General features: G+C 38.3%; 5 protein-coding genes, 1 long non-coding RNA gene and 1 other non-coding gene across 11 annotated transcripts in view; 2 read left to right on the top strand and 5 right to left on the bottom strand.

The window, feature by feature from the left end:
* The window catches only part of LOC131333147 (umecyanin-like), a 1,884-nt gene extending 986 nt beyond the window's left edge, over positions 1-898 (bottom strand). The window contains exon 1 of the mRNA XM_058367505.1: positions 653-898. Coding sequence (XP_058223488.1) covers positions 653-830 — 178 coding nt within the window. The 5' untranslated portion in view covers positions 831-898. The remainder of the gene's footprint in view (positions 1-652) is intronic.
* Positions 899-26,837: 25,939 nt separating this feature from the next.
* On the bottom strand, positions 26,838-32,809 carry LOC131333902 (CMP-sialic acid transporter 1-like). 2 transcript variants are annotated; one of them, XM_058368708.1, is made up of 8 exons: positions 32,601-32,809; positions 30,459-30,542; positions 30,063-30,277; positions 29,842-29,920; positions 29,030-29,199; positions 28,296-28,482; positions 27,664-27,741; positions 26,838-27,498 (listed from the first exon to the last, which is right to left on the bottom strand). In XM_058368708.1, the coding sequence occupies exons 1-8, from the start codon at positions 32,649-32,651 to the stop codon at positions 27,355-27,357; spliced, it is 1,008 nt and encodes a 335-aa protein (XP_058224691.1). In that variant the 5' UTR covers positions 32,652-32,809; the 3' UTR covers positions 26,838-27,354. The 2 variants fall into 2 exon arrangements, with proteins under 2 accessions (XP_058224691.1, XP_058224692.1); XM_058368709.1 differs by lacking the exon at positions 32,601-32,809 and adding an exon at positions 31,436-31,991.
* Positions 32,810-37,491: 4,682 nt separating this feature from the next.
* LOC131334045 (uncharacterized) lies at positions 37,492-42,939 on the top strand. The gene is made up of 3 exons (XM_058368915.1): positions 37,492-38,026; positions 39,427-42,124; positions 42,249-42,939. The coding sequence occupies exons 2-3, from the start codon at positions 39,538-39,540 to the stop codon at positions 42,605-42,607; spliced, it is 2,946 nt and encodes a 981-aa protein (XP_058224898.1). The 5' UTR covers positions 37,492-38,026; positions 39,427-39,537; the 3' UTR covers positions 42,608-42,939.
* Positions 42,940-44,647: 1,708 nt separating this feature from the next.
* On the bottom strand, positions 44,648-51,395 carry LOC131332643 (uncharacterized). 3 transcript variants are annotated; one of them, XR_009201675.1, is made up of 4 exons: positions 50,323-51,395; positions 46,766-47,177; positions 45,239-45,678; positions 44,933-45,043 (listed from the first exon to the last, which is right to left on the bottom strand). XR_009201675.1 is itself a non-coding variant. In XM_058366941.1 (3 exons), the coding sequence occupies exons 1-3, from the start codon at positions 51,170-51,172 to the stop codon at positions 44,928-44,930; spliced, it is 1,302 nt and encodes a 433-aa protein (XP_058222924.1). In that variant the 5' UTR covers positions 51,173-51,395; the 3' UTR covers positions 44,648-44,927. The 3 variants fall into 3 exon arrangements, 2 of the variants coding, with proteins under 2 accessions (XP_058222924.1, XP_058222923.1); XM_058366941.1 differs by lacking the exon at positions 45,239-45,678 and having other exon boundaries at positions 44,648-44,967; XM_058366940.1 differs by lacking the exon at positions 45,239-45,678 and having other exon boundaries at positions 44,648-45,043; positions 50,323-51,394.
* LOC131334931 (small nucleolar RNA snoR100) lies at positions 48,832-48,939 on the top strand. The gene has a single exon (XR_009202333.1). It is a non-coding gene; the product is annotated as a small nucleolar RNA snoR100 (small nucleolar RNA).
* Positions 51,396-52,342: 947 nt separating the features above from the next.
* Positions 52,343-53,362, bottom strand: LOC131332644 (uncharacterized). The gene is made up of 2 exons (XR_009201676.1): positions 52,801-53,362; positions 52,343-52,558 (listed from the first exon to the last, which is right to left on the bottom strand). It is a non-coding gene; the product is annotated as an uncharacterized LOC131332644 (long non-coding RNA).
* Positions 53,363-64,879: 11,517 nt separating this feature from the next.
* On the bottom strand, positions 64,880-70,925 carry LOC131333184 (uncharacterized). Of its 2 annotated transcripts, none has more exons than XM_058367555.1 (3): positions 70,026-70,925; positions 68,411-68,588; positions 64,880-65,144 (listed from the first exon to the last, which is right to left on the bottom strand). In XM_058367555.1, exons 1-3 carry the CDS (start codon positions 70,780-70,782, stop codon positions 65,123-65,125), a joined length of 957 nt encoding a protein of 318 aa, XP_058223538.1. In that variant the 5' UTR covers positions 70,783-70,925; the 3' UTR covers positions 64,880-65,122. The 2 variants fall into 2 exon arrangements, 1 of the variants encoding a protein (XP_058223538.1); XR_009201748.1 differs by lacking the exon at positions 64,880-65,144 and adding an exon at positions 66,796-67,939 and having other exon boundaries at positions 68,300-68,588.
* Between the last annotated feature and the right edge of the window lie 334 nt (positions 70,926-71,259).

Genomic DNA, 71,259 nt, shown 5'->3' with positions numbered 1-71,259 from the left:
GACGGGTGTTTGGTTTTAAAATGAAAGACCAGCATTCAACCAGATCCGGAGATGTGCCGAGAGGGTGCAGAGCGGCCCATCCGGCCGTTCATCTCGGCATAGATGGCTCAGATAGAATCTGAGTGCATACAAATCGCGTACAAATCTGAACCGTCAATCGCTCAGGTAAGATTCGAGCCATCAATTGCCGAGATGAGCGGCCGAATTGGCCACTCTGCACCGCTCTATAAGGAGATGCTTGGCAGAATCCCCTATTCCGTGCGTAAACTTCGCACATTGTTTATTGTTGCTCTTCCAAATGACTTGGCTTGTTGTGATTGAAACATGTTAATTTCCTCCCCATCGAAATCACACAACGTTGTAGATGCTTTCCTTTAGAAGAGAAAACAATTTCCATCTTTTGGCTCGTGATTTCAAAATACGCCAATGATTTTCGAAATCAAAAATGGGCAGGAAGGAAACAAAACGTAATTAGAATGAAGTACAAACAATTGAGTATCACTTTTGGGCTCTTGCATTCAAAATACGCGCCTACGACGGTATATATTATGGACAACCTTACTGATTCGAAATCGTTTTCGAGATCAAAATGGGCTGCAGGGAGGAGGAAACAAACCGCAATGAGAATGAAGAAAATGCAAAGGGCACTTACGTAAGTGGTCCTCGACGCCAAAGACCCTTGGTTTAGCCCATTCCTCAAAGAAGGTCTTGTTTGGGGGAACGGACCACCCGAGGCTTCCTCCCACGATATGGTACATGGCGCTGGTTGGAGCCACCATCAGGCAACAAGCTGCAGCCAAAAGAACCAAAGAAATCTGAACCTTAGTCATTTTTCTCAGGCCCTCCGAATGCCTCTCAATTTCTTGTTTTGGGATTTTGTTTGAACGATGAGTAATGCCACATCCACCATTTATAGCACAGAAAAATTAAACCAGCTTGAACAAACTACTATTTAGAGCCATTCTTTATTGGCTGAAGCGCCAGAGACAGATCGGAAATTGTATGGTGGGGGTTTAATTTGAGAGGATGAATTGGTTTGGTCCCTATATTTATGGATGGAAAAAGACTATAATTTACTAATTTGGTTCTAAGCCTTAGAAAAATACACAGACCTGGTCAGAGGGTGGTGATCAATTTTTAGAAAGGAGGAAGTAATTAAAACCCTTGTTTTAGGGGGAAAAAAAGAAGAAGATATCAACAGTTTCATTTGTTTCACTAGTTTCATTTGTCATGCTAAATGTGTTTCCCATGTTGTTACGTTTAGAATCAATAATATTTTTCCACTTTTACAGATTGGTTTTTAACATAGTGGTGCCGACGTGAGATTACATAAAAAGTGTGTTGAAATTGGGGGAAATGAAACAGGAATTTAGTGTTATATACGGTCTTTGGTCATGCTCATAATTATCTGGCTTATGTTTATACCAAATTCAGGTTCATTTAATCTATCGGAACATCTAGCAGTGTAGAGTACACAATCAGATCCCTTAATTGAGATTTATTTTGTGTTACTTGTGGATTGCGAATTCTTCAAATTTTATGATTCTTCACTCAATGTACACTATATATGCATTGCGTCTCATATTGTGAAGTGCATTCTCATATTTTGCTTATGTTGTTTCCTTCTGCATGGCGATCCTCGGACTGATTGTGTGCATAGAGGTTCTCAGAGGGATCGATTTACATATCGTGCAGCTCGCTGTGAAATAAGAGCATCCGAATAGTTTGGAAGGTTTGAACGTACCCTGCTTCGATAAGTATACCGTTGTTTGCAATGTTATCATAGAGACGGGTACTTTCACACACCTTTCAAGCAGGTGAACAAAATCGCACTCATGATTTGGGTGGCCGTTATGCCCTTCTATTAGGTTTAAACTATTAGGTTCACCGATACATTTAATGGCTACGTACGGGCGTTTTCTGGATCTTTTAAGTGCATATGGTACACCCTTTTAAAGGGTGTGTATTGTAGACTTTCCCCTATTTTTTTGAACTGAACTTTCAGTTTTACATATGGAAAATCCCGGTTGGAGTCATCTTGTCAGAGTTCAACATCCATTTCAAGTTTGTCTCTCGAAAGTAATCGAGAGTCATCGTTCATCTTATAGAACTTTACTGTCGGCAACTGAAGCCAACAATCAAACTGATGAGAAGTATATAGCAGAAGAATTGATCTGGACACTGTAAGGCAATGTCGTCACCATAAACCATTAGCTTGGTTTTGCTAAATTTTCTCTCGACACTACAGAAAGTGAAGGAATTCACTTTCAGAGCCAACTCAGCCAAGGGGAAGTGGATTCAACGACTAAGAATGACGTTTACCAATACAATGAGATAAACTTGATTCCTTCATTTGTTTCAATTTGGGAAGGACTATGATTGACATTATCCTATTCAAATGTTCTAACGTTTTACTCAATCTAAGGTCTATTGTAAGCAACAAGGTCCATATGTATCTGTTTCGGCAGTGTTCCTGTCAGTTTCTTCTGCGCCAGAGGTCCAAGCAAATGGGAATGAAAGGGAAGGAAAATGGCTATAGCGTTGTAGAGTAGCTACTAACCGAATTGCAATTTCGGTGGTGGTTTAATACAACTGGTTCGCCACTCCATTTGATCCAGGAATGATGTTCTAAAACTGGATTGCAATCAGTTTGGTTCCTACCGTATGGGGAGACCTGATACTTAATTAATTTCTAATGTTGTTCTCCTCCACGTAATTCGCTTGTTTTAACGAGCAACAATGTTTCGCGTTTTGGGTATGTTTGCAGATGGCCAGATACGGTAATAAATTTCTTTGAGAAACAAATTACGTGATAAGAAGGTGAAGCGAAATCGATCAGACAACCAAATAGACGGGGAACGACAATAGCAATTGCCCACTTAAGAGAACAACACTACATACAAAGATACATTTCATGTCCAAAGGGGCACGAATATCATCCATGTGCGCAAATTTTCCCAATACATGGCTCTCAGCCTTCTATAATACAGCATTGAAATCATAAGCCATTTCTGAATTGGATTAGAAGCCGAAGGAGGAGGGCGAATCCAAGTTGTGGATTAGGTATGTGAGAGCCAGTGCCACCAACATCAGCGCGTATGCGATTCCTTGGTCAATTGTTGTTCCTGAAAGTATTATTGGACAGGGAAAAGAAAAAAAAATCAAAGTATGTACTGTATATGATTGTGTAAGAGAGTAGAATCCAGATGCATTGGAAGTTTCGAACAAGAATAACACTGCATTTAGGAAAAACCAGAAATCTCCCCTTTTTGGGCAGAAATCTCTGATCTCAATAACATTTTTCATGAGTTAAAATGGTGTTTTTTTATTTTATTTTATTTTATTTTATTATATTAGGAATGAATATAAATGAGAGGATTAATTGAGGCACATTCTATGCAGAAATTCTAGAAAAAGATTTGCTGATAAAGCGTTACTCTAAATTTTACATAAAAATACCTACACGATGCAATGGGATAGGTCTTAGCTCTGCTTAAGCGCAACTCGAATAATCTCTGGGTGGAAATTAGGAACAGAATGCAAAACAAAGGACTCGTTTTCTCCTTATATATACCCTAAACCAACTAAAAAGAAGTTTTTTCCATTCCACAATATTTTCAGGAACTCAAATGCTACAAATGGAAAGGAAGATAAAAAATAAAAAACCATCTTTCATTTTCTTAATTTTTTCTCGCCAAATGGAAGCCAGGAGGAAAACCATATTACTAGAAGACAGAACAAGAAAAACTCACCGTCGCTTACAGGGGCAGGAACCGGAGCCTGGGCCTGAATGGAAGCTAAAGAGATTGCAAGCACGAGAGCGAACAACGCAACCACGCCAAATGAAACCGAAGGTTTCGCCATTCTTCCCTCGCCGTATTATCAAAAATCAACAACGTAAAAGCCTACGGCCAGAGCTCTCCCTCTCTGCGCAACTCTCACGACGCAGAGAGAGAGAGAGAGAGAGAGAGAGAGAGAGAGAGAGAGAGAGAGAGAGAGATTTTTCCGATTTCTTTCTAACTACCCGTCTCACAACGACGACCGAAAATGAATATGAGAAATCGGAGTGAGATTTTTCAGTTTCCAACAGCTTTTTAAAGGTGGCTTCGGATTCTTCGGGGAAAATAGGAGAGAGAGAGAGAGAGAGAGAGAGAGAGAGAGAGAGAGAGAGATAAGCTAGGGAAAGCCGGTAATGTGGGACCACCGGAGTTCGAGTGGACCCACTTCCACCGAATCACCACTCTCCACAGCCTGCTGCCACCCCCATGTGAACCGTCCGGCAGGAATCAGGCAGTCTGTTGTCCCCTTGGTTGGCGCCATACGACGGGCCTATGGTACTGAACTACTGATACTTCCACTTTTTCCACTTTTCTTATTTTCTTCTGTTCCTGAAGTGCCCTTAGTGTTTTGCTGGATCTACTACTCTGCCCTCTGCTTGGAGAGAGATCGCACGTTCAATGATCCTAACAATATTGCTGCAACCTCAAGCGGACCGTGGTCGCACCATGGGCACATACGCCATTGTCTGCCCGAGCCTATAGATTGTGTTCGTGCTGTGTTATTTTGCGCCGACTTTGAAACGTGTCATGCCCAGATTAGCCGGGCTAATTGAGCTGGCACCTCTAGTATTTCTTATTTCCCGCCAGAGATTTGTCTAGGAACCCAAGCACTTGAAGTTAGAGAGGTGTTTGCATGAGAAATTTATTGGCTCAATTAAAAGATGACAAGTGGCCATTTGTATTGAACAAAGTGGAACACGTATAAGTTGAAATGCATAGAATCATACACTTAAAAGGAATGATAACGTTCTGACTAATTCATTGTTGTTTTATGAGTAAGTACAACCATTGCCAGGTGTTACTTAGAGAATGAATCAGAAGAGGTATGTAGTTCGAAGCCCAAAGGCGCGAACAATGCCCTTCAAACAAGAGCGCGCGGTTATGTTCATTAAGCACGATCAAGGAAGTTGAGATTTGGGCATAAAACTACCCACTTCAGGCTTAACAGAACCACTGTGGGACGGTTACAAACAAAAGCTTTGGAGGGAAAGTTTGAATTCAAAGGCAGAACCAACTTTGAAGACAGCAAGGCGGGAGAATTGAAGCCGTTGAGAAGACCCAAGAGCTTACTTATAAATAGAAGAAATGAAAGAAGGAAGAACCCCAGATAAATCATCAAACAAACAGCTATGCTATGCTATGCTTGGTTTGTCTATTAGGGAGTAAATTAGGAATTTAGACTTAGTCATTTCGAAATTGAAGAATCATTTGGAAAGCAAGTTGTTTTGAATTGATCAAAGTATCTTGTTTCTCTTTGATTGTTGAATTTCTAATAAATCGTTGTGCCGTGTCAATACTTCAAAGGAAAAATTCTTTTCGTTAAGGTAATTGAACCGACATCACCATTGCCTGATCAAGTTTGGCTTTTTATAAATTTAAATCTGAAAAGGATAATTACAAACCTTTTTTGGCATGCTCGTACACAATCATAATTATGAAGTAGCCAAACAGGCAGGCCACCTAGGGCGTCACTGAATAGTTTTCCCCACCTGAGAACGTTTCGGTGGCATCGTGATTGAAGCCCGTGTTTGATGAGGTCTGGAAGAGGTGGGATTTTGACTGTGAAAGACGTAGGCCGCTTAATCCGGTGTTTTGTTTGCATTTTTTGAGGGATCGATAAGAGTCCCCCGAACTACGAAACCCCCCAAAATGGTGGTGTCTTTCATAGTCTAGCCATGCACCGACTTAACCCTTCCATCCATCCACACATTATCGTATTGTTCCTCTCACTTCTCAACCATAAGAGACATGGTAATTAAAAGGGTACCTACCCGATTTTTACCTACGAGCAAACAACCAACCTCACTATTAACCCCTTTTCACTATGCCCAATCCCGTTTTAAGTAAACGATAAACTCATGTTCCAGTTATCAGATGAGCTTTGCTTGGAGAATTGAATGAATATATTCTGATTGTGTCGGAGATTTGGAGGTTTTGGACTTCCTTAATCACCTCCCAAAATTGTTAGCAAATGCTGCATATATATATCTGAGCCAGCTTATACGTGTAAAATTTCTTTACATACTCTGAAAACTGAAAGTCTCCTATGAGAGTGAAAAACCTTCAATAGACACCTCGTGTGGAAATTTTATATCGAACCCAAAAGCTAAAATTATTAGGTGGAGAGGTCCCAACAATATATTAAGGGATCACTCATTTCATGTTCAAACAATATAAGATTGTATTTTCTTAATATTCCCCCTCACGTGCACCCCGTTTTCAGGTCTATCACGCGTGTAGTATTTTTTCGAGTCTATCATTCTGTAGCCTTAATTTTGTTAGGTCCGCTTTGAATACCAAGTGAAATAAAGATCCAACGCAAAAGCTTGCACTATTAACACCTCAAACATTATACGGAGTATTAAGGGATCACACAATCCATACCCAAACAATGCGAGATTGTATTTCCTTTAATACCACGAAACTATTAGCAGAGTGTTTGTGAGGAAAAATTGAGACGATGCATTTCTCTCTCTCTCCTCGCTACTACATTCTAGTTCTCTGTTCTTGAGTTCAATTTGACATAAGTATGAGCGTCGACAAGAATGTCAGGGTAGTTAGGCAATCACCAGCCGAAAGAAACTGTACAATATTATAGCATCCTCAAAAAAATGCACCCATCCCTCTCTGCAACCCCTTGATTTTTTCTCAATAACCAGTGCAACCTGATGAGTATATTTTTAGATCCACTTAGCCGATCGACAACGTGCTGACACGTGTACCACAAACGATAGAGTAATCAAATAACGAATGCAATGATATAGGTGGAAAACCCTTGAAAAATGGTAAAAACCACGGGAAGGAATAATCAAAACACTATACTCAATATGGAGTTACAAGTAAACTTCATACGATTATGAATCCTAACCAATCGCCCTAAGTTCTACATGTCGAATTCTCATTCACCACACCCAATACGACCGCCGTTGTTTTGACTCCACAATCCTTCTATTAGCCTCCTGAAAATCCATTGTAGGATTTTAACTTGCCTGAGAATCCTCCTTTGAGCTTTTCTCAAATAAATTGGAAAAAATACTTGAAATCTCTTGGAGTTGTCTTGTACGCTCAATAATCCATCGATGTCATTGTACTCCAAGATTCAAAAGCAAAGCTCACCCTTTAATGTTCCAAGGCTCAAAAGTGATACGAGCTGGCTGTATTTTTTTGATACGTACCAAGCAAACCCTAAACAGCCTTGTATTCATTGATTGATTTTCTTCCACTTTTATTTCCTAAAAGTTCAACCTCTCAATTACAAAAGATTTGATTTCTTTCTACTTTCTAAACAGATAATCTAGAAATAAATTAAAAATAAATTACAACCCGATAAAAGGAATATGATTAAATGTGTATTTTGTCATGAAATTTACCAACACAAAGTGACCGTGGCCTGTGATCCTAACAACCCATCTGTCAGCCGGACCAACTAATCTGCTCGGCAATAATCCATCGCTCGGCAAGCAAGGATCCCCGAGGTCCACCCATGATCAACATAGAGGCGTCCTCGATTCATGGGACAGTGGGTGCGGTTACCAACTCGCCATGATCTCCATTGCTCCTCCAGTCCGCCAATTGCTCGTGGATAACTGCCATGAATCGCAAGTAACCGTCCCCATCACCCCATGATCTCTGTCCATGATCGAGGTGATGTTGCGGAGCTGTGAGATGCTTATAAATACAAGGAAACCCCACGATTACAGGTTTGTACTCTGTCCTATTCAAATACAAAACAATTCCATAAAAATTGAGAACTATCTTAATCATCGAAGAGTTCATGACTGGAAACACTTCCAGTTAATAGGCTTGATTGCAGGAATCCTTTGAAGACGGAGCTCGCCTCAACTGACCAGTTTCTGACTTCAACACAACCCACTAGCAACTAATCTAGCAACACAACGTCCATGTCAAAACCTTATGATATCAGTTCGATCACTCCTCAACATAGTAAAACAGCCGCAACGATTGTGCACGCGCAACCACCAACATATTCACAGTATCTTTTATTAATAATTGTTATAACGAACGCTATGAATGCAAGCTAAGAACGAGAAATTGAAAACTAAACAATAAATCACAAAGACTTCCCCAAGATGGATACATCCACGGGCGAGGAGAGAAAGAATTAACTAACCAACGTAAAGAAGAAATACAAAGAGTCGGCTATAATCCGTAACTCTAGAAAGACCACAATATGAAAGCCCAAAAGATACTTTAGAAGTTCCCCAGAAGCCCTATTTATAATAGGCTACAAAAACGGAAACAACATAATTAACCAATGTGGGACTAAAGAATACAAGGCATTCCTAACAATAATATATATGCATTTCTCATTAGATTGATTTTCTTCTTTCTGCTTCATAGTAATAAACTAATGATGCACAAAACTCTCCCTGCCCAATATGTATGAAGGTCCGGCTTGTCCATATGTGAAGAGTGCAATATACAAACTCGGGATACTAAATTAACTGTGAGAGTTCACGAGACAACCAAGTCTAATAACTCAATTTATACAACAAATAAACTCATTATATATAGGGTAGAAACAAAGAAAGTCGGAAAAGCCTCTCTAAAGGAAGATCAAACACCCACATGTGGAAACTTTATTATATCCATCTCAAAATCAATGGTCACGAGTGAAGAGGTCTCAAATGTTATTAAGTGATCACTCATTCTACTTCTAAGAAATGTGGAACTCTATTTCCCCAACATCTCCCCTCACGTGATACCATGTTAAAATTTTATATCAATCTCAAAATCAATTGGCAATGAGTGAAAAGGTCACAAATGTTATTTAGTGATCAACCATTGATCCACTCCCACGCAATGTGAGACTCTATTTCCGTAACACCACACGCATGCAGGTGGGGAGATTCGGATTTCTAACCTATTAGTGAGATGCAATGGTCCTAGCCAACTGAACTAGCCCCAATTGATTGAAAATTGTTCAAATTGAATATATAGTATTTGTTTTAATTATATATATATATATATATATATATACACACACACACACACACACACACACATACACACACAGTAAGCTTCTAATGCGGACCTCCACATCCAAGCAAAGTACGGACCACCCCATTTCTCCCCTTTTCCGATTGAATTTTGATGATCCGAGCCGTTCAATGTGTTCAAAACGTGATTTTAAGGGTAGCCGCATGAATCAGCAAAAAAAATGACAGGGAAGCGCTTGATTTGAGCAGTTTTTATTTGAACCGTTCAATAAAAAATAAACAAAAACTGCTCGGATGAAGCACTTCCCGATTTTTTTTTTTTGCTAATTTCTCGCGGGTACCTTTAAAATCACATTCTGAACACATTGAGCGGCTCGGATCATCAAAATTCGATCGGAAAATGGGAGGTCCGCATTTTGCTTGGATGCGGAGGTCCGCATTAGAAGCTCTCTCTCTCTCTCTCTCTCTCTCTCTCTCTCTATATATATATATATATATATATATATATATATATATATATATATATTGTGCTAATGTTAAAGACGTTAACAAGGAAGTTCCCAACATTCACGACTCAGGTAAATCATCCATATGGAGTTGCAGAGCTATAAAAAAATTTCTGGTCAAGAGTTCATACAATGGTACACAAAAAACAAAGACATATACGAAGCTAATTGTGAAATACGGAGTACTGCTATATACACCGACCATTTTGGACCGAAACCGTACCGACGGCCGCGCGCGGCCGTCTCCGGCCACCGGACGGCCGATCCGAGCCGTCCAAAAATTTTAAAAAAAAAAACCGAGGGGCCCAACGCGAGAATCAACGTCATCCGATGTGTGTAGGGTGCTTGATCTAAACACCCTATTTTTCGTGTATACATATATACACGAAAAATAGGGTGTTTAGATCAAGCACCCTACACACATCGGATGACGTTGATTCCCGCGTTGGGCCCCTCGGTTTTTTTTTTTAAAATTTTTGGACGGCTCGGATCGGCCGTCCGGTGGCCGGAGACGGCCGCGCGAGGCCGTTGGTACGGTTTCGGTCCAAAAATGGTCGGTACACATAGGATTTTCCAATTGTGAATACAACCAACGTGAAATGATTTTTCCACTATACTTATCAATGCGCTTCAAAATCCGTCTTTTCGTGCTGTTTTAAATTTTATTTTTGGGTGATTTCTAGCTACACTAACTAAAAGACATATTTTAGAGTTCACTTTATAAGAAAATAAAGTGCGAAAATCATTTTTCATAGTCAAATTATTCAAACACAGACACTATTAAAAGCAACACCAGCACCATCAACGACTTATTATAGCATCTTCTAACGATCGTTACACAAGTACAACATGTACAAGCTGTCTAAGACTAGAACCGTCACCATAGATGTACGACATAGCCTAATCCCGACACCCTACGTCATTAAAACGAAGATGTAAATATAATACAACTGACAGTATGGTATTTTGAGTACGTATGAGTAATTTCAGTCACCCTGGGAAGGCCAAAGGAAGGCCTCCATGGCAAATTCCCGCTTCCGCTTCACATCACCGGTAACCGAAAGGCCATACTCCGCGAACAGGCAGTCGAGCTTCCACTCGGGCATGGTTTCGTAGTCGGCTTTGTTGAACCTTGGGTAGTGGAGTGGCATCTGAAAGGAACACCTGATGACCCTTTTTTTTTATCCGCACCTGATGACCTGCTTCTCATTATGATCGGTACTTTTGGTTCCATTTCCAGTACGCATCATTTGGTGCCCGTTTGGGCAGCTGGTTGCGTAGGCAGGGTTTGAGCAAGTGGTTCCTGTCATTTTTCCTCCTTTTTTTTTTGGTTCTCAGTTTCTTTCTTTTTTTGGGTGAGACTCAATCCCAATGCTCCTTTTTATAGGCCCACGTGAGAGAGAGATTGTATGGACCCGTAATTTTCCGCGGCATTTTTAATCAACTAGATCTAGGAAAAAAAATTATTATAAGTGAGGCATTACTCACTATAGTTTGAGTATATTCCAACTAGGTCAGTACCTACTCAACTACTCACAAAAGAAAAAATATGTCTCAATCGGGTAAGTGGGGCCCAATTAATTAGTTTATGAAGTCCGAAGCCCATGGCAAGTAAAAAATCGGAAATTTTTTTATAACCAAACAATTATGGGATGAAGAGAGTTTTAAAAAAAAAATTATAATGACGAAACCATTATGATTATTTTATCTTAAATAGTCATAATTAATTTTTATCCAACCCAAAAGCTAAAGCTATTAGGTGGAGATGTCCCGACAATATATTAAGGGAGGAATCACTCATTTCGTGTTTAAGCAATGTGAGAATGTATTTCTTTAACATACCCCCTCATGTGCAACCCATTTTGAGGTCAACCTTTTTGTTAGGTCCACTCTTATACCAAGTGAAATCAAAAGGTTAAGCTATTATGTGAAGATCAAGGTCTCAACATTATATTAAGCGATCACGCATTTTACATCCAAGCGATGCGGGATTATATTTCCTTAACACCTCGGAACTATTAGTGGACTTGTGATGAAAAATTGAGATGATGCATTCACTCTACTAGGATACACCCTAGTTCTCTGTCCTTGAGTTCAATTTAACATGAGTGTTGACAAGAATGTCATGGTAGTTAGGCAATCACTAGCCGAAAGAAACTGTACAATATTATAGCAACCAATGCAACCTGATGGGTATATTTCTAGATCCATTTAGCCAATCGACAACGTGCTGACACGTGTAGCCCATCTGTCAGTCGGATCAACTTATCCGCTCAGCAATGAACTACCGATCGGTAGGGTTGTAAATGAATCAAGCAGCTCGCGAGCTCGGCTCGGTTCGGTTCGGGTCGTTAAGGCTCGGCTCGGCTTGTGGAACCTTGGGTAGTGGAGTGGCAGCTGAAAGGAACACCTGATGACCTGCTTCTGGTTATCAGTTTTGGTTCCATTTCCGGTACTCATCATGATCATTTGGGCTGGTTGCGCAGGCAGGGTTTGAGCAAGTGGTTCCAGTCATTTTTCCTCCTTTTCTTGGGTCCTCTATTCTGAGTTTCTTTTTTTTTTTGGGTAGTGGGTGAAACTCAATGCCAAGGCTCCCTTTTATAGGCCCACACATGAAAGAGAGGATATGGACCCTTAATTTTCTGATGCAACTTTTTTAATCAGACCTAGGAAAAAAAAATTAGAATAATATAAATTATAAATAAGTGCAATGGAAACAAAGTGAATCAATCTTCTAAGCACAATGACTAAATTACAGTCCACAACATAGTCAACATAAAATTTCTCTTCCAAACACTGAGGTGGTGTTCTGTTAAGGATTTTGAGAACTTTTAGGACTTTTTCTTATTTTGTTCTTATTTGAATTTTTTTGCGTTTATTAGTTTTACACTTCACTTTTTTTCAATTCGTCTCATCAAAAAGAATCGGAAAAATAATTTTTTTTTACTTTTACCTAAATATTTTTGGGAAAAAACCACTTTCTTTAGCAAAAAAAAAAAACAAGAGTATACTTTTCTTGTTTCTTTTTTTTTTTTTGCTAAAAAGTAGTTATTTCTCAAAATATTTGGATAAAAGTAAAAAAAATTACTTCTCTGATTCGTCTCAATCCACAAAAATTTGTTGCAAAACTAACAAATGTGAAAAAAATTCAAATAAAGACAAAAAATGTTAAAAGTACTAAAAGTTAAGCAGAACGGAGTCTAAAACAAGGAGAGAGAATCCATAAATTTCAAAATAATAAAATATCCTAAAAAAAAACACAAAATGCCATCTTCCAAAGTTTAAAAGTTCTATAATATCTAGGGGTGCACACGGTCCGGATTGGTCCGGTTCTCTAAAAAATCAGTAACCGGACCATTTTAAACGGTTCTAGAAAATTGAGAATCAAAACCTAACCAATATGCGTAGAACCAAACTGCAAGACCGGTCCGGTTTTGGTTTGGTTCCGATTCTATCTATTTAGCATCTAAACACTTATTCATATGAACTCATAAAATTAAAACTTTAAGCGCCAAATAACTCATAGGTAAAATAAAATTAAAAATTTTACAAAGAAGTTTCCGAACGAATAAGATTTCATCTCTAAATTAATTAATTTTAGCAAGGAAAAGATTAACCTACTAAATCCAAATACATATTTAATTACACACACATATATGTATTTATTAGAGGGCTTCTACTAAGGTCGACCTTAGACAACCAAAATGCGGACTTGTGATCTCAGCCGTTGGATCGTGATTTTAATGGTCTAGATCTGCTGTTGGTCATAAACCATTTATGACCGATCATAAATACTACCTCTGTCCCAATTTAATTGTCACTTTTGGAAGTTCGTGTTACTTTTCAATTGATTATATCTTGAAATTTATAATGTTTTAGGTGATTTTGAGAACATTGTATTATAGAACAAATCGAGATCTATCAAACAAAATTCATATTGGATATAAAATTCATTACCAATTTAAAGATATAACTAGTTTTTTTTATCCTGTTAGAATAGAACTAGGACAAGTAAATTGGGACGGATGGAGTAGTTTATGACCATCAGTAGATCCGGACATCCTCATTTAACGAAAATAAGGACAACCTTAGCAGATCTGGACATCCTCATATATTATATTAGTTTTAAACAGTCTGATTCAGTTTTAATCACGAATTGTTAATTGAGAACTAGTAACCGAATCAAAATTAATAGTTCTTATTTTTTAGGAACCATAACCTAACCAATTAACCGCAGAACCGGACCAAATAGGACGGTTCGATCCGGATCGGACCGGTTTTGCAGTGCGGACGATTTTCTTAAGGACTCCTAAATTAATATCTATAAAGTTATTTTCATAATTATGCTGCGATTTGGTTTCGGTTCAGTGCCGTTATCAGGTAAAACCCAACGCCGAACCAGCCAGCCTTTTCAAATGAAAAGCCATAACCGCGATTAAAAAATCGGTTAAAAACCGTTCCGATCTATTCGGTTTGATTAATCATTGGTTCGGGTGAGATTGTCATCCCTAAGCGAGGCGTACAGTTTCAAAATTGGTGTGACTTAAACGTGCAAAAAATGGGTTCGTGCATTGCCGAACGTGCTTCGTACTGCGCCTAACCTGACCCATTTATTTGTCGTGTCGTGTCATGCCAGCATATTTTAGAATATGTTCGACCCAACCGAGCCTACGAGCACGGCACACTCCTTGCCATGTTCGTGCCCCATTGTATTTTTTTATTAGGTAAGAGGAAAAAATTCTTTTAAAAAACTGCTGACATTGCTGTATTATTCACATAAAATATTACCAAATAATGGTACCTTAAATAAAACAAATAAATTTAAAAATAGATAAGAATATTAGTAATTGGATTGAAGAATATACGAATTGCATCACTATAGTATAAGTATATTCCAACTAGGGTGACACCTCTACTACTCAACCAAAGAACAAATATGTCTCAATGAAGTAATTGAGGCCCAATTAATTTATAAAATCTAAAGCCCATAGCAAATAAAAAGTGGGCAAAAAATTATAACCAACCAATTATGGGACAAAGAGAGTTTTAAAATACTTTTTATACAATAAGTATACAAATATACAACAATGCGATCTAATAGAACTGGAACTGGAAGAAGAGAAGAGGGAAAAAGAAAAAAGAACAATGGTTAGAACTTAAAAGAAAAAGATATTGTAATACAACATGTCAATTTTATAAATCATGGGCAAAAACTGCATACGTACGCAAAAACAATTGGTTCAATCCTTTACTAGATTAGGTTCCTATAGAAACATACTTACAACAAAAGAGGCCCCGCGTTGAGATAGTTTCGAAGGGACCAAAATCCTCATACTTCTAGAGCTCGTAGAAACCTAATATGTCCCCTCACCTCACATTTTTATAAGAACAACAAAACAAATCCGAGGTTAGCAAGAAACCAACCAAAGAAAATACCTAATCGAACCTAAAAACCTAGCCCAAAACCTAACAAGTCCGTACAAAAAAAAAAAGGCCAAGCCCAAACCCAAAACCTAGCCCTACCCAAAAGCACACTCTAGCGGCTGCTGCCGCTGATGTCAAAACCCAGCGAATCTGCACCCAAGAACCGCAGTGACCATAAGCCACCTTCGTCAACTAACGACCTCACCAAACACACCTTCAGCAAATCAACGATGCCTACACCGCACAAACCACCAACCCCGGCAACCACGCTGCCGCTCACTTGTGCTGCCCTCAACGCCGCCTATCTCCTCATCTTCTGCAACCACAGAACGCTCCCTATAAGTGACACACAAAACTTTGGTCTCAATATATTGGAGCACTTAGAGTTCATTTGGGCTAAATTAATAGATAATCAACATGATTTCAAATCACACTTATGCATTTCAACGATTTCTACAATATGAACCAAATACATTATCGAAGTCAGCCTGGCAAGAGGCAAGAAAATGGACGACTGCACGGAGTGCAATTTTCGGCAAAACTGTCGAGAAGCCGAATTCTATAAAAATTATTGCACCTTAAGTGAACTCACATGACATTCTTTGACATTAACATTGCACCCAAATGAGGACGACTAGGATGGCAGTGTGCTGTCTTAATCCCACCTTTTGTTTTGTAGAAAATAATGTTTGCTCCTTGTATAACAAAATGTTGCACCTTAATACACGGCACATTTTAACAATAACTTTATATATATATTTTTGGTTAAGTGAATGAATTTGTAAAGTGTGTTTATAGACTTATAGACACACTTTTGCAAAAGTTTTTGAGTTAAAAAATTGGTCTTAAGACACATTAAGAATGATCATATCTTTTTAAGATTATTAATCCGAAAGGATATATCATGCCTCATTGTAGACAATAAGGCACTCTTTTGTGAAGAGCCATTTCTTTTTTTGACACCAATTTAATTAGAAAGGGTCATGTCTCTTGTAAGCACCCCCATATTTCACATTCCTTCCCTTACCGGCACATCTTTTCCAAACAGTTGCATCCCTTCCAAGTAAAGGCATCTCAATGAATGTTTTAACTATATTCAAATAAAGTTACAATCCATGTGAAAATGTGTTGCAACCTTTTACTAAATTTCTCTCCTTACCAAAAGGAAACTTTTCAAATCCCCCAAATCAAAATCTACACCATACAACATTTTTTGTTTTAGTGCTTTCCGAGTATTTTTTCTGGGTGCATGGTATTTATAGGAGAGGGGTTATTGTCGTCGTCGTTGTTATTTTTGTGTTAGAGGGTTTTTTCTTTTTTACAACGGAATATACTATAGAGTGGGGTTAACCCTTCTACAGCCAAAGGGCTTATAGTCCAACGGGCAGCGGTTATCTCCTGGTCCTCTCACAAGGGAGGCCAGGGTTCAAGTCTCGTCAAAAGCATTCGGGGTTTAGGGCTATAGATAACTTTTGGACTCCAATATTGGAAAGAAGAAGAAAAAACCTTCTACAAAACGCTACAACCTCAAAACGGGCCGTTCTCGTGCCATGAGCCAATAAACTTCTTTTTTGGGTAAGTCACCCAGCCCATTCGTTAAGTCACCCAGCCCATTCATAGTGCTAGTGATGTGCTGTGCATGCTCATACTATGATCACGTGTCGTGTCGTGTCGTGCCGAGTTCTAAATGTGTCGTACTTTCATCTGCGAGCTAAGTTGATGCCTTACTTGTCTCCCCACCACACACTTGTTTAGGACTTGCACACTGGAAGTTAGGACATGTCCCATCTCGGGACCATTGTATTTTTTCCGACTTGGGACGTTTCGTGGCGTCGTAATTCAAGCCCATGTTTGATGGGCGGTATAAGAGGAGAGACTAGACCATGAAACATGGCTCAGTGTCTTTTTGAGGTTCCCCAAAAATGGAGATTGGCAGACTCATGAGGGCGTCTTTCAAAGTCCAGCCCCCCGACCTAACCCTTCCATCCACACATTAATTATCACATATAGGTCCCGTTTCGCTAAGGGAAATAAATACTTATTTTTCAAATAAGTATTCGTATTTATTGAATTAAAGGTGATGTATTATAAGAGAATGACCTGTCTCGTATAGCGAGAAATAAGTACTTACAAAATAAGGATCTTAACAGAACGAATACTTAATTCGTTCACTCCTCAACCATAAGAGACATTGATATAAAAAAAAAAAAAGTGCCTACACGATTTCTACCTCCAACCAAGCAACCAACTTAACCATTAACCCCTCTAAATTACTATCAATCTAAATTCCAATCCCTTTTCAACCTATAAATGTATCAAACTAGGCCTTGAAACTTTCATCCACACTAGGACAGAATGCGAGCTTTGTTCCAAATGACACCAAGTGCGAATGATAACATCATGTTCATTGTTCCCTGAACAGGTAATCACATGAGCTTAATTTGCTTGGAGAGTTGGACGAGGATATATGATTATGTCTGAGATTTGGGGTTTTTGAACTCCCTTACTTACCTCCCGTAATTGTTAGCAAATATCATTTCATGTGAAGGGTGTTTTTCTTTTTAATAACTCTGTGTCCGAGCCAGCTTACGCGTGTAAAGTTGTTTCCATACTTTGAGAACTGAAAGCCTTTCAGACCGTGAAAAACTTCAAGAGACACCTTAGCGGACTACTGAAAAGGAATTTAGACGATCCATGAATTCTCTCTCCTCTCAACTAGGATACAGTACCCCCTATGTCTTTGTCCTTGAGTTCAGCTTGACAAGAATGATCGACATGGTAGTTAAGCATCATATCACTTGCTGAATGAATGAATCTGTACAATGTTTTTATCCACACAAGAATGCACCCATCACTCTCCGCAACCACTTCGTTCATCTCAATCATCAAGCAAGCAACCAACTTAACCATTAACCCTTTTTAATTACTGTCAATCTCAATTCCAATCCCCTTTCAACCAATAAATGTATCAAACAAGGCCTTGGAACTTTAATCCACACTAGGACAGAATGCGAGCTTTGTTCCAAATGACACCAAGTACTGTGAATGATAACATCATGTTCCCTGAATTGGTAATCACATGAGCTTAATTTGCTTGGAGAGTTGGATGAGGATATATCTGAGATTAATTTGGAGTTTTTTGAATTCCCTTATTTACCTCCCGTAATTGTTAGCAAATATCATTGCATGCGAAGGGTGTTTTTTTTTTCTCTAATAACTCTGTGTTCGAGCCAACTTACGCGCGTAAAATTGTTTCATACTTTGAGAACTGAAAGCCTTTCAGACAGTGAAAAACTTCAAGAGACACCTTAGCAGACTACTGAAAAGGAATTTAGACGATCTATGAATTCTCTCTCCTCTCAACTCGGATACAGTACTCCCTATGTCTTTGTCCTTGAGTTCAGCTTGACATGATATTAAGTGTTGACAAGAATGCCATGGTAGTTAGGCATCACTTGCTGAATGAATGAATGAATGAATCTGTACAATGTTTTTATCCACACAAGAATGCACCCATCACTCTCCGCAACCACTTGGTTCATCTCAATCATCAATGCTATATACAGACTAGCAACTAAATAACAACACCACAGCCATATATACGAAATCCGATCCCTTACGATAATCTCAGTTCACACGCAATGCATGGTTCTTCTGTACACTGAGCCATTCGCTTCGTGGATTATTCCGATGATACTTGTTATTACCACTAGCAACAGTAAAACACGCAACTGTTGGGAAGTCGGCCAAACTAACAAACACACACCGTGCAAATAATAATCAAAGAAAACACGCAACTGTCGGGAAGTCGGCCAAACCAAGAAACACACACCGTGCAAATAATAATCAAAGAACAGAAAACAAGAATGCAAGATGCCAAGATTTTATGTCGTTTCCTAACAGTTTGTTGAGTACATCCACAGCTCACATCAGTTCCACAATATATCGAATAAAGAAAGAGTACAAATTCCATCGGCAGTTGCGTATAACAAGTATTTATATCCTAGGATTTATATCACCAATTACGGTAATCCCTATTTAGGTTTTGGGGTTGCTGCCCCCCAGACCCAAACGAATCAGGCCTTCACAAGCCCAACAGCATGACTATGAACGTAGCCTTGGTTGGGTGAACCACTCCATTGCGTTTTCTTTATGCAATCGTTCTTTATCTTTATCCACTCATATCCTCAAATATCCTAGTTAGGATTCCGCATATTTCTAACATAGACATCGAATAGAAACTTAATTTAATTTGTTGGACTTTGTTGTTTGGTTTCTAGATTCAACCATCTCCCAGAATGTTCCATCGTTATCTCCAGGGAACGATGATTTTGTCAGAAATTAATTGTCGTGTAATATTTAACCGTGTTACGAAAAAATGAACTTATTGATTGTCATATCATAGTTAATGCTGCATAGCATGATAGCAATGTTCATGCCCTCGTTCAAAGGCAACACATGATTTAAGACATGGGCAGCTGTGTACCAGCAACCAAACTTACCACCAACATAGTCATTCTATCTTTTCTAATGCATTTGTTTCTTCTTTTTTTTATCAGCAAATTTTTTTTAATAATTCTTTGAAAAGATTACAAAGATTTAACGGATTACGGGCACATTGGCGAAAACGCCACCCGAGAATCAAACCCAAAAGAAGCCAAGGAACCAATCAAAACACCACAGTGAAAAATAATACCGAAACTTCCGTTGAAACAACCCAAACAACTAAATCAACCTAAGCTCAAAAGAAAAAAATCGAAACTCAAGAGAGCAAGCCAAAAAGACAAAGCCGAAACCAAGAAACAATCCAAACCCACCTTTTCCAATGCATTTGTCATCAGATTTTCTTATATCTTCATATCCTAGTAATAATGTGGAAAACTATCCCCAATCTATATGTTTGGATAGGTCAAATTAAACAATTGGCAATTGTACAATTGAAGATATAGTATATTTTTTTGATTTTGTCATAGTGTGCTGGTGTCCTCTTTATAGCCCACATGGCCCGATGCTCCAATTCTACTGGTGAGTGGCATGCCTTATTAAAGACTAATCGGTAAGGAGACATGCAAATAGAAATCTTATATATATAGTACAGTAAGCTCATAAAGTATCAGCTGTTCGGGATGACCAATCTTTGTGATCATCTGGCTTAACCATTTTCTCAAAGATCCGCTTGACTCGGATTAGATATTTCAACTTGACCACTAATTTGTGGATGATAAGGTGTTGCCACCTTATACGTTACAGACTATATTTCTTCATTAGGGTCGCAAAGTGCTTGTTAAGATGTTAACAAGGAAGTTCTCAACTTTCATGAATAGGGAAAATCATGCATATAGAGTTGTGCAGATCAGCTGTAAATTTGTACTGGTCAAGAGATCGTTCATACTCGACAATGGTACAGAAAAACGTACACATATATATAAGAACGAAATTGAATATAATCTTAATTATCATACAAACACATACACTGTAAAAGCATTTACATGATCACCATCAAACTTATTACTACTGTAGCATCTTCTAATGATCGTAATAACAGCACAATAAAAGCTAACGCTAAAACCCATAATTATAAATATCTTATATAGCTAGTCTGAACACCCTGGGTTATAAAGAGAAAAAAGAAGAAGAAGATAATATAATATAGCTAAACAATATGGTGTTTCGACTCTATCGAGTACGAACTGTTCAGTCATTCTGGCAAGGCCAAAGGAAGGCACCCATGGCGAATTTCCTCTTCTGCTTCAAATCTCCGGTAACGGGAAGGCCGTACTCAACGAGCAAGGAGTCGAGCTTCCACTCGGGCATGGTTTCGTAATCGGTACCCTTGAACCTTGGGTAGTGGAGTGGCATCTGAAACGAACAGCTGATCGGCTTCTGATTATCACCTTTGGTTCCATTTCCAGTCATCATTTGGCGCCCGTTTTGTTTTAGAGTACCAGTTGTGGTTGTGTAGGCAGGGTTTGAGCAAGTTGTTCCACTCATTTTTTTTTTCCCCTTCTTTCTGTTTCTTTGTTCTCAATTTGCTGGGTGACACTCAATGCCAAGGCTCCCTTTTATAGGCATAGAGAGATGCTACGGACCCACACTACTACAATAATAGATGGATTACACTAGGAAGATTCACAAATATCAAAGTTTTCCGGTAAAAGCGTGATAAAAAGTGGTGCTTAAATTTTTTTATCTCAGTTTAAGTTCAAAACTGAGATAAAAAATGGGTTTTAGCGCGGAATAAAAGACTTCGCTCTTGCGGCGGGATAAAAGAAAAACAACCTCACCCTTACAGCGTGATAAAGAAATTTTAGGGTGGCAAAAAATGAGATAAAAGATCTCACTCATGTAGCGAGATAAAAGAGAAAAGACTTCACCCTTGTGGCGTGATAAAAGATTTTAGAGCAGAAAAGAATGAGACAAAATATCTTGTTCTTGTGGCAAGATAAAAGAGAAAAGATCTCACTCTTGTGGTGTAATAGAAAATTTTAGAGCCAAAAAGAATGAGATAAAAGATCTCGCCTTTATGGCGAGATAAAAGAGAAAAGACCTCACCATTGTGGCATGATAAAAAACTTTAGCATGGAAAAAAGTGAGATTAGTGATCTCATTCTTGCGGCGAGATAAAATGCCTACCCATTTGGGCTCACGATCTGAATTTTCACGTGGGGGTTGATACTCATTTAGGCGGGCTTTGAAAAATTATGTAAGGAAAACGATGTCATTTAAGAACTTTGAAAAGTTTTTTTTTTTTTACACAAAAGGTAAGAAGATAAGCCTTAATTACACTCACCCCAAAAAAAAATTATGTTTCATCTTCATTTTCACGCCCAAAGAGAGAGAGAGAGGACACGCAAATCCCACGACTAGATTCTACCAGTGCCTAGTTGTTTCTTCGACGACTGGCTGACTGTTCACTAGTGTCTAATTTTCACGTGAGCGAGCTGTAATCTTTATGGTTTATTGTAGTAGTGAAACTTAGTTATTTCGAATGTCTTCCAAGTATTTGACACATTAAGAAAAATAATAATTATATTATTATGGCATAGCCTTGTCTGAAAAGGATTAAAATCCAATTGGAAAGTCACCATTAAAATTGAAATTCAATATAAACACAAAATTCATGTGAAATGATTAGTTTATAAAAAAAAAAAATTAAGTTTGTCCATAATGTTACAATCTGCAGGTTATGATAATTTTCATAAAAATACACACTACAATAAAAAAAACATTATTGTCTACTAAATTTACTGGCTAAAACTAAATTTTTCTCCCCAAGAAAATCCTTTGGTAACTAACAAAGTAATTTTGATTGGCAAAAGATCTATTGTCATATTTTTAAAAAAATTTAAATACTAATGTTTATATATGTATTTTTATATATTTTAACATCATGTTAATTGCATTTTAAAAAATTCAACAAATTTAAAAAAAAAATTCTCATTTTAGAAAGTAAGTATAAATATTTTTGTTTTCCTGATGTAACAAAAGTTCTTGACTAGTTTAGTGGTAAGAACTTGGGAAATCAACCAAGGGTGCGTGAGTTTGAAACTTGGCAATATTGACAAGACTAGATGGTCTAGTATATACAAAGAAAAGATTAAGCACAATAATTTTTCATCTTAGTTTATGGTGCGATCATTTTAAACTTTCGATCACGGTTATAGACCGTGATCTAAAGCGACATATGATTACACTTGTGATCACTTTGAACTTTTAATTACGTTTATTACTGTGATCACACCCAAAAAAGAGAAACAATATATCACGCCCCAAAGAACAATCATGTCTTATAACCGTGATAAAAGAGAAACGATCACGTCTTTGCGATTGTTTCTCTCTTTCAATCACGGGTTATAACCATGATAAAAGAGAGTGACTTACAATCACATCCAGATTCACCATGATAGTAGGAGCGTAATGAAAAACTTATAATTACGATCAATAACTGTAATCTTTATGATTTATTGTACAAATGCCGTAAGTTTTTTTGTGTGGAAAATCTCAATAATCAAAGTGAGGTGGACAGAAACCAAGTTGGTGCATGTGGTGCATGTACACTGCCAGAACGAATCTGGTCTACAAATTTCATTTTTGGAATTCACATACGTGAATGCATGGTGTAATTCTATACAAATGGATTCTATGAGGTTTTTTTAAACATAAAATTTGTGCCAACTTATATGATCCGATTATATGAGCGTGGACAAAACAGAGTGATATACAATGGTTTATTTGCGCTATTTCCTTTGAATGCATCGACTAGTTACTATTTTCTTATCAGTTACTTCTAAACAAGAAAATAAATCGCAAGTATATATGTTACTCGATAATGCGTTACGATGATCGGAAAAAAAAAAAAGAATTGACATACAAAACTTTGGTCTCAATATCTTCGAGGACTAACAATTAAGATTTAATTGTTGGTCATCTTTAATTCATGCAAAAAAACCCTTGCCTAGATTTACCCACAAAAAAAAAAAAAAAAAATAGTGAGGGAAAATGCTAGAGGATGTACAAGGACAAGACAAAAGTAGAGCCTGGAGAGGAATTAATGTCATGAAAGGGACAAACCAAAAAGATAGTGGTTGGCTTGATCAACCAGTTTCATGGCACATAAGTCTGAGAGTTGATATGTGAGTGCTACAACTCGAAACTATCCATTAAATGCCAATGGATTGAATGGTTATCCATTTGGAAACGTCACGTAGGCCCGGTTCTGCTAAGCGGACAAATTAGTACTTAAAAAATAATAAAAATCTTAGCAAAACGGAACGGGCCTTATATATGATACTGTACATAATAAGCCAATACATCTTCGATTCCACAAGGGAAATGAATTACTAGCTACATCTCTGCAATGGCGGTCCCCTTCTCCTTAATAAACGTAAACGTGTCTCAAAAAAGTACTCCCTTCGTCCCATTTTCTTTGTCCAAAATTCTCTTTTTTTTTGTCCCAAAAAAATTGTCTATTTGAAAAGACAAAGGTACAAAATCCTTTATTTTTCTCATTTTACCCTTCTCTCAAATTTGACATTTGAAAGGGGGAAGTTTGAATTTTAAATTTGGTATACCTTTTTTAGCAGGATATCAATCCTAAGTTTCTGACTCCAATTTAGAGAATGACCAGCAAAATTCAAATTGGGGGCAAACTTTTGTTCCTTATTGGCGCCTTAAATTGGTTTCCATCAACTCCGAAAAATCACTCAAGAGTACTATTGGAAATTTGAAGTTTAGAAAAGATAATCATAACTACGTTTCCTTTAAAGTTGTAGTATTTCGAGATTGAACGATGAAAATGGGACGGAGGGAGTACTTCGAAAAAAATTTAAGCAATGTACCGCTCCTACGAACCAGACCTGGCCACACTAATATGAAATCTACAGTATACAGTTTTGTTCCTCTTTAGCACTCTCCGGGTATTTTATCCGAGTGCATGGTGTTTTAGGAGATGGGCTTCCTTCAAGTCGGCCCTCTTTTATCACCCATTAGCTGTTTAGGCGCTGCACGCGTCACACCCATTCCACACAAGTCTTTTTTTTCTTACACCAGCGTCTTGTGATTTTAGGATAGGAAAATTATCCCGTGTGAATGAGACATTATATTGTAATGTTCCAACTCATGTATCATTGGTTAATGTTGTGGGACTCATCACTTTTTGTTAGTGATTTGATAAACAAATTAACATTTGGTGTTTGATGAGTGGTGGGGCATTGTTTGAAAATTACCAAATAATATTTCTAATCATAACTTTTTTTCTTTTTCTCTCTAGGATCGTCGCATGTTTCCACTCACAGATACTTGACCATATATATACTGTACATACATAATTATATATAGGTCATATATAGTTAAAACTTTAAGCAATTATAATTTTTGTTGTGCATATTCAATTTTGAAAAAAAAATTTGAAACCTACTCGATGAGATCTTTCAAATAAGATCCATTTTTAATATGAAATTGTGTACAAATAAAAAAATTATTTTATACACTTAATTAAGAATTCACATCCTTCCTAAACAAATTCGCACTTTCCAAAATGAAAGAATTCACACCCCTCAAATGCAGAATTCACACCTCCTCGATAGAATTCACCTCCTCATAATAGGCAATTCACACCCTTGTTATACACAATTCACACACTCCTTAAACTCATTTTGTACATAATTTACACCCCTATACAACAACTCATACCCCTGTTATAAACAATTCACCATTACCAACAATTCACATCCCATGTGACAGAAAATTAAGACCCCATAAACTTCTCTTGTACATAACTTCTCTTGTCCCCCAGTCTCTCTCTGATCTTTCTCTATACAATGTTGGGTCTTCGGACCACCTTTCTGATTAATAATACTCCATCTATTTTTCCGGGGAAAAAAAATGACACATTATTCAATATTTACATCCAAAATGCACAATTCACACCTCCTATAATAGGCAATTAACACCCCTGTTATACAAGTCACACCTCCTATAACAGACAATTCACACCGCCCTTAAATTGTGTACACGTAAAAATAGTTACTTACACCACTTAATGAATAATTCTTACCCCTTCTGAACAATTCACTCTCCAAAATAAAAAAATTCACAACTCTCAAATGCAAAATTCATACCCCTCAGTACAGTTCACTTCCAAAATATACAATTCACACCCCTATTTATAATAGACAATTCACACCCCTTATTATAAACAATTCACACACTTTATTATATACAATTTACACCCACATACATCAATTCACACCCCTCATAACAGACAATTCACACCCCCTATATCACATAATTCACACCCACAAAAAATAGACAATTTACACCCCTTTAAAATTTTTGTTATACACAATTCACACCCATATATAAAAATGCACACCCTTTGTAACAGACAAGTCACACTATAATTCACACTACTATCACAGACAAATATAACAGATAATTCACACTCAAAAAAATCGATTATGACTCACACCTCCTATAACAGACAATTCACACCCCTTAAACATTTGTTGTACACAATTCGCACTCCCTAAACAACAAACAATTGACACCCCCTGAGATAGAAAATTCACAATTCACACTCTCTTATAACAACCAATTCACACCTCAAAAATGCACAATTCACGCCACAAAAAAAAATGTACATAATTTCATAGTTAATATGGATCTTATTTGATAGATCTCATCGAGTAGATTTTAAAAATGTAAATTTTACAAAGAACAGATATATATTTTAAATTTTATAATTCAAAATAGAATGTTCCATTAGCATGAGATAATTTTTCTATCCTAACAAGTAACATCAGCAAGAGTCCACGCTCCAGGACCTATGCGGAAGGCAAATACAATAAAGAGTTTCTATGGAACAAAACTCTAAAAGCAGGGCCGGCTTGGAATTTCTCGTTAGGGGGGAGATTGGTAAAACTTATTTCTGCCGCCTTCTTTTTTTTTGGCAACTGACGTGCAGCTTTGTTTCACTGAACATGTCTTCGATCGAAAGAAACCATTCCAGAATTGTCCATTTGAACCTCATCTTTTGAATGAAATTGTCCACCACTAATCTGTCTGTCGATCCTGCAAGCAAAAGCAGCATTTAACGCATGCCCTGTCTAGTAGTTTTTGGGTTGGTCCCAGGCTTTGAAAATTGAGAGCAATGGTGTCCTCCAATTATCCCAGAACAAGGCATATATGTGTCAATTACACCATATCCACAAATTCGTGTTGCTATATTGGTATTGCGACAGATTATGAAGATCAGACCAAGTGACCGAGTCCACTCTTTATAAGCATCTAGATGTATCTAATCTTCAGAAAGCAATAACGAATGATCTCGAAAACCAAATATGTTTCCAATCGGTATCTGATTCCCAGGAAATTCATAAAACGACGACATATCACAAGAAAAGACTTCTGGAATTATCGCCGCATAAGCTATAGTTCAAGAATTCTCTTGGAAATCAATTAGTACTGTTATCTCTTCCACAGCAATAACTTCCCAATTAGTTATCAATCCACTGGAATTTCACAAAAATATTCGGTCAAAATGTTTGCGAAAAAGAAAAAAACTAAACAGAATCCTGATATCAAGTTTCTGAACCCTGAAAACTACCAAAAAGATTCTGCTGTGCGGCTAATCGCTGAAAGATCTACCTACTTCCCAGTTCATTCTCTTGCAGTGGAAGATAGGCCAAATTGCTTCCATTTGTATCAACTACAGATTCCAAGGCATAATCCAGATGTCCGAAATAAGCCGCTGATTCCAGCATGGATGTTTCTCCATGAGACCCATTACGGTCCCACCTTGATAATATCTTAATAACTGCATTTATAAGGACAATATGGAGTTGGCACTTTTTAATAGGGAATCTAATAGTGGCCTTTGTTTTCAACTTTCAGAAGTGGAATTCCTCAGGAATCTGTTCTTCGTTCAACATATACTTCATTTAGACTCTCCGGAGATGCTTTCTCTGTGGGGGGTAAATCCACGAGCATGTTCGGAGGAGCAAAGTACATGTGCAACGACATCATGCAGATTATTAGACCCAAGAAAAGCTGCGGCAGACAAAATAAGAGGATGAATTGATCAGAAACGAAGTACAGGAAGAAAGAGTACAATATTGAATTAACTCACACATACATACACATCCTTACGAGTTGAAACATCCAATGGTGGAGAGAGATAAAGAGCTTTGTAAAATAAATGAGAGTGAAAATTACCTGCAATGTAGGCTTGTAATTAAAGAGGTATACAGACAAAACCGTTGTAAGCAGCATTGCCATCGATGTAGAATAAACCTGAGAAAAGAACAAGTTGTTGATGCCACATTAACGCACACAATAGAATATCCAAGTTCCTTGATACGAGAATCGTATTCATCCTTCCAACAAGTTGGACTCGAGAAAGGAGAACGTCATGGGTTCTAGTATAAACTCCCAAAATCCATATGTGTCCATTGTCAACAACTATGAGATTAGAAGGCTGAACTACTATACACCTAGCTTCCCACATCTTCCAACAATAGCCATTTCTAAAGAAGCCTTCCTAGTCCAGACTGGATGAGCTTGAAACAGAAGTCCAAAAAATTAAAAATTAAAACAATTTAATATCTAATCCAACTTCTGTATGGTTTCTGCTGGACTCCTCTCTGCTTTAATATATCCATGAGCTGCACCAAACAGAACAGAACTCCATGTTCAATCGTTCATAGAAGAAAGGATACTACAGCGAGCATCACAATCGACTTCCTCCTAAATCTTGTTCCCCTATAGCAGGTATCAATTAGCTCAAGTTGTAAGCCAACTTCGTGTTATAAATGTGCACGAAACAAGTCTCAAGCAGAGGGAACTACCTTCACAATATTGTCAGCATATTTCATTAACCATGAAACCAACAACCCAGTTGACCCCAGATTTATCACCACCATCCATGTTGTAATACTGTAACCATTTAAGAGGCGTTGCCACCATGGTCCATTCTCAAAACCACCGGTAAAATCATCCAGGAGAAGCCGTGCCATGTTGAAAATCACACCAAACCTGAAAAAGAACGTGATTGTTCAAATCTCATCAAGTGCAAAAATGATGTAAATGCCAGTATGCTACTGAATGACACATGCCAGTCATGCTAAACAAGTTCATTGACTCCGTTTCATACTTCAAGGCTCTAAAAAAGAAATAACTAGCTATTCAACAGCACAAAATACAGAAGAAAATTCCCAATCCCTGCATCTACTCTTAGAAGAGGTTTGTGAAAATGCCATCAAAATTTTTTTCCTGCTAATCATGTTATCAATGAGCCTACCCATCTCACCTTTGGTGAAGACAGTCATTATGCTTCACTTGTACTTGCAACACTATAGGGGTTGGAAAGACATGCACATTGCATGCTGAAATAATAGGAGGATGAAAGAAAAAGAAAGGGATCCGGGGGCTTTATGATCGGAGAAAGGGAAGGGGCATGGTTGGTGTGTCAGTGGGTCGGTGGGGGGACCCGTAGGAAGGGGGGACGACCACCGAATTCACATCAGAAACCGCCAACATGAACTAGCATTTTATCAGTTTGAACAGACGGCATGATACCTACGCATACAATTGTACGTTCTGCCAGTAAAAACTATCGTTGTTCTTCTTCATCAGAAACTCTGTATAAACACCTGCCAATGCTGATAGACAAGCTGATAGGATTCCCAACATATACCCCTGGATGGGTGCTGAAAAAAGAAACTCGCATGAAGACTCCCCACAACCTTTTACCTATATGATAATAGAAGAAAGAATTGCTCATTCAACTGCTCAAATAAACAATTTAAGATAAGCTTATATCATATCAGGTCTTTGAACAAGCTTTCCGGTCCCTAATGTCATATGGAACAAAATGATATCAATAAAAATGTCCTTGAGGGATTGATTTCATGGTGATATAGAAAGTGGCATGAAACTGTTGAATGGATGCATGAAGACAAGGTTTCTGAGTGCCTATTGTTTTCCCATTTCACAATTCTGTGGGATAAAAGAAAATGGTTATAGCAGTAACAACTATACATCAGACTCGAGCTCCCAAATCTTTCCTTCAAAGAAATAATATTTCAAGAACAGAGCACCAAGAAAGACATACTTCTGATTATACACCACACTGCACCTGGTGTACACAAAAGGTCTGCAAGTACAAATACAGAAATTGGGCAATAGCAAAACTATTCGTGTTGATTTATCATCTGAATATGGGATCTCTTAGCCTAACAAAACAGAGGCCCTCTTTTGACGATTATATTCAAATTATCATTCAACAGACTGGAAGCCGTATTAGAACAACAAAGCAAAAACGACAACCATCTCCCAGGTTGATTCCTGATTAACCCAGGCGATGGGAGTGCCTCTTATCACAGTAATTATCACCTGGCTTGTAGTTGTTCCCACAGCCAACAAAACGATTGCCATCCACTGCAGATAAGACAATTTCCTCCTAAGAAATAGCCTGCAAAATGGAGCACAAATTTAGTTTATGGAATCTTAAATCATAATGGGAAGTAAGAGGGAAAGAAATAGAGCAAGAAAAGAAAATCTAAATCATGAGGTTTCATATGATCTGGGCCATCAGGCAAAGACCAAGGAAGCACCTGAACAGTATGCCAGTGGTGACAATCTTCAGATTTCCCATTATCTGATATGTGGATGTATCTACATAAGTCAGGGTAGCAAACTGAACATTATTATGAACTAGATATATGAGAGAAGGAATGAGGAATAAACACACGCTCTTCCATTGTGTAGTCATCCTTGTTAGAGATGATCTTTGACGCTCCCTCCGAAGAAGCAAACCAGAAACCACAAGCTGCGGTGGTAAACATAAATATAAGTGATATCTTTTGCCAACTGGCAAAAATGCATCAAGTCCAAAAAAAACAATTCTTAGTTATACGACTGTGGTTCAAATAAGAGAAAAATCTAAACAACATTCTGCAGTTTTATCTGACCAACATTTCAAATATTGCAGGTTAAGAGTAAAAAAGTACCTTGAAAATTTCAGCAAGAAATGGAACAGTAGCATAATCATACTTATAACCTCCATTGCTTTGGGAGAGAGTTGTCAAAATTCCCTGCCACCCAATGGAAAAGACAGGACACCATTACAATGGCTACCTTGCTTTAAAAGAAGCAATCTCACTCGCAAAAAGCCAGCAAGTAATAAGGAGGTAAAAATCCAAAGAAATACACCTTAAACAGATAATTTAGACCTAGAAAGTGTCCTATAGGATCACATTTCAGGGTTCAAAGCACCTTAAAACCTAATATAGCTTTCAGTTGAAAAGAGAATCCCTGTAGACGCTGGATGCAGAACTTGGTGTCATTGCAGTAAGTTCTGACTTCCAAGATTCTCCATTTATTAAATGTTGAAAAGAAAATTAGTAAGAAATGATTTGTCCGTAGGGTAATCTAGAGAGTGTTGATTGTTGACATAGACTGCCATAACCGTGTCCTAGGAATTGAAGAGGGAAAAAAACTTGTAGGAGTGACATAAACAAGAGCTGCAAATAGTAACTAAGAAGAAGCAAACTCAAAGCATCCAGAAACATCTTCAAAGACAAAAAGGAGAATATCACCTCATCAGAAAACTCAAAAGAAAAAAGACAGATAAAATAGGCATAACTTGCTTAAGCTATTTTTTAGAAGTAAAACTGCATTAGCACCAAATCCGTCTCCAGGGAAAGGGAGAATGATAGGGAACAAGAAGGATCACCACACGAGCCATTCATATATTCTCCCTGTGTTCACTTTAATTGTCCACAATATTTAGTAATTTATTTGTCATTTTTTAGGATTTATCCATTTGGGGATAATGTCAGGTTAGTCTTCCCTATATTGTTTTCTTATGGTTTGGACTTTGGAGGAGCCTATTTAAAGGACTCCTTTGAACAAAATTTACAATGTGGAATGGATTTATTTGTAGTACACCACCAACTAGAAGGCACTAGAACAAGTTGAAAATAACCAAGAAGCAAACTTGAAATCACTGCAACCTACACGTATACCCTTTCAAGGGTCGCTTTGGAATGGCAAACTAACATTCATAGAAAACCACATCCCCCTATGTAGAGCCGCACTGCACCATTACAACCTTTCTCCATTATTTAAACCACTGATAATTGTATCTCCAAATCCATTTTCCTAGCAAGGCCATTGAATTCCAAGTTTCCCGCTTATCAAAAAAAATAAAAATCCCAAGTTACCAAGCCCTACTTTACAAGGGTGTACAAAGCATCTCCCAAACCAGAAATCTATATTTAAACTCCATTCCTAACCAACCCCAAACAAAATCAATGAATGCATAATCTTCTTAGCAAAGGGAGAAGCGATCCTTACCTAAAACTTAACTGCCAAGATAAGAAGCGCTGCAGAGTTCCAGGGTAAAAACACAAGTTCACAGCTAAAACAGATGAATATCCCTCCTCTTAGTGGGATTATTATTTAGTTGCCTAAATTATTTTACATTATTTCTATCAATGCATGATTTTAGGTCTAAGTGATAGACTCTAGGATATTATGGTAGTCAAAAGGTCAACCGCGAGTTGTACACCTATGTAGATGCCGTATGGCTTATTATGCAAGAATAATAATACAATTGCCTAAAGGATTTGGAGGTTAGGTTCCCTCGAAGTGACCTGGTTGGAGGCTTGATCCCCTCCAAGTGACCTAGTTGGAGGCTCGATCCCCTCGAAGTGGTCAATTTCTCCCGCATTCTCTCTTTTTCTTTTAGTTTTCGGAAGTGATCCTAACACCTCTATAGAAATCCTCCCACGCTATCCTACGGCTGGTACAATTGATAATGTAATTCCTACAAAAGGTTAGTACATTTTCTGCTATAATTGTTGCAAGATTCGCAACATAGGTAACAATCTCTTCCTATGCAACGACAAACACAGGTAATTGCACTCAAGATTAAAATTGACTACGTAAAACGAACTTGGAAACTTTAGGTAACACAAGATACAGAAAAAGAAAAAGGAAAAAGAGCAATTACGAGTTTTTTTTTTTTTTTATCACAAGTTATAAAACGAAATCAAGCTAACAATACGGAGCCTCTAAGATCTCGAAATCCTAAGCTCTGAATTTTTGCATTTAATATCCATATGTAGGTAATGCATATAACAGCAAACCTGAGAACTGGTGAGAATGGTGAGGAGTGCTGCGACGAAATACCATTCCATCCCTCTCTCTCTCTCTCTCTCTCTCTCTCTATACGTTTAACTGTAACAATACGAAGCATCGATTTGCCTAGTCGCCATTACTGATCGGAGCTTTGCTTCGTGGAGGGAGAAGTAGGGGGTGGAAATTGAAAGAAATAGATTTGCAGGGGCCCATACGTTTAATAAACTGAAGGTTTTGTATGGACCTAAGCCCGTTGACGGCATGGTTGTTTGTGCCTTGTGGACTAAAATATAAACTGGGCCTTATTTGAAATTTAGTCCACCATCAAGGCCCATAGGCTTTGTAGCATCCAAAAAGGAAAAAACAAAATACAAGAAAATAAGAGATTATTCCATGCTCCCGGAGAAAAGCTTCCACTAAGTGGCTTAGGAATTAGGATTTGCACACAACACTCACGTCGATGCCATGGTTGGGAGACGTGACCCTATGCATTGCTTCAAGTGCATGGAATTTTTTTCCTAAAATTGGAGCCTCAACAATATATTGTATTTCATTTATATTCAGAATCCTCTTTCACAAGCCACGGCTGTACTATATTGTCACGTTCAATTAGAATTTAGATGCGACCCCCATCTTGCTGATTAAGAATACTACTAATAAAAAGTATCACAAAAGAAAATGCAGCTTGTAGTTTAACAAATAAAACTCGAACTCAGGTATTACACTTCACAAATAATCCTATATCTCATCTAGTATTACACTGGAAGACACACAATGCAGCAGATTGTGGGCACAGTCCCACTTCACTAAGTTTATTTGTCTAATTTTATTTCTTGGGGGGGTAAGTACCCAAAATGTTTAAACCCTAGGTATAGATTTGTGTAATTTCTTTTGGTGAAAATCTACACAGACCTTAATTATTTGGAACAAGTCAATAGTAACAAGTTTACCTTTGGACTTACGCACAATTAGTGGGCGAAGTTTTACCAAATTTCAAAGGGTATTCAATCTTAAGGGGTTGGTCAAGTGAGAGCATAACAGTACGTAAAAAATTTGTCTCTTGAGTTTGCAATCATCAGTTAGAAAAATCCTTAGGGGACTACGAAAGATTTATTTGATCGTTATCTTCAAGACCTCCGAATCAAAAATAATGATTCAATATGAGTTCACGCTATTGTCTAAACGGTATTTTCGTCCAGAAATACTCACTATTCAAGATAACTCATTTGAGAGAACTTTGTGATCTAAATGATGTTTTTGATATTTTTAGTGAAAACAAGTACTAGTATTTTGACAATTATTTAAAAACAAAATATATAGCATGAAGCCGTGAACTAAGCACTAAATTGTGGAGAAAGATGGTATATTTGGTGATGCACTCTCTCATCAAGTGTAAACTTACATGCGCCACAGCTGAAACAACTTCCCTAATTATTCGCTAGTCCTTTTGTTAGGACCTGTTTGGCTCCTCTACTCATTAGTTCATTTGAGCAAACCAAGATCAACGACTTCAACATTAATAATTCGAATTTGTATTACTACTATTTTGTTATTCCTATTTGTATTTCTGTTTTGTTAGATTTGGATTTGAATGTGGCGAAATACCCTCGTGATGTATAAATTTTTTATCGCAACTCGTAATTTTTTCCTAAAAGACAAAAAAATAAGTTGAAATGACAGTTTTTCAACTTATTTCTTGTCTTTTTCAAAAAAAAAAATTCACGAGTTTGGATAAAAAAAAATTATACTTTTTCGGTTCCTCTCGTCAAAACGAATCAATAAGTCACAAAAGTTTAACGCAAAACTAACAAATGTCAAAATTTTGAATAAAAAAAAAAAGGTAAATTCTAATGCCACGAGCCTTTACACTAATGCCACGAGCATTTATTGCTCTGGTATGTAAAATGTCTCTCTTATCCCCTTGTGGTCAAAGCTGTCAATCCATAACATTGTTACCCAAACTACCCTTCCTTGAAGGAACAACCCTAATTGAATTACCCTTGGGTTTCTGATTTCTCGTGCTTTCCGACTGACTATTTTGTTTTGATAGTAGAATCCCTATTTTGTTTGATTGTGAGCAAAGTCAATTTTTTTAATTGAAAAAACTAAAACAAAAATTGTGCTTTTCTCCATAGCACACTTCAAATTTGAGTATTTTTTCTTTCTCAAAATCATTCTCACTGGTGAGTTGGTGACCCTAACTTTAATCTATCCATTTTTCCAGCTTTCATTTTTTTTTTTTTATGTTTCTAATAAACAAACACATGGTTCTCCATTTTAATTTTACTTCTTCTAAAAAAAAGATACTTTAAAAAAAATACTAAGCTGTAAAAAAAAAAAAAAAAAAAACCTTCACTCTTCATGTGGTTACCCAACAATAAAACCAAAAAAATTGCTCTCCAGTACTAGTAGAAACATCATTCAAGAAATCACCATTCAAGCAAATTCCTTAATAATTGTCAATGTATAATAAAGGTATAAAAAGTAAGGCCACTTCCTCACAGGAAAATGCCCTGTTTCTTTCACTTTCATCTGAATCCAGAATGAATCTAAAGAAGCATTGTAAAGTCCAAACTGGTACTTTATAGCCAAAACTGAAATCTGTCATGTCACGTGGAGAGAAAACTGAAAACCATATGTTAAACAAAATGTGGTACATCCTTCACTTAAGCAACAGTATGTTGGCCAGAATTGAATGGGAAAGACACTTTTTATCTCCTGCGGCTGCAAAAGAAATGGTAAAAGTTGTGGCTCTAATTAGTTGAGATTATCTGTAAGACTTACCAATAATTCGTCCACTATGAAATAATAGAAAAAGAACTATCTTACCTCAAGTGGTCAATCCAACAAAAACCAGTCGAGTGAAGTAGGAATTGGGCTTGTGTCGAGCACATTCATGGTACTTTCATCATCGTCCAAATTAGCTGCATGAGTTGGATTCGATATATTCGCCTCCCATTTGCCTTTACATGTTCGACTATTATGACCAACACCTTTGCAAATGCTACACTTTCGTGTTGCATCTACAATCTCAAATTTTGATGCATTCCGCCTCGTAGAACTAGATTCCTTAACTTTCTTTGACCCCGATGGACGTCCTTTATGTGGTAGAATATTTGGCTCACGAAGTCATTTGTGTAGCTTTTGGTTAATATGCTGGAAGAAGGGTGTGCAAAAAATAGATGTGTCAAATGGCCATTTTGATCATATGCAACATCGAAAGTAAAATCACCTTGACAAAGCTCTTCAAACAATGCTTGGATCATAGTTCGTCCTGCCAAGTTGTCCTTTTGAATTTTCCCCTTCGTATTATAAATTGTTTTTGACACCGCTTGAAGCTTCGGATTGGATTGTCTAAGTGAAGAAAGAATTTGGCGTGGTGGTATTCCCGATCTAGTCATTTCTTCAATGCTCGTGATCTCTTTCTTTGACAAACGACGACAAGAGGGATATCCGGACATGTCACTTGAGGGTTCATGATTATGTGAGCTATTTTTGACTTCATTAATCACCCACAAGCCATCATCTTGTCTCTTACAACAGAATTGAAAAGGACAATTTATGAGACGAGTTGTCGTTCCTTTGCCGTTTCTCTAAGGGAACATGCCACTTATTTCAGTAACAGCCACCCCGATCACAACCGATGGTAAGATATCTATCTTGTCTAGAGTTTTTGATAAATATTGCATATCCTTGCATTGAAAAAAACTCTCGAAGAGTATCGAGAAGTTCTTCCCGAGATTCGAATTTCCAACCAAATTGCTGAAGCATATCCTTCTGTTTGTTTTCTTGATTTTGCATGTCGATTTCGTGTTCATCAATCTGATCACTGGAACTTCCATGGATGCATTCAATTGGTTGTTCAATATCCATGGTTCAATCACCAAATCTACATCATGAAAAAAATTGAGCAAAGATTGTGGCATTAAAAATTCATCAGAAAGCACTAACAGAAGGGGAAAAAAAGGGATAACCCAAAGCATAGCCTCAAAAAAAATTAGTCCCTAAACATTCAAGGTTTTTTTATAAAAAAGAAAGAACATTAATTTTTGTTTATTACCGCATACAAAGTACACTAACGAAACACTAAACATAGGCTCAACAATAGTAGTTTTTTTTAATTTTTTTATAGCTTAGTTGTCCGAGACAGTTTTCACACATCACAACTAATCTTTGGAGACCAATCTCACCGCCATTTGCGGGGGTCCCAATTAAAGGTAGAGTAAAACTCTATATGGACTGACCCCAGAATTTAATAGCATCTAATAGGTTTCGAACCAAAGATCTTAGAAGAGAATAAATCTCTAAGTCTCAAGTCTTGACCACAAGACCAATCCGTTGAGATTGGCTCGATCTCAACAATAATAGTTCGTGAACAACGTAACAAAACTGTAAACATTTACTTTAGAAAAGCAATCCCTATGTATACAAGTACACAATGAATAAACAATACTAACCTTAAATGTATATACTCCAATGAATCTGGTGATCAAGTACAAATGGGAAGCGAATAAAAAAAAAAAAGAAGTACAAACGGGAAGAGACAAAACCTAAAGGAAAAAGGGAGATACAGGTTGCAGTTGCAGTTGAAAAGCACAAGAAATCAGAAGCGGAAAAAAGGTAATCGAAGGGTTGTTCGTTTACAAAATGATAGTTTGGATAACAAATTTTATGGGCTGACAGCTTTTGACCACAACAGGACAAAAGAGTCATTTTAGCTACCAGAACAATTAATGCTCGTGGCATTTGGAAAAATGCTCGTGGCATTAGAGGCAGCCAAAAAAAATCACTGACTACTTTCCAAATTGAATAAAATTTATATTTTTTCGGTTCCTCTGCACTTCTAGAGAGTATTTTTTTAGTGGAGTTGCAGCAAAAAGCGGTTACTTGTAGAGAGAGGTTAGAAAATAGAAGATGACGAAATTCGCGGGAACATGTTCAAATAGAGACTCCCATGGAAGGCGGAATCTTTCAACGGCCAACCCTTTCAGTTCCAAAAAGAAGCCGAAAAAACAAAGTTGCTTTGATCAGTCAGAAAACAAAAACCCAACAAAAATCAGGTGGTTTTTTCTGACGGTTTTCACTCCGAATTTCCGTTTCCCTTTTCTCATCAGTCACTCATCGGATTTCCAAGGTATTGAATCCGAAAAAGAAAAAGAGATATCAATTCCATCTACATCTCTGCCTCTCAATCTACTGGTTTGATGGGTTTGTTACTTGCTTCTTGATAGCACCATAAATTTTGTTGCTTTTTCGCTTATCCCTCTGCTTTTAAATTAAGGGTCCGGTGAGAGAAATTGCAAATTGTTTTTGCAATACCCAAATTGGATAGGACATAGGAGTGGATTCCATTGGGTTTTTTCAATAAAGCCAATGGAATTCAAGAATCGTCCGTTACAAAACCCGCTCTCCGGAACAAGAATTTTCATAGCAGGTTTGGATTACTCTCTCTCTCTCTCTCTCTCTCTCTCTCTCTCTCTCTCTCTCTCTCTCTCTCTCTCTCTCTCTCTCTCTCTCTCTCCTTGAAATGTGGTTCTGTGCAATTTATCTGCGTAGTCATTGAAATTTGTGAGTGATGATTATCATAGTTATTTCATACCCAGAATTATTGGCTATGCATATGTCTTATTGTCTCTTGTCAAATGCTTGTCAAATATATTTCATGCAAAAAAACTGAATCTGTTTACTCATACCTATGCCTTGTTTCCCTTCATTTTTTCCATTTCTCCCGTATCTTTGTTGGGTAGTTTATCATATCCAACACTTAAATTTCTTCACTCATTGTTATTGCCTTCATTTTCTTGTAATCTGACTGTATACTTTAGAAATTCTTGCTATGTCATGTCCGCGAACATCGCGCACCTATAGTTTTCTTGTGATCTGTTTTAATTGTTGATTCTGGGTTAACGCTAACTAGTTTGGCCGCCCTTGTTCTAATTTCTCCTGAATGGAGGGTTTTACGAAAAGGGTTCAACGCGAATTTGTTTTCCAAAACTTGAAATGGATTGCATCGTTGAAGGTAATCAATGCAAAACTGAATCTGTTCCCTCATAAATGTGCCTTGTTTTGTTTTAAATGTGCCTTGTTGCCTTCAGGTTTTCCTTCTTTTTTTTCTCCCAGTGAATTGTCTTGTTTGTTGAACCTATCCAATACTTGAATTTGTCCAGTCATTTCTGTTGTCTTCCATTCTGCATTCATTTCTATGCCAGTGGAATCACTTATTCTTTTGCTCTTAGAGCATCTACAATGTAATAATCAAAACTAAAAAGTTGTTAAAGTTAGCAATGTGTGCTCAAAAAAGTGCTCACATTGTAATAACCAAACTTAGCAACCTCTTAGTAACTCATCAAATTTTGGCCTTTGGATAATCAAAACTAGCAACTTTTTGCCAATAACCAAATTTATTGGACCCTACATCTTGTCAATCAAATACACCCATCATGGGAGAGTAAAACTCACTCTCCATAAAGCAAATGCTTTATTGGTAGGTGAAACTCACTCTCCACTTTGGTAAGTGGTTGTGCATTTGACAATATTGACCACTTTATGAATCTTAAAAGATGCTCTCCATTTTCACTTATTTTACTAAAATGCCATTCAATGTAGACTATTAGATTGAGAAGAAAAAAACTGACCGTTAAATTTAAATTTTTGCTAACCCATTTTGATTATGGGCAAAAAGTATACAATGTGATACTTAACATTGTTAACTTTAACAACCTCTAAATGGATAATCAAAAGATGATGTGGCAATTTTTGGTTATTCAATTTTGATTATTACATTGTGGATGCTCTTATCTGTTTACTGATTTTGGGTTATCTGTAATTTCTCAGGCCATTGTCTGTTATAGTTTCTGCTGAATTGAGGGTTTCCCCAAAAGGGTTCAACTGCTTCCAGTATTCTGTAGCACTCCCGCGTCTAGACATTCTTTCTCTGAACTTATAATGGAGCAGTTTCGGCAGGTTGGAGAGGTTTTGGGAGGTATCAAGGCCCTTATGGTATTGAAACACGATATTTCGATCAATCAAAGGCAGTGCAGTTTGCTTCTTCATATCTTGAATTTAGCCTTCAAAACTATTTCAGATCAAATCACACAAAACCTGAGATTAGACGACAAGAACACAAAGTGGAAAGCACTCGAACACCCTCTAAGGGAGCTTCATAGGATTTTCAAAGAAGGTGAACTCTACGTAAAACATTGTTTAGATGTCAAAGACTGGTGGGGCAAAGCAATGAGTCTCCATCAGAACGAAGACTGTGTGGAGTTTCACATTCACAATTTGCTCTCTTGCTTTACCATTGTCATCGAGGCCATCGAAACTGCTGGAGAGATCTCCGGACCTGACCTGGACGATATGCAAAAGAGGAGACTTATGCTTATGAGAAAGTACGATGGGGAGTGGAATGACCCAAAAATTTTCCAATGGAAATTCGGGAAACAGTACTTGATTCCTCGCGAAATCTGCAATCACTTGAGTAGCGCTTGGAGAGAAGACAGATGGTTTCTCCTCGAAATGATAAAAGAGAAAAGGAGTTCGCAATCTCTCACTATGACAAAACATGAGCAGAGGCTAGCAGATCTATTGATCAAGAAACTAAATGGGTTGGAGCCGCTTGAGGGAAAGCTTTTACCGGCTTGGATCTTGGTTGGGGCCAAGGATTATCATGTGAAGCGACGGTTGGGATCAGGGGGAAGTTATTATAAGGAAATCCATTGGTTAGGGGAAAGTTTTGCTATGAGGAACTTCTTTGTGGAAATCAATGAACAAATCCAAAAGGAAATCTCTTTGGTCCAGTCTCTTTCCCACCCTAGCATAACGCAACACCTTTGTGGGTTTTATGAGGAAGAAAGGAAAGAGCTGTTTCTAGTTATGGAGTTGATGAACAAGTCTCTTGCTAGCCATATAAAAGAGAACTGTGGCCAGAGAAAACGGATTCCGTTCTCTCTCCCGGTTGCAGTCGATATCATGCTTCAAATCGCAAGGGGCATGGAGTATCTCCACTTCCAAAAGATCTACCACGGAAACTTGAACCCATCTAATATCCTCCTCAAAGTGAGGACTTCCTCCCCAGAAGGATACTTTTGTGCAAAAGTAAGGGGTTTTGGCTTAACATCTGTAAAGAGTTACACTTCGCGAACTCAATCAAACCAAAACGGAGATGACCAAATTATATGGTATGCCCCGGAAGTTCTAGCAGAGCAAGAACGGCTGGGTGGTGGTAAATTGAGTTCAAAATACACAGAGAAATCGGATGTTTATAGCTTTGGGATGCTTTGTTTTGAGATTTTGACAGGGAAAATTCCGTTCGAAGAAGGGCATCTTCAGGAAGACAAGATGGGCAGGAACATAAGAGCCGGGGAAAGGCCTCTCTTCCCTTACACTACACCAAAGTTCCTAGTAAACTTGACCAGAAAATGCTGGCAAACTGAACCAACTCAGCGCCCGTGCTTCTCAGCCATATGCAGGATTTTACGTTACATAAAGAAGTGCCTAGTGATAAACCCAGATCACGGTCAACCTGAATCGCCACCCCCACTCGTGGATTACTGTGAAATAGATTCAGCGTATTCAAAGTTGTTCCCTAGTGACGGGAGTCCTTGTTTGGTTTCCCAAATTCCATTTCAAATGTTCTCTTACAGGGTTGTTGAGAAAGAGAGGATTTCCGGAGGGTTTAAAGATAAGATTTGGGATTTGGGTATTGAAGGACCTTCTCTTTGGGGAAATGAGGACCCCTTTCTGGTTCCAATGGATAAAAGATCAGTTTGTTCTGAGGTTCAAGAGAGGAAACCTTTCCTAAGAGTGGGAGGCGACGAGAGGTCAGTTTGTTCCGAGACTCCCTGGTGGAGAGTTCCATCGAAAACAGCAAACGATCAACGGTCTGTTTCTTCCGGGTTCCTGTGGAGTAAAAGGGATCAAAGATCGGTTGGTTCTTTGACTCCTGATAGGAAGTTTTTCGCAACAGCAGTAGCAGCTGATCAAAGGTCTATCGGTTCTCAAACTCCAGAGAGGAAAGATCCCACACATGAAGTCACAAGGTCTGAGAGTTCTGAGTCACCAGAGAGAGAAATATTGTCGAAAACAGCAGATGATGACATTTCAGGTCATTTGGAAAATGGAGAGAGTAAAAATTCGCCACAAATCGCGACGGATGAAAAGCCTCTTGCTTCTGATATTCCAGAGAAGAAGCCTGATTCAACAGCAGTGGCCATTCAAAAGTCAGTTGGTTCCAAGGTTACGGTAACACACACTAGTTTTCTGAGTAAAGCAGTTGATCAGAGTTGTCATGAGACTCGAGGGAAAACTTTGTCGAGAACTGTGAGCAGTTCAGTTGGTTATAGGACTCCGGAGAGGAAAGTTTTGCCACCTATAGTATCTGATTCAGAGTTTTCATCAGTTCATTCCGAGAGTCCAGAGAAGAGAAGATCAACGAAAAAATCGAGTGATCTCAGGCCGGTTTGCGCTGAAATGCCGGACGGTAAAAGCTTAGCGAAAAAGAACGGCATCGTTGCAAAGGGGAGCAAGGGTCAAGGTTAGTCAAACTGCCTTCTGCAATCAGCATTTTTTTTCAAGCGTTTTCATCTGCTTATTAGTTGAACCTACATAGGACTTAAGAGTATGTTGTTTAACTGACAATGTCGACTTTCATTACATAGTGACACGGGAAGTACAGTCGCCAGGATCATCGCCACTGCGGACGCTGAAAGACTATTCAACAAGACCATCAGCGTCACCAGGATCATCACCACTACGGACGCCGAAAGAGTATTCAATAAGACCATCAGCAAAAGTACAGTTACCGGGATCATCGCCAATACGGACGCCGAAAGGGCAATCAACAAGATCATCACCAATACGGACAGCAAAAGGGCATCCACCACAATCATCGACAGGACCATCGATACAAAACCCTTGTGCTCGTTGTTCGAGGTTGAACAGAGAGTGCAGGACATCGTCGGTTATGAACCCAACTAGACACCCAAGAACTCACGCCTCTGACTCCGAGGTAGCTTAACTCTTCTTCGTCTCACGATCATCAACCAAACAGACAGCCGCGGCACACTCACAATCCGCAATTTGCTTACAGCCGTGGCGCTCTCACAACTCGCACGCAATTTTAGTTCTTCAATATGCAACTCAAATATAGATCTTATGTGGTATAGTTGAAATTGCATGTGTGTTTTTTGACCCGCTTAAGTGTTTTTTAGTATCGCACACAAGTTTGTCGTTCAGCTGTATATATTATCTTACAGTGACGCAGAGGTGCCACGAAGAAAGGTTTTTTTTTTTTTTTTGTATTAGTATCCAAAGGGTGGATATCAATTTCGAACATTCAGTTATATCTACAAAGATGTACGCTGCCCAGTGCCCAGGTTAACAGTTTCACCAGATTTGACAGGTATCAACTTTACTAACTGGAATTCCTAGCAAATAACAATGTCTGCTCAACAACAGTAAACAAATCTGCAACGAAAAAATTACGATACCTGCTCGATAACAAGGCATACCTGAATTTCGCCATCATTTATCTGGGGAAGGCTGGCGCCTACAAGCCGTTCTTTTTATCTTTGATTTGAAGAGTTTTCCAGTGCTCAAGTAAACCTGTAAAGGACTAACAAACATCTTCTTATCCGGTTAATGATCTCCGAATCCACATGGTCATTTCGCCAGTACACTAATCTCTACACAGTAGCAACAATGTAATCTCCGGTGCGAAAGAGTTCACTTTCACAAAATGGCCATAATCAGCAGTTCCAAAATTAGATCAACCAAGTCACTTCAACATTATCGCCAAGAATAATTACACAGATTCGGGCTAACCCACAAAATGCTCGACTACATCCAACTAGGGGTGTCAAACGGGCGGGTTTGAGCAAAATTAGATAAGTTATAAGTGGGTTAAAAAAATTACTGAACGGAATGGAGATTCTGTTAAAAAAAGTGAAAGTCGTTTCTCATATCTTTTCTTTCCATGTTCTTTTTTTTTTTTTTTCTTTAGCGTGGATTTGGATTGAAAAGTTAACTTATTTTTTTGTCTTTATTTGAATTTTTTTTTGCAGTTGTTTGTTTGCATAAAACTTTTTCGACTATTAATTCGTCTCGACGAGAGGAATCGGAAAAATAAAAAAACTCATAATTTTTTTGAATAAAGACAACCAGCGTATTAACTAATCGATTACGATAAATTAGACTTGATTTTGCAGTACCTCGACGTGACATTAACTAATCACCCATATTGTTATCTCATTACTCTATCCATCTCTCTCCATTTGTTACCCAAAAAACATTACTCCAAATCCGAGCCAAACAAAGCAAAATGTTGTAAATGCATGTATTCCTGTTTTCCGAATTTGAAACAATTTTTAGATTCCAGCGTTCATGTGAGATGATTGCAATTTTAACCTGAAATTTTTTATTTGGAAATGAATTCGTTAATGTTTGGGGTGGGGACTCATCTCATGTGGTAATTAATTATCTGAACCAGGAGTAGTCCTCGATCCCTCGAAAGCGAAAAAAATTTCAGTGCCGAGCGGGTACACGTGATGCCCGCTCGCGCATCTGAGCCGTCTATTATGTGTTTGAACGGCTTAGTTGGAGAGACGAAAAAGAGAGAGAAAGTGTTGGGATGAGAGGAGAGAGAAAATTTCAATCCGATCCGTCCAAAAATGTATCGGACGACTGAGATGCGTCAAGCGGATACCATGTGGGATATACCCGCTCCGCATTAAAAAATCCCTCCTCGAAAGCTACTTCGCGTTTGCCGTGGTTCATTGCCTTTGACAGAAAGCTTTGAAATGCAATTCGTCGATTATTTATTCTTTTACTTTATTGGTAGTTCTATTTTTTTTGGGTAATGTTCATAACTCATTGGGCATTTAAATTAACCCAATTGAAACCCAATTAAAACCCAATAATAAATGGGTTAGATGGGTTTGAACCCATTCTAATCCAACTAATAAATGGGTTAAATTGGATCTATTTTTTAATACATGGATTTGGATTTCTTTATGGGTCTGGGTTCAATTTGTCACCCCTACATCCAACCAACCAAGAATTTCACCATGTGCAGCTTTCAACAGAGGAAATGAATTCACAAGTTACAATAAAATACACAAGAAGGCAGGTATGTCTGTAGGTACATTCACCTAAGAAAGTATAACTAAGAGTTCCATAACCATCAGAACATCATTGAACCCAAGTCAAGACAGGTCTGTATCTGGCGTCATTGCTCCACGAGTCCACCATGATTTGATCAGGTGACTCTTACGAAGGGAGGAAGAAAGCATCTTGTTTTTTCTTGTAAATCTCGAACAACCGATCCGAATTACGAAGGGCTAACTTTTTACAGTCACCAAGACCATTTGGATCAAATTCCTGCAACTCCGAAACAGATCTCTTCAGTTTCCCTTGCGGATCACCATCAGTCAAATACTTTCCCAAACTAGTTCCTCTGCTGAAAATGAGTACAAAATAATTAACATACAAAAGAGCAAATAAATAACAGCAATAATGTGGTGGTGTTGCCTTTCAGAAGTGTTTTAACACTACTTAAAGACAAAGCCAAGAAATCTAGGAAACAAGATCGTCAAACTTCTCTAGTTATACAGCAAGCTCAACAAACATTGAACAAAGGCTTTACATTAACCTCCAGGAGATCATGTAAAACTAGAACAGCAATCCAGTAAATTAAGTGCACCAAAAACAATCTCCTGGTTCTGGGTTCAGAAGCGGTGGTGTTCTAGATAGAAAGTGATCTTTTCTTTCCTTTTCATTCTCCTAGAAAGAAAATAAACAGCAATAAACAGCCACTAGCAAGAAATCCAGCTCTTCCCAGCATATCAGTTCCTGCTCTCTTTTTTCTATGGAAACAAAAAAGTGTCTTATACGCAGTTCCACAAAAAAAAAAAAAAAAAAGCCATTAGCAGAGCTTCCATGCCAGCTTGAAGAACAACCCCGCCACATAGCTACAAAAGCACTTGAATCCCTTTCTCTCATAATAACAGATTGACTACAAACATCACTCCTGGAGATGCATTTATGCGTGGGCAGAAAGCTTCAAAACCAGCTTCCTTTTCCCAAGCGGAACTTCATTTAAATCATGAAAAGAAACCGAGGTATAGATTGGAAAGAGAAGTTATAATTATGTAGGAATAGGAAATGTTGGGTTTGTGAAGCCTAATTGATAGAGGAATTAGCATGGACGGAGTAAACAGAAAAGCTGAAGTATCACAGGTAGAGTATGTTGAAAGGTTCAACATAGAATTTGCTAAACCAGTAAGCACAACCTGGGAAAGTCATCTCAGGCGTTCTAAGGAACAAGCAGCAGTCACAGCACAAGGGTGATAAGACATGGTTAGAGGCCCCACGCTTCATCCATAGGCAGCTTGATGGAGCTATGGTCTGAAAGAGACATTGCTCATGCAGTGGGAGTTGTGAGCATATTTTATGGCCAATTTAGGCTAGGAGCATTGTGAAGCTGTCAACTAGATTTTGAGATCATCTTAGAGGCAATACATGTACATATGACTTTGCGTTATAATGGCTCAGATATTTGCATGCAGCTTAGTGCATCGAATCAGGTGTTTACAGAGCATATTAAGTCATGATAAATGTTTCTCGCAAAAGCTGGCATCCTTTACTCTATTTTTTTTTTTTTTGAGTATACGAAACCATAATCTCTTCCTCTTCTTATTCTTCCTCTCTTTAGCAATAAATTTTCCTTTTTATTCTGTCCACATGTTACAAACAATAATAACCAAGATAGACAACTTATTAATGTCATCTATAGGGCCATAGTAACAATTTAAAGTTTAGTAGATTCCCATGCTGCGCAAACTCAAGAAGAGATCACCAATAAATATAACCAATACTCATACAAGTTGAAGGCAAAAGCATAAACGGAAGAAACAAGAATTTAAAAGATCCCCCGTACCACCGGACACTCTAGTCTGCAAGTATATTTTGATATTTTATCTTCCAAAGGTAAGGAGACCATGCCTAATAACATAGCAGTTGCATAGTAGTCTATCAGTCACAGCTATCTTTCATATGCTAGGTGGTGGGTGCAGTGTACAATAATATATTGAATTTTGTGACTACATAATCTGTTCATTTACCTATTCCTGATGATAACTAAAAGAAACAACAATCAGCTAGCTTCTGTTAGTCATACCTGAGTGCATCAAACTGGTTAAACCCTGGATTCATGCCCAATGAAGAGCCACTAACTGATTCCACCTTACACAACTGCTTCCGATAAAGAGCACAAACAGCATTCATGCAGAGTTCAGGATCCCTCTCTAATGCTGACATCATATCAACTTTAAATGCCCATGTTTTCTTTTCAGCCACCTTTCTACGGAGCCTTGCAATCTCACTATTGATGTCGATGTCAGAACCAGAACCGGAGCTGTCACCAGTGTCAGAAGAATCTGAACCACCAGGCTCGTCCATCAACTCTATAAGTGACTTCGTGTGATGCTTCTTAGTTGGTTTCACGTTCTCAGAGTCATCAATGGATAATCCTCTTTTTCTAGTGGGCATCTCGTCATCACTATCATCTATCTCAATGACAACCATAGATCCTACAACAGAAACAGACAACTACCTTTTGAGAAGAAAAAAAAAACAAGAACAAAGATAGAGCTTGATCAGAATATCATTCACAGCTTATTCGTAGAAAAATCCACTCTGTGATGGTAAACATGCTCTAAAATGGATTCATTGAATACAAATTTCTATGAGCCAACAGCAACTTAATTAGTGATGCCAACCTCAAGTGGTCAGGCCCACCGGAAGTCCAGAATCACAAAAAGAATTTATAGATGGAGTATAACTTATAGGACAACCTAATCAGTGCCCAAAAGGCTGCAAGTTTCAAAACCCCAAGTTCCAGAAAGGAACTCAACAAATCAGCAATAGAAAGGGCCAATTTCAGCTCTACACCCTTTCGGTCTTACAGTAATCAGAAAGCCATCACGCAAGAACATTACCCTGTATAACCACGAATCAGAACAGCAAGAACTACAGGGGTATATCCCCATATTTGGTGAAATTAGAAACTAGTATCTAGAATCTTTAGCATTCATTTTCTTCATTTCTTACATTGATGTACAAATGAAAACTCTTTTGAATGTGTTGGCAAGTCTACCTGACCAATGTTCTGGGGGCAGTGCTACTTTCTCTCCCAAACTCTGCTATAAGAGAGAGCCTGAAGAACGGGGTACCAGTTCTTTCACTCTTTTCACTGTCTCCACTTTTATCATGCTGAACAATTAGCTTGAAGTGCGACAATTCCTAGAAATAAATTTTCAAAAAGGCCTATCTTATCCAATCCCCAAAACAATGCAAACAAACACAGATGCCTAATCATTCGTCAAGAAGGAAGTCAGTCTTGTGGCCCTTACCCAATGAATGTAAAAGAACAACTATTTTAATCATTTCCATCTTCCATTCCTCCAAAAAAAGCTAGCCAAACCAACCTTTTTTCTATTGCAATTAGAGAGGTTTTGACCATTAAAGGAACCCCAATAACTCCAAACCAACCGCACTCACAATCCCCCTTTTATGGCTCTAGGTTGTAAGACATGCTACAGTCATAGAGATTCTGCCTTTATGAAACCTCAAACCATGGTTTTTAAGTACTGGAAAGTGGATACTACTAATGTTGGTAAGCCTAGATGCAACTTGATAACAAATTGAACGGGTAACAGAAGAACAGTAAAGAAACACAACCTTTTTCTTTGTGAGCAATAGTCGTTATGAAATTTAATCAAACATAAAAGCAAATTCTCAATAGCTCATGGGAAAAGTTGGGAAAACTTACTCCCTGTTGTCTTTAGGGCGATTAACCAACCCAATCCTATATAGTCCTTGATTTGCAGCCACATAAATCCCAGTATAAGATCGAAAGCCCATTGAACCCTATGGGCCTATGCCCAAATTTAACAAGCAAAAATACCCTTTTATGAAATTTTCCTTTCTTGGAACATGCAATGAGAAATTTTCATGGTAATTGAGAATTGAGATTCCCATCCAATAAAAATTTGAGATTTCCTCATATCAAGATTTAAGAATTTACACAAACAATGGCTTACAGGGAGAAGTTCCATTGCCCTCTTACCCCAAGTAGGTCTGAGAATGACATCAAAGTGCCCCATGACATACAACCACCACCAAACCTCTCGCTTGATATCTCTATCTCTATCTCTATCTGTGCATACCAATGCTCTGGACTATCAATGAAAGAAGCATGGTAATGTGCACAGAAATTGAATTGGGTCTATAGGCCTACCCTCTCTGATGCCATTTGGCTCTGATTTGGGGGCATGGTCGGCAGCAAAACAGGTAAAGGGGGGCCACTGTTTCAGTGGTATTCTGAGAGCAGCCACTTTGTACATATTGCCAAAGGTTAGGTCTGCCTCCAATCCTCCCCCACCCATACCCCCAATGTTTGGGGACTACATGGATTCTGTTGTTGTTGTTGTTAAACTATATGCATGTATGCATACACGTGTGCATGTACATGACTAGATGGTCGAGGGGGTTGGTTATAGTGCCTATGATCTATGGCGACAGTGCAAGAGAGAGTGAGAATAGACAAGGAGAAGTTTCAGGCGGAACTATTGTTTACCTCAATGGGTAGAATTCTATTATGGGCCATATCTCAATTAAACAAAATAATAATCTCTAATAGCCTTCATTCATTTAAACACGGGGTATATTTGTCAAAATGCATACTTAATACTTATTTATGGAAAAAAGGACTTTATGGGTTAATAACCTTATGTCCTTATCAATTATCATGGTGTTTTCCGATTGTTTGACTCGGCCCACTCGGGGATAGGATGTTTAGGTTATTAGCTACTTATTCTTTTTACTTTCTATGCCATTCAACTACCTTTTTTTCTATACGTAATGAAAACCACATGCTTATTGCTTACACAAAGTCTATAATAATGACACTTTGGCTCATTTTTTACTTTTCCAAAACAGCGTTGCCAAAGTTTCCTCGTAGCTTCTTCTAATAAACACCTTTCCCCATAGATTCTTCTAATAAACTCCTGAGTGTGTTATGGAGTAACTTTCATTGCTTCTGACTTCCCCTAGTACTTTCAAACAATATACACCCTTCCCTTTCACCTCTCCTTTTACTGGTTGGAATCAGTCAATCAAAAGGCAGTGCGTCTATAGTTCGAAAGGAAAGAAAGTGATTGGAATCAGTCAATCAATTCCCTTTTCACTTTCATAAATAGGATGATGTCCACTAAATGAATCCTAATGTTCGTAAGGACTGCATTAACATCCTTGTCATCGGTTTAAGCTCCGCTAAAACGGAAGTTTCTGTGGTTATGATGGAGCCACGATGATGGTGTTAGCGTTGCAAAACCAACCATAATATGGACATATCTTAGATTGTAATATCATGATATACGCACAAACACCCTTCCCGTAGTTAGATTTGGCCAGCTAAAAACATGTGCATAAACAAAACTTTGGTTTTCGTTATCAATTGTTGCCTCCCCAGCTATTAAACTCTCTTTAAAGAACACCACAAAAGTATCAGTGCTAGTAAATGTACTATACTTTATACATCCTGTGATCTCGGAATGCAAATAATAAAAGTACGAGCAAAACTAATTTAAAACTTCGAACACACGCAATAAGCACAAAACTAACCCTAAACCTAAAGGTACTTATCCGGTAGAAAGTAATCTAAAACATGCATACCAGTTCCAGCCTCCACGGAACCAGGACCAGAGCCGCCTCGACCTGGCACTACCGCCTCAGCTTTTTCACCGCAGCTTAACCCACTTTCTTTCACAGGTAACTCAGTCAAAATTTCCTCACTACTTCCATCACCACCGCCACTTCCCCCTTCTTTCCCATCCACCACCAACTCATCAGCAGCAGCACTAACATCACTCCTCTCCTCTCTCCTCTCGGACCTCTCCTCAACCCCCGGCCCCGCGCTCATCAACAGGGCCGCGTCCTCCTCCAACCGCGATACCCGCCGATTCAACTCGTCGAACCGCCTCCCACTCTCCTCCGCCTCCCGCTTCGCCTTCTCCCTCTCGAACTCCAGCGCCGATACCTTGCACCCCAGCTTCGCCTTCTCCGTCTCCATTTTGTTGAAATCCTCCCACAGCCTCGCGTACCGCTGGTCCAAGCCCCTCTCCCTCTCCCTCCCCGCCTTCTGGTCCTCCTTGAACCTGGCCATCCTGCTGTTCTGGTCCTCCTCCATACGCTCGATCTGCAGGCGCCGGTCGTTATCGGCGCGCGCGACCTGGTTCTGGAGGAGGTCGCGCTCCCGATTGAGCTTTGTTACCTCGTCTAGGGCGATCAGCTTCTCGAGTTCCGCCTCGCCGTGTTTCTTCTCCATGGCCTCGTACTGGGCCTTCCAGTAGGCGGTGTCTCTTCGGGCGGCTTCGTCGCGGGCGTTCAGGGTCTGCATGACCCTCTCGAAGTCGCCGGGGCGGAAGGACGGTTTTAGTGGGAGAATGAGCTGCGAAAGGTTGCCGCTTTCGGGGCTCTCCTTTGACTGGGGGGGCAATTGTATTGAGGCCGATGTACTACTCATTGTTTACAGAGACGGAGAGAGGGGGGGAAGAACGAGTAAACAGAATTCGAAGGTGGTGTGGAACTGGACTAGGGTTGATTTCGATTCGAAACCCTAGTTTTTCTTCTTCCGGTAGAGGGAGGGAAGGAGGAGAAACTTGAGAGAGAGAGAGAGAGAGAGAGAGAGAGAGAGAGAGTGCAGGGTTGCAGGAGAAATGGATGAATGGGGTGGCATGAGACACGGGAGAAGTGTGCCTTTTCATGTCACAAAAAATTGAAAAGTTATTCGGTGCTTCGGAGGGAACTCTAGACGCTGCACTCACACAGATTTCTATTTAATTTTGTCTAGAAATAATTACTAGTGTCTTTTCACGTCACAAAAATTAATTTATCTAATGTTCCCCGGGCTTCCACGGCCTGGATTAAATCGGATTTTTATAAATCCAATCTTAATCCGTATTTTACAATTTTTAAAAAATGCAATCAAATCATAATTCAAAAATCTTACAATTCCCATAAAAATAAAATGATGCTACGGCTAACTAAAAATGCAAAGTGCAAACACTTATTAATTATGACATTCCATAACATTACTTATCATCCCTTAAGTTTTATATATCATCATATTAATGTAAAATTGTTGAAAAATCATAACAATCAATAAAGTTATACTAATTATTTATAAATATTACACATACGCATGCATATTTTTTTTAATTTTATTTTTTAAAATATCTCACGGTCCGGTTCGGTTTAATTCACAGTTTTGAAATGAAAATCCAATCCTAATACATATCTCACTGTTTTTTAATTTTTGAATTCATGTCTACGCCATTAATCCACAGACAAAATTCAAAAGGCACGGATCGATTCAGTCCGGATCGGTTTCACGGTTCTCGGTTTTTCTTGGACACAGGCCCTATGATCCCCATTCCCGACATTAATTAAAATTCTGCATCGATCGGTCTCTCCATATAATGAAGCAATATTGGACTTAACTTTGGTGCCATGGTTTATATTTCCAGGCTTTGGTAGCCATAAGCCAAGTAATTAACAAAGCAGATCTTCAGTGAAAATCCGGTGGATTATGGACGATTCCTGTTTATTTCATTAGGCACTGGCTCAAAAGAGGTGAAAAAGAGATACAGTGGTAATATGGTTGATTTTCAATTTTCGGGTGTTTTCCAAGCTCTTCCATCCCAAGATCATTACCTCCGTATACAAGTCGATCATTTGTTTCCGATGATCACGTGATACAAATAAACCAGCGGATTCAGTTCAATGACACGTTGCTGCGGAATGAAAAAACGACGGGACGGATCAACTGGATGAACTATTCAGTTCACCGGTATTTCTTCCATCTCCACTGCAACAATAGAAGTGCGGAAGCTTGACTCGGCCACAACTCCTGCAAATGATGTAACAAGTGTTAAAAATGATGATTAGAGCTCCAAAATCACCATTTATATAATATAAGCATATTCCCCGATCTGAGACTTATATAACTAACTAATTAACAAAAACATCACAGAACACTCGGGCTTCAAATCAACAAATTAAATATACAGACGAACACATTCAATCCGTGAAGTAATGTACCCACAAAGTCATAAACTAGCAAATATCAAATGCGCCAAATACAATCCAAACCCATTCACACTTGCTCAACTCAACACCTCCATTATCCTCTACAGCATATTCGAAGTTTTACAACTCAGAACGGCACTCACACCGAACAAGTCATCCACCTACCAAAATTTAACTGCCAATGGGGAGCCTAACAAGCACCCAAGTACGGAAGGAAAGAAGGAAAAAAAAAAGTTGATCTATTTCTAGGTGTGTGCTGTTTTGCAAGAGCACGTGAATACTGTTTCCTTTTTCCTATTCTTTTCCCTCTTTAATACTCAAGGCATTGTTAAGTAAAAGTCTTTTCACGTTATGACTTGTACCACAAATGAATGCCTGTATTTGCCAGTGGGTTATCTTACGCCAAAAGCTCAGAAGTCCACAAGAACTTCCAGTAGCTGATTAGTGGTAATAGAATGACAACTGACATTTAAAGAAAATGCTTTATACACCGAAAAAGACTTTGTGCCCGACTTCAGAGGCGAACCAGACCATTAACACTACTGCACTGAGAAGTTTCAACACACTTCCAGGTTACCACATGTTGTCATGCATCCATAAGTTTATACCAAAACAATAAGAGGAGCCTTACTTGCAGCGGATGATGACAGGAACGGGTTTCAAAGCCTTTGGTCCATTTCTAATGCCTCTCGTGTGGAGAAACCTGCAAGATCAAGAAATCTTTGTCATTTGCACGGATACTTTCAATGAAAGCTCTTATTTCACTCAAGTATTCTACAGCCACAAAATATCCACAACAAACAAATACATAAGGGTGCAAATTGAACTAATGGTTATGGCATTGTAATATGATAATTCAAAAAAAACAACAATTTGGCAGATTATCCAGTGATACATGAGGAGGGGAACTGACAGATGCCAGTAGAACAGAAAGAGCATCTCTATCTAGTTGACAAAAAAAGGATCTATCGAATGAATAAGTTTTGGAAAACAAGAGCCCTATATTAACATGAGGGGTTCCTCCTAATGATGTCAGTCGGACCGATTCTGAATTTTCCTATACCAAGCATAACTATGTAGTCTATATCATAACAACATGCATGGGAATCTATAGCTAATGGAAAATGTTCGTGAAGATGACACCCTTCTCCAATCGCCATTCATGATAGTGAAGTCGGTTCTTCATTAGGAAATCAAAATAACAAAGAGAAAAAATCACCCCACTATGCTTGAAAAGGAGATAAAATATGGCTCAAAGAAATAACTTATGGACAGTAAAAAACAAAAAAAATTCATAAAAGACCTGGGGGAGAAATGCTGCATAGCCCAACCAAGGTATTAGGGTGCCTAAAACCTCAGATGCACTTTTCATAGTAACGTGTGAGTTGTGACAGGTTTCAAACACTTAAACAACATGACTCATAAAACATTATGAAAACCATGACTAAACTGCAAACATACAGAAGATTTAGAGTAAATCAAATCGTTTGCAGTGTCCATAACCCAAAGGAAGTGAAAAGGATTAACTAACATGAATCTGTAATCATGAAGTTCCCTAGACCCAATAAATTCCTACTCAATTTTCTTGCAAAGACTAAATGATACATGGTGGAGGGCCATTGTGCAACTCAGACCAATTATTGTATTTTGCTACATTCTTCAACGTGCAAGAGCCAAAATACGTTTTCAAATACCCAGGTAGAGAAACGCATGGTCTTAGTAAGCAACTGAAATATTAGTATTAACAAACAAAATTGCAGCTTGAAAACACAAATCACGTATGTGGTAGAACTGTAGAACCATAAGCAAGAGGGAAAATGACAGCCAAGGACGTGTTTGATAATTAATACCCTCCAAGGACATTTTCAGCATTAACAAATGTTTTCAGCATGTCCTTGGCGGGTATTAATTATCAAAACACGTCCTGGGCCGTCATTTTCCCTAAGCAAGATCCAGATAGAACTATAGGAGGGACCATCGAACTCAAATTCTAGTATTAACTGAAAAAATAATGAGTGTTGAAATGGATGGGAAGAATTTTCAGCTATATGCAAAGTACCAGTCCCAATGGCCATGGGATTGCCCGTACTAACAGGCCCATTGGATTGTGAGAAAGGGAGAGAACAGAAAGGGTTGTGGCTTCTCACTGAATCTCCCCAACAAGGATGAGATTTGGTGAGCAACAAAAATGTACTTATAAAGATTCATCTTTGCACTTTATTTCTCATTCTTTCTCACAATTTTTCATCTCTTTAGTTATCCAAATTAGTAAAATGGATTCTCCTTTCTTTCATTTTCCCATCCTTTCTCACAAATCTCACCATCCACAGGGGCTGTAACACATAGATTCAATTACAAAACCTATGGAAGTTATTTCCAGCTTCTTGATGCATCATTTTTTACAGGGACTACACATTCATTAGACAATTAATCCTAATGATATATAGAACACCTTCAGTCTTCAGATGGATACTCGAGGATACGTATCGCAAAAATATCCATAATATAAAGATTAATTTCTAAATTTTTTGAGTATCGGATACATTTTGGATACTTTAAGACACGTATCCGAACTTTTTTGAAATTAAGATTGTGACAATTCTTGCATAGTAGTAGAGTAAAATAGTTAGGAATAATGGAAATGATAGATTTGTAGCTCTTCACTTACTTTCTAGAGAGAGAGAGAGACGTTTATAATTTTTCATTTTATTGTGTCATGCATGAGTATAAAATTAAACTTCAATAATAAACAAGTAACCAAGCAGTATAAAATTAAACTTCAATAATAAACAAGTAACCAAGCACTCTTATATACAACAAAATTGCATAAGGAAAACACAATAGGTTTATATCTCTTCTTGTTATTATGGGTATTGGGTAATACAATGCTACAAGCCTATAAATATGCCTTCTAATCTTACGTATCCTAGCAGTACCCGTATCCTACTTTTCAAGATTTTCTTGTATTGCCCTATCCGTCTATCGCATATCTTGTCTATATCCTGTATCAGTATTCATCCTCCATTGTTGGCAATCAAAGCCAGTCTCCAAACGAAGGATGAAATCATAAGTTGGGATGTTCACATATCTGAGATCTCCAACTTGCCCTCTATGCCAGATTGACAATGAAAGACTTTTCCATCTTTTTTTTAGCTGCCCCTTTTCAAGATCAGTTTGGCAGCAAGTTCACTCTTAATGGGGCATTCTAAGCCTCAACATTCCTGGCCTAATGAAGTCAGTTGGCTTACTGGCAAATTCAGTGGGAAGTCCCTTCAACAACATTATAAGGAAAACAGCTTGGGTAACCATGGTTTATCATATCAACCAGGAAAGGAACTATAAAGTTTCCACGGTATTCAAAGGCCAACTTTGAATGTGGTTGACAAGATTAGGTTTGATGTAAGGATCAAAGGTTCTCAATTCTCTTCTGTAAAAGCTTTACCTATAAACCTTGCTCTTTGCCATTCTTGGCAAACCCTTCTTTCTATAACAGCTTGTACCTAAAATTAATGTTTCTTCTTAGGTTCCCTTGTATTTTTTTTTTTTTTTTTTTTGGTAAGTAAAATTTTATATAACCAAAAAACACACACGAAGCTACAAGAATCAACAGGGGCATCCCCTGGCCACCCATACATCAAAATGTCCAAGAGACGACCAAAAAACAACCTCACAAGGAAACTATGAACCATTATTTATAGAAAAAATCCTAGAATCTAGGAGCCAATCATACAAATCCTCCTATTCTGCATGGAGAATTTGGCAGATGACCAAGAGCTAACCTTGGCTCTCACAGAGTTAAAGACTTCACCCACAATCCCATCAACACCTCTGGATTTGCCTTGGAAGATCCTCAAGTTCCACTCCCCCCGAAGAACATAAATGAAGGCTGTCAAAGACAGCTTATACAAAGAATCACGCAAGATTTTCCCTTTTCTATACTGGACTACCCACTCCAATTCCTGGGCCAAAGGCAGAACCGGCCTAGTAATCCCATTTCTAGCCAAAATTTGCCCCCAAATCATCTTAGAAAGCTGGCATTCAAAGAAAAGATGGCTATAGGATTCTATATCACTCAAGCAGAGAGAACAAAGAGGGGGCACCACCATACCCCAACTCACTAACCTGTCCTTTGTTGACAGCCTTCCCAAGACAGCCAACCAAGCAATGAAACTCCATCTAGGCACACCTTGGCTGAACCACACAAGTGCATGCCAAGGTTGGAAAGAATTCCTATGCCGACAGGCATCCCAAGCTGATTTGGCTGAAAAATTACCAATCTGAGGTTCCCTTGTAATTTGGAGGGTGTAATGTCAATTCTTCAAATAAAATTTTGAATTTTCCCAAAAAAAAACCAGGTCGTAGGTGAAGGTCCCATGTGGAAAGTAAGCCAATGGTGTTCAATACCTCAGATGTACTTTTGATAGTAAGGAGTGGTGAGTTTCAAACAACTTAGACCATAGAATTTTCGAACAAAACAACATTATGAAAACCATGAGCAAATTGCAAAAATGCACAAACTTTAGGGTAAATCAAATCCTATGTGATGTCTAGAAATGAAAATGAAGATACAAGGAATTAACTTTAAAAAGAAAAAAGACGGCAATCATGAAGTGCCCTAGACCCAATACCTTAGGTCCAATTTTCTTGCAAAGAGTTAATGATACATGGTGGAGGGGGATCCGGCAATTCAGACGAAGTATGGCATATGGCTTACTAAGAAACTGAAAGTATTAGTAACTACAAAAATCGAAGCTTCAAGACACAAATCAAACATGTAGTACAAGAACTAGCATATGTAGGAGTGAACATCCAACTCAAGTGAAATGCAAAGTACCAGTCCCAATCATCCATTTGATTGCGCAGACTAACCGGCCCTTTAGATTATGAGAAAGAGAGATAAAACAAAGGGTAACGGGCCTAATGGCTTCTCACTATATCTCACCAAGATTTGTTGGGGAAAAAAATTGACAAGTAAAGGTTCTTCTCATATCATTATTATTTACCATCCTTCTCACCATTTCACATTTCACATTTCTTTTAGTGCTGTAAAAGGGATTCTCTTTTCTTTCATTTCCCACCGTTTCTCACCATCCAAAGAGGCTGTAACATGGAATAGATTAAAAAGACAACGGAAGTCATTTCCAGCTTCTGAGTGCATCAATTATACAGGGATTACATATCCATTGCACAGCCAATCCTATTGAGACTTTACAAAAATTTCTCGATATTGATAATCCCACAGCATTACTAACCCTATCGAATTTCCAATCTCCTCAAGAAAAAACTAAATAAACAACAATAAATAAATAAAAACCCAAAATCTGAAAACTTACAACATACCAAAAAAATCAAAAAGACAACGAAGAAATGGGAGGGTGAATTAACCAACCTTCTTTTTGGGGACGGCCATGAGCTCCATCGACCCACCGCCTAAAGAGAAACTGCGGAACCCGTACTCCGCGTTGCCGTTGTTGTCAACGGAGTCCCGATCGAGTTCCGGCAAAACAAAAGGTGCAGTGACGGCGGCGTGAACCATAGAACTGTCGAGCGGCGGAGGTTGGGCGGCGATGGCGGGGGCCCACCTTCTGGGTCCGAATGCGGACATCATTTTCTGCCCGGCGCTTCTTAGCGTCGCCGCCCTCAGAGCCATCGTCGTGGAGGTAGGGAAAGCGGCGGTGGTAAAGAGGGACTGATGGGAAGAAGTGGAATACAAGGGTAATTAGTTTTTCTTGTTAAAATAAAAATAAACTAATTTATTGTACTCCGTATATCATACTGTATTTGGAAAGTACAACGCATATTTAATTACGGAAATTGATTTTGGCACTCTAATTTTTTATAATCGCACTCCAAAAAATTTACAATGGCACTCCAAAATTTATCTCTTAGTGTGCTTGCTATGTATATATTACACTAAAAAACAAGTTTTTAAGTGTCATCATAAAAAATTAGAGTGCCAAAATCATTGCCAAGTGCACTTTGCTTGAAAAACCGCATATAGGAAACAAAAAATAAACATCAAGATAGATGAAATAGAAAAATGATTTTGTCACTTCTTTTTTTTGTTAACGTCACTCCCCGGCAAACCGTATTTTTGCACAAAAAATAAACTTACAGGGTGAGTGACGTTAACAAAAATAAATATTACTTCGTACTACGTGCCAAAATCATTTTCCAATGCACTTGTAACTCATCATATTTCAAAATCGACAAAAAAATATCTCCGTTCTTAATTACTCCCTCCGTCCTAAATTGGATGTCAAATTTTTGATATCTGTGCCAATTTCAATTACTTATATATTTCAATATGGATCTCAAAATATATGCAATATGGATCTTGTTTGATAGTTCTTGATTAGTTCTATTATACAAAGTTTTCAAACTCATGAAAAATATTATAGATTGAAAGATATAAGCGATGAAATATGACACGAGTTTCAAAAATTGTCATCCATTTTGGGACGGAGGGAGTATTCTTTTGTAAGCAGTCATAATTTTTTATAACTGTTCGATTAGGCGTGAGATATCGACATCTTGAGGCAAATTTTTTTTGTTTAATTCTAATGAGTTTTGTCGAGCCAAGTCGAGTCTGAGTTTAAAAAATTCTGAACAAGCTGAACTTGAACGTGAATTCAAATCGATTCAATTTTTGAAACTCAAATGAGAAAAACTATTAGGCCCCGTTCCAGAACGGGTTTAAGTTCTTATTTTTTGTCTAATAAGAAGGGTTGTTCCACAAAATGGTGAACAATTACTTATTTTTTAAGAAGATAATTTCAAGTTCAAAAATTATGTGCTTACGCAAATAATTTTCCTATCAATATGTATCTTATTTGATAGATCTCATTGAGATCTTCAATACGGTGCAAAAAAAATTGAAAAATTATTTTTCATTTTCGTTATTTTTGAGTTTGAAAATGTGAAATAAACTGCTTATTTAGGTTTTGTGGAATAATCCTTCTTATTTTTCTTTGAGAAGTTCCAAATTAAGTACTTATTTTATAAGCTAAGTCTGAGCTTCAAAAGAGCCGAGCTCAAGCTCAATTGTTTAGACCCAAACCGAACTCGAGACAAACTAGAGTAATTTTTTTGTCAAGCCAAGCCTCGGAGGTTGGGCCTCGTTTGCAGCCGAACCACTCCTACTTGTATTTGGAATTGCTCTTGCCTCTGACTGACCTTGACTCGTCACGATTGCATATTTTTTTGTATTTTTTTGTCTTTATATTTAATTTTTTTAACATTTAAATTTTTTTTTGATATTTTTAATAAAGGTACGGCATATACATTTAATGTAAAAATAGATTAAAAAATTTACTAAAGATTAAAAAAAAACATAAATGACGAAGCGGTTAATTTGAATGACCTCGTGGGGCGATACAAATTCTTTTTGTACTAGTATGTTAAATGACCTCATGGGCCATACGAAGAAATTATCCTTATTATCGTTTCTTGTTTCATTGTGGAAAATAAGCACTTAATTGAATTTTTTAATTAAATATAATATATTATGAGAAAATGACATATTCGTAAAGCGAAAAATAATTACTTAAAAAATTATAACCTTAGTGGACGGGGTCCATCTTCTTCTCTTTGAAAATACTCCATAAAGCAAAACTAGAATTGTTCAAATCTTGAAGGGCTGAAAGCCGAATTATTGATTTCTTTTACTCCTGTTTTGAAAATCCGGAAAGGCTAATTACAAAACAGAAAGTCTACACACACATACACTTTGTGCACAGATTGTGCACAGATTTTATTATGGGGTCCACCACGGGTTCCACACAAATCATCCGAGCCGTTCATTAAATGTAAAACACTTTTTCAAGGGATCCCATAAAAAAAAAGCTCAATCCGATACCTATAAGTGCTCGATCCAACCACATAACTTTTCATTAACCGAAAATCTGAATGAAAAGTTAGATGGTTGGATGAAGCACCTATAGGTATTGGATTGAGCCTATTTTTTACGGGGACCTTTGAAAAACTGTTTTACATTTAATGAACGGCTCGGATGACTTGTGTGGGACCCGTGGTGGGCCCCACAAAAAAATCTGTGCACAATCTGTGCACAAACTGCTGTGTGTGTAGCAGCTCTCATTACAAAATAGTATTTGGGGAAGCCATGGCCCTAGGTAGTTTCTACTTTCTAGTATCTTTTTTTTAAGTCCTGGAAGATCATTTTTTTTTTCTCAATCCTAAATGAGATTAGAATCTGATACAAGACCAAGTTGATTCCCCGTCTAATTTTATTGTTGGTTTTTTTAGGACGTGATAATTTGTTTTCCCAATCTCGCATACATCAATGGAGGTCAGAGAAAATTAGTGAGGTAGCAACAAAGAGAGTTCAATGTCTATCTATACACTCGAAACCCAAACCTTCTCCTCAGGAGCTAATGGATACAACCAGATTGGCTAACAACTGCCATGCAATATGAAATGCTAAGCGGGCGTTTCCGCCAAGTTAAAAGTTGTGGACTACTTCTTGTAGTACTTCATAGTCAAGTTATTTTTACTAAACTATACGTGAAGGCAAAAGGAAAATTGAATAAAGGCAAGAAATTGTAGTTTAGTAGAAACAAGTTTGCTAAAAGCAAGAAGTTGTAGACAAATAATTTAGTGGAAACGACCCCTTAAACTGTTGTGTACATGCAGTTATCAATTTCCGATCAAGTTAACATTTCTATACCAACGTGACATTATAATATAAACAGTTTCGATCACCAATTAATTTAAGTTTGCAGTAGGCTCGTATCGGTCCAAAATTGGATTAAACTGGAGGATAGACTATAATTGGGGCGGGAGCATTTGTGAAAGCAAGAAGAATTAGATGAATTTGAGTAGGAGATGTTCCATCTCAGAGCATCCAAAATGGCAACCAAAACCAAAATATTGTTAAGATTAGTAATGTTTGCTTAAAAATTTGCATATTGGAATAATTAAACTTAGCAATCTTAGGCCATCCACAGTAGTATAATCAAAAATGGATAACCAAAAGTTGAAACATTAGCTTTTGATTATCTATTTAAGAAGTTGCTAAGCTTAACAATGTTGAGGTCCACAATAGTCACTTCTAGTTTATAACCAAAATAAGAGGTCCACTACAATTTCACACACACACACTCTCTCTCTCTCTCTCTCTCTCTCTCTCTCCCTTATGTTTTCCACCATTGATCACTTCCCTCCATTACATTTTTTTTTTGGCAAAAATATATCGTTTCCTTAATTTTGGGAAAAATTGGTGACTTTCATCCCTCATATTATAAATTTGGAAAAAAAATCATGTACTAAAAAAAAAAATTCAGATGTGCTCTTGAATTTGGAAAAAAAATGTAAGGTTTTTCATGTACTCAACCACAGAGAGAGGAACGAAAAAAGAATAAAATAGAAACGGGAAAAAAAAAGTGAAATACCTTAATCCAGCAACAATGAGTTGAATTGTAGATGATCGAAAGATATGAGCTTCACTTTTGGAGGAAAAGAAAGAGAAACAGTTTGTGGGTAAAGAGAATGAGATATAGAGCAGGCGAAGAAGAAAATACCATTTGAAACATGCGTGTAAACAATTTTGGAACCAATTAACTTATATGATGTTTGATCCACCAAATTTTGGCCATTGGATCATAACCAAAGGCAATTGATTTTGTCACCTCCCCTTTTTGTTAATGCCACTTCCATTCTCTCACAAAACAAATTATTTAATCAAGACACAAAGGGGAGTAGCATTAACAAAAAAGAGAATGGCAAAATCACTCCCCTAACCAAAACTAGCAATTTTTTACCAATAACCAAATTTATTGAACCACTCATTTTCTTTATTTCGTACATACATCATTACACAAAATCTTCTCTCTCTCAACAATGCTTTCAAAAATATAGTTAAAAATAGTTTTTACATAAGAACTGTTTTTTTTTTTCCTCCAAAGACTGTTCTTTTATAGAAAACTTTTTTTTAAAACTTCTTTTACACAAACTTTTGTTTTTTTACTGTTCTGATTTTGAAACTTTTTTTTTTACGGAAAATATTTTTTTTAACAATATTTTTCAAAAAATTATTTTATATTTCTAATAACCAATTTTTATTAGTTTTAAAAACTATTTTTAAAAAGGAAAAAGCTATAGGTACCGACGCTGTTTGTAGGGAAATTGTACCGACAATTGTGCTGGGTTTTCTCCGGCCACCGGACGGTTGATCCGATCTGTCCAAAAATTCTAAAAAAAAAAAACGAGGGGCCTTTCACGGGAATCAATGGCATCCGATGTGTGTAAAGTACTTGATCTAAACACCCTATTTTTCGTGTATTCATGTATATATGAAAAATAGGATATTTAGATCAAGCACCATAAACACATCGGATGCTGTTGATTCCCGCGTAGAGCCCCTCGTTTTTTTTTATAGAATTTTTGGACAAATTGGATCGGGCGTCCAGTAGCCGGAGACGGCCCGACGCAACCGTCGGTACGATTTCCTTACGAACGGCATCGGTACATATAACAAGACTCTTTTAAAAAAGCTGCTTTCTATGTACACAATTTTTTGGTTTTTTATAATTTGAAAATGTGATGTGACAAATTTTAATTTTCGATTTTGTTTATGCTATTGTGGATCACCTCTATATTGCTAACCTTAATAATCCCTTGAATGGATAACCATAAGGTAATGTAATAATTTTTGATTATTCAATTTTGATTAGGGATCGTAGATGCTTTCATGGCTACTGATGAAGAGAAGTAGTAGAATACGAGACAGAAGAAAAGTAAGACACGACAAAAATGAGACAAACGTGAACTTGCGTGCCGTTTTTGTAAGTTACAAATGTGCGGAAGCATTTCTTTTAGGGGTCCGATTGGATGCAAGTTAAAGCTCCCTTCCAAAGCTTATCCGGGAGGATAAGGCTTGATGTGGCTGTTTTTCCTATACTTGGCTGCAAAAATTCTCCCCTCCATATTTCTCTCCCCTTATCCGGCTTAAAAGGATTATTTAAGGGTGGGCTTTGAGGTGGGCATAATTAGTCCGGCTGATTTTTGACCAAAACACCCCTCCTCATCCGCCCTCCCCCAACCCCAGCTTCAACTGATCACCACCACCGTCACCACATTCTCCGGTGATATTTGGGAGAAGAAGATCACCACTAGAACACCACCACTTCAACAGATTAAAAACAAAAAAACAAATTTTGCAAAAAAATAAAATAATAAAAAAATCACACACATACGGATCACCACCACCACAAACTCCTCAAAAGATCAACACTTCAACAGATCCCCGGCATATCTGTGAAGGACTTAGGCCCCTTTCCGCTAAGAGAAAAAAGTAGTAATTTTCTGAATTGAAGGTGATACATTGTAAAAAATCAATCTGTCTTGCAAAGCGAAAAATAAGTAGTTAAAAAATAAGAACCTTAGCAAAACAAAGCCTTACAACCATCTTATATTATCCTGGTGCAAAAGAAAATTCACTATGACAAAATGACCATAATCAGCAGTTCCAAAACTAGATCAAGCAAGTTTCTTAAACAAGATGGCCATTAGGGGTGTGCATGGGTCGGGTCGGGTCGGGTTTGACCCCGAACCCGACATGTCGGGTAACAAATATTGTAGGTCCGTAAACCGAACCGAAGAAGGGTAAGAACTGTCCGTGAACCCGATTCGTCGGATCGGGTCGGGTCCAACCAGAAATCGAGTTTGCCTTTGTGCATTGGTCGGGTCGGGTCGGGTAAAAAAACGCACCGAACCGAACCCTGAACCGAAATCTGATTTTTAACAGAAATTGAATCCATACCGGTCCGAACCACATGTTCAACCCCGCCCAAAACCCTTCGGGTGGGGTCGGGTCCGCGGGGTGGACGGGTTTTTGGCACAGGCCTAATGGCCATGGTAATTGCACAGATTCAGAGAGAACCTACCACCGTGATACTCGACTTTACCATGAGCAGCATTCAACTGAGAATGTTACAACAAAATACTTAACACAACATGGCAGGTATGTCTAAGGTACATTCACATAAGTAAAGGGCACGAGGCTCCCCCCATTGCGGGGTCTGGGGAATTGTTGATGTAAGCAGCCTTACCCCCCTGCAAACAGAGAGATTGTTTCCGCAACATTCACATAAGTAACCTAAGAAAATATAAATTAGAGTTTCACAGCCATGAGAAAACCATTTGAACCAAAGTCAAAATAGATCTGTGTCTGGCATCATTGCTCCACTGTGATTTGATCAGGTGACTCTTAAGGAGGGAGCAAAAATGCATCTTGTTTTTCTGGAAAATCTCAAACAACTGATTCAAATAACAAAAGGGCTAACTTTTTACAGTCATCAAGACCGTTCGGATAGAATACCTGCCTCCGAAACAGATCTCTTCAGCTTTCCTTGTGGATCGTCATCAGTTACTTTCCCACGCTAATTCCTCTGTTGAAAATGCATACACAATAATTAACAGAGGGAAGAGCAAATAAATAACAGCGATAGTCTGGGGTTACCTTACAAATTAACAAAAGTGATATTAACACTTAGAGGTGGGCATGTGCCCAGCTGCCATGGCCAAGCCTGAAGAAAAGAAGTCTTTAGCAGAGCTTTCATGCCAGCTTGAAGAACAACCCCACTCTTTATTTCAAAATTTTCATTGTGATGAGCCACATAGCTACAGAAGCGCTTGAATCCCTTTCTCTCACTAAAACTGATAAGTGATACTAACAGTTTTTATTGGTTTGTTTATACTTCATTGTTATGGGGTTGGGACCTTGGGAAGACACTAACATATTGACCACAAGCTGAGCAAAAAAAAAAAACATATTGACCACAAACATCTCCTGGAGATGTATTTACTGCGTGGACAGAAAGCTTGAAAACCAGCTTGCTTTTCCCAAACGGAACTTCATTGAAATCATAAAAAGAAGCCAAGGTATAGATTGGAAAAAGTAGTTATTCTGCAGGAATAGGGAGTGTTGGGTTTGTGAAGCTTGATTGATACGAATTAGCACGGAAAGAGTGAACAGAAAAGCTGAATTATCATAGGCAGAATATGTTGAGAAGGTAATGAGCTAAACCAGTTACCACAACCTGGGAAAGTTATTTCAGGCCTTCTAAGGAACAAGCAGCAGACAGCAGCCACTGCAGAGGGGCAATAAGGCATGGCTAGAGTGCCCCATGCTTCAAACACAGGCTGCTTGATGCATGCTATGGTCTGAAAGAAAATTGCTCGTGCAATGGAAGTTGTGAGCATATTTATGTCAAATTTAGGCTAGGAGCATTGTGAAGCTGGCAACTAGATTTTGAGATATCTTAGTATATATATAGAGCTTTGCACTATGATGGCTCAGATATTTGCATGAAGCTTAGTGCGTCGAAGGAGGACATGCCTAATAATATATCAGTATATCAGTCGCAGCTATCCTTCATATGCTAGGTGGTGGGTCAGGATGCAGTCTGCGACGAATGTATTGAATTTTGTAGCTGTGTAATCCAATCATTTTACTTACTCCAGATGGTAACTAAAAGAAACAGCAATCAGCTAGCTTCAGTTACTTACTCCAGACGGCAGTGTGGTAGCCGTGGGGTCGGGCGACCCCATGGAGGAAAAAAAAACTACTATTAGAGCATCCGCAATGGGAATAATCAAAATCAATAACCAAAATGTGCCACGTCAGCATTTGATTATCTATTTAATGCATAATCAAACTTAACAAACTTTACATCCACATTGGTTATTTTTGCATCACTAGAAAAAAAACCCCCACAATACGCAATGCACCTATGTCTAATTACAAACAAGTTCTAATCACGCACCCGACCACACTAAATTATTCTTCTCGACGAGACGATTCTAATATGGGGTGTTTTTTATTTTTTTAGTTTTGAATTTGGTTATTGGGTTTGATTATTGAGTTTTGGTTATTGGTAAAAGTTGTTAAGTTTGATTATGGAATGGGTGGAATTTGGTTATTTGCTAAAAGATTTGTAACTTTAATTATCACAATGTGAGGTGTTTTTTTAGCATTGTTGTTAAGTTTGCTTATCCATACCAATTTGCTTATTACAATGTGGATGCTCTTAATATACTGAAATTAAATGACACCATGAAAATTTGATGATTCCACCACACTAGATTATTTCCCCACTTGAAATCCACCCCCTCATCCGAAGTTAAAACATGAAACACCACCTGTAGTGGGCTGAAATAACCACGGTTCGGAGAGTTCAAAGGGGTCACGGGTTGGGACCCACTGTCCAGTTGTCTCAATTTGTATGTAAGTCAGGGCGTGCCACGGAAAGACCCTCCGCTGTTTTGTTGAACGTTTGCCGAACCTCAGCTACTCGGCCGAACGTTTCCTCTGTCCCTTATGTGCATCGCTCGGCATGTCTTCCTGTTATTCGGGTAATGTGACAGCACTCGGTGCAATATAATCGTTCGGCTGAGTCTGTAACTTAGGGAGTAAGACTCGTCTGTGGATGTTCAACGGTCTTCTTGAAGTGACATCCCCGACATTAGCTTGTGCGGCTCTGCTGACCCTGGGAAGCGGCGCTCATTTAATGACTGACACATGACGTCAACCCAACAGTACAATGCACATGGACATACAGCCTACTTGTTCAACACTCCAAAGTTTGCCTATAAATAGTGGACTACCCCTCCAGGTGGGGGATCTTCTTCCTCATTCTCTCTCTCAAAAGCTCTTATACTCTCTTCTTCCACATACTAACTTGCTTGTCAGAGCTTATTTCCGGAGGTACATCCCCCTTCGGTTTTCAGGTACCCAGCTCACCGTTCTATTCCTCCACCGTTCTGTTCCACCGTTCAAACAGAAGGGGAAAAGGGTCAAAGGTTATTCCACCCCATTACAATTTGATGACCACACTAGATTATTTCCCCACTTGAAATCCACCCTCTCCTCTGTAAAAGTTAAAACATGAAACACCACCCCATGACATTACTTCCTCACTTGAAACTCACCTCTCCCTTTGTAGAAAAACTATTACTCCTAAACACTAGACAATTCCGTGGAGTCAACCGCTAAGTGTATGGACTCCACAAAAATGTGTGGTGTTGGGGCACCCCTTGCTGAAACCTGTTGAATTCAATTGTAGAAGTTCTTGAGTTTTTTTTTTGGTGAAACTAAAAAGAAGATTATTAGTACATAACATTTTGATATCATTTATTTTTTAGTTGAAAAGCTTGTTGAACTTTTGATGCGTTTTCTGTTGAACTAGATTATCAATTCAGAAATGATTCTCACACAAAGAATTTTGCATATACATTTTTGTGGGGCCCATATCCGAACCGCTCATCTTTTTTAAAATATTTTTTGGAGGGTTCCTGTAAAAAATTAGCTCCAACAAATATCGGTAAGGGCTTTCTCAAAAATCATTGGGTGAATCATTCTGTTTTGCCCTACGAATTTTGAGAAAGCTCTTACCGATATCCGTTGGAGCTGATTTTTTTACAGGAATCTTCCAAAAAATATTTTAAAAAAGATGAGCGGTTCGGATCATTTTGTGGGACCCGATATGGGCCCCACAAAAATGTATGTGCAAGATATGTGTTAAATTATCTGTGCAAGTAGCACAGTTGTTATCAATTGTCATTAATATTGATTTTTTTATTCATAATTGGTAAGAGAATTTATGCTTATGAATGACCCATGTTACCAAAATCCTAGAGTCGCCACTGGTCATACCTGAGTGCATCAAATTGGTCAGAATCTGAATCATCAGGGATGTTCATCACCTCTTGAAATGAATTTGCGTGACATTTCTTAGTTGGTTTCAAACCGTCATCGTCATCATTGCATGAACCTCTTTTTCTGGAGGGCATCTCGTCATCACTGTCATATATCCCGATGATAACCGGAGATCCTACAACAGAAAGAGGCAACTCCCTTTTGAGAAAAAACGAGAAGAGATACTGAGACAGCTTGATCAGAAAAAGATTCAGGGTTTATAGCTTATTTGTAGGAAATTCTACTGTATTACGGTAACATGCTCTAAAATTGATTAATTGACTATAAAATTCTTTGAACCAACAGCAACTTAATTAGTGATGCCAACCTCAAGTCGGCTAGCCTACCAGAACCTCAAAAAGAATTGATAAATGGAATATAAGTTATAGGACAACCTAATCAACGCCCTAAGAGAGACAAGTTTTAAAGCAGCAAGTTCCAAAAGGAAACTCAAAAAATCAACAAAAGACAAAGCCAATGTCTGCCCTACACCCTTTCGATGTCACAGTAATCAGAAAGCCATATACAATCACATTACCCTGTATATCCATGAATCAGTAGAGCAAGAACTACACAAGGGCATATCCCCCTATTTGGAGATATTGGGAAACTTGTATTGCAAATCATTAGCATTCTTCTTCTTCTTCGTTTTCATTTCTTCCATTGATATACTAGCAAAAACTCTTTCGAATGTGTTGGGAAGTCTCCCCAACCAGTGTTCTGGCACCTCTTGACAAACAAGTGGGGGTAGTGTAGTGGTATTGCCTACTTTCTCTCCTGAACTCTGCTACAAGAGGGGAGCCTGACGCACTTTGCATAAGTTCTTTCGCTCTTTTAACTGTCTTCACTTCTATCATACGGAAAGATTAATTTGAAATGGGATGATTACTTGAAAGTAACTTCCAGAAAAGCCTATCTTATCCAATTCCCAACACAATTCAAAAAAAACAAGAAGATTCTTGTTATGCAAAGTATTTCAATGTGAAGACGGTAAGACGCCGAAAGAGGGGTTCAACCCAAGGCCCCACGTCTTGTCTAAGAGCATGAACATAACCTGTGAAATCCTAATCAATCGACAAGAAGGAAGTCAGCCTTGCAGAGCTTACCCAAAGCATGTAATACAATGACTATTATAAGAAGAAGCTAGCCAATCAACCTTTTCTATTGCAATTAAAGAAGTTTTGTTTTGGCCATTAAAAGATCCCCAACAACTCCCACAAATCCCCTCCCCTTAACTCATAATCCTCGTTTGTGGCTCTAGGATGTACAAATCCCCTCCCCATTGACGAACACTAATCCTTTGTACCGAGAATTCTCGGTACCTTTGTACGGAGGAATCTCGGACCATTGGATCGCATATACAAAATTAATGAGCAAACTATGAAATTCTCACACAATCCAACGGTCCGAGACTGACTCCTCGGTACAGAGGATCTCCTGTGCTCCTTTATGGTTCTACGTTGTAAGAAATAATACAGTCAGAGAGATTCTGCAACTTGATAACGAGTCGAGCCAGTAAAACAGACAAGCAGCTAAAGCTCTATTTTCAAAAAAGAACAGCAAAGAAACAAACCCTTGTTCGTTTTTGTTGGAGGCGGATAGGCAGAGAAGTAGTTCGTGAGGTTTTGCAAGCTTTCATCGATGCGGTCAAACCGAATTCTAGTCTCATCCCGAAATTCACGTTGCTCCATTTGAAATGCCTCAAGCTGTTTTCCCAACTGATGCTGACGGTCGAAGACATCCGGAAAGCTTGGACCAGACGGCGGCCCGTAAACCGGTTTCGGATGTCTAGGGCTTGATACCCTCCCGTTCAACTCCTCGAACCGCCTCTTATCACCCTCCTCCGCCTTCTCCTTCTCGGACTCCGACGCGGATACCTTGCAGCTCCGCTCCGCCTTCTCCTTCTCGGACTCCAACGCCGAGACCTTAGAGTTCTCGGACTTACAGCTCAGCTTCGCATTCTCCTTCTCCGCCTTGTCGAAATCCTCCTCCGCCCGTTCTATTAACACGCGCTGGCCGATCCCGGCGTTTGGGACTTGGTTTTTTCCAAGCAGGCGCATGCACTTGGCTAGCTCGTCGAGCGCGATCAGCTTTTCGAGGGCCGCCTCGCCGTGTTTCTTCTCCATTACCTCGTACTGGGTCTTCCAGTACGAGGTCTCTCTCCTGATGGCCTCGTCGCGCGCGGTGAGGGCCTGCATGACCCTGTTGAAGGCTGTTGATTGCGATTTCGATTTCGGTTCGAGGGGCCGAATGATCTGCGAAAGGGTGGCGTTCTCGGGGGTTTCCGTTGACGCCTGGGGCTGGGGGTGTGTCGAGGCCGATGTACTCATAGTTGAGAGAGAGAGAAGACGGGGGGGAATGTGAAGCGCTGTGATTTGGACAAGGGTTGCTTTCGATTTCAAAATCCTGGTCTTTTGCTTCTGGTTGAGAGTGTAGAAACAGAGAGAGAGAGAGAGAGAGAGAGAGAGAGTTTGCAAGCTTTGCAGAAGAATTGAACGGTTGTTAAGTTCGGGGAGGCATGACGATTCCGATGTGAAGGGTGGCCGAATCGAAAAATTATTCAGTGTTTCCGAAGCAATTGTTCATCAAGGATCTGGACCATACACCTTAGCGGGGCCACAAATAAAGGAAATGCACCCGCACAGATGTGTGGTCTCGATCAGGGAAGGGGTTTAGGCCCTTTTCCAGAATACATTTATAAAAAATAATATTTATTTTACATTTTTAAATTTAAAAATAATGTAAATAAAAAATTATTTCGATAAAATCTATAAAAAAGAATATTCATATTGTTAAAAAATTATTTA

Source organism: Rhododendron vialii, chromosome 7a (genome assembly GCF_030253575.1).
Source record: "Rhododendron vialii isolate Sample 1 chromosome 7a, ASM3025357v1".
In the NCBI taxonomy this organism is placed as follows: domain Eukaryota; kingdom Viridiplantae; phylum Streptophyta; class Magnoliopsida; order Ericales; family Ericaceae; genus Rhododendron; species Rhododendron vialii.
This window is presented reverse-complemented; position numbering and strand designations above follow the sequence as displayed.

What these genes read in the sequence shown, in the direction of transcription:
- LOC131333902 (XM_058368708.1), bottom strand. Translation starts at nt 32,651, where the DNA reads ATGGAATGGTATTTCGTCGCAGCACTCCTCACCATTCTCACCAGTTCT. An exon ending in TGGGAACAACTACAAGCCAG is followed by an intron (nt 29,200 to 29,841) that starts GTGATAATTACT and finishes ATTATCATATAG; the next exon opens with GTAAAAGGTTGTGGGGAGTC. An exon ending in ATGCTGACAATATTGTGAAG is followed by an intron (nt 27,742 to 28,295) that starts GTAGTTCCCTCT and finishes TTCTTTTCTCAG; the next exon opens with GTTTATTCTACATCGATGGC.
- LOC131334045 (XM_058368915.1), top strand. Translation starts at nt 39,538, where the DNA reads ATGGAGCAGTTTCGGCAGGTTGGAGAGGTTTTGGGAGGTATCAAGGCC. An exon ending in AAAGGGGAGCAAGGGTCAAG is followed by an intron (nt 42,125 to 42,248) that starts GTTAGTCAAACT and finishes TTCATTACATAG; the next exon opens with TGACACGGGAAGTACAGTCG.
- LOC131332643 (XM_058366940.1), bottom strand. Translation starts at nt 51,172, where the DNA reads ATGAGTAGTACATCGGCCTCAATACAATTGCCCCCCCAGTCAAAGGAG. An exon ending in TTCCGTGGAGGCTGGAACTG is followed by an intron (nt 47,178 to 50,322) that starts GTATGCATGTTT and finishes TTTCTGTTGTAG; the next exon opens with GATCTATGGTTGTCATTGAG. An exon ending in AACCAGTTTGATGCACTCAG is followed by an intron (nt 45,044 to 46,765) that starts GTATGACTAACA and finishes CATTTTCAGCAG; the next exon opens with AGGAACTAGTTTGGGAAAGT.
- LOC131333184 (XM_058367555.1), bottom strand. Translation starts at nt 70,782, where the DNA reads ATGAGTACATCGGCCTCGACACACCCCCAGCCCCAGGCGTCAACGGAA. An exon ending in TCCAACAAAAACGAACAAGG is followed by an intron (nt 68,589 to 70,025) that starts GTTTGTTTCTTT and finishes TTTCTGTTGTAG; the next exon opens with GATCTCCGGTTATCATCGGG. An exon ending in GACCAATTTGATGCACTCAG is followed by an intron (nt 65,145 to 68,410) that starts GTATGACCAGTG and finishes CATTTTCAACAG; the next exon opens with AGGAATTAGCGTGGGAAAGT.